This window comes from Sinohyriopsis cumingii, chromosome 1 (genome assembly GCF_028554795.1).
Source record: "Sinohyriopsis cumingii isolate HCF-2022 chromosome 1, ASM2855479v2, whole genome shotgun sequence".
Classification (NCBI taxonomy): Eukaryota; Metazoa; Mollusca; class Bivalvia; order Unionida; family Unionidae; genus Sinohyriopsis; species Sinohyriopsis cumingii.
In genome coordinates, this window is record NC_142961.1 from 118,029,914 (window position 1) to 118,102,002 (window position 72,089).

General features: G+C 37.1%; 1 protein-coding gene across 2 annotated transcripts; it reads right to left on the minus strand.

The window, feature by feature from the left end:
* Positions 1–8,137: 8,137 nt before the first annotated feature.
* On the minus strand, positions 8,138–26,024 carry LOC149807724 (cytochrome P450 10-like). 2 transcript variants are annotated; one of them, XM_089969833.1, is made up of 12 exons: positions 25,891–26,024; positions 23,459–23,591; positions 22,727–22,918; positions 22,032–22,228; positions 20,698–20,888; positions 19,796–20,016; positions 17,513–17,665; positions 16,559–16,722; positions 15,520–15,598; positions 13,953–14,112; positions 12,576–12,619; positions 8,138–11,337 (listed from the first exon to the last, which is right to left on the minus strand). In XM_089969833.1, exons 2-12 carry the CDS (start codon positions 23,573–23,575, stop codon positions 11,221–11,223), a joined length of 1,635 nt encoding a protein of 544 aa, XP_089825959.1. In that variant the 5' UTR covers positions 23,576–23,591; positions 25,891–26,024; the 3' UTR covers positions 8,138–11,220. The 2 variants fall into 2 exon arrangements, with proteins under 2 accessions (XP_089825959.1, XP_089825967.1); XM_089969841.1 differs by lacking the exon at positions 25,891–26,024 and adding an exon at positions 25,215–25,291.
* Positions 26,025–72,089: the final 46,065 nt, after the last annotated feature.

Genomic DNA, 72,089 nt, shown 5'->3' on the forward strand with positions numbered 1-72,089 from the left:
GTTGTTCTGAGATATATTTTCGCAACGACTCGTATGAACAAACCTTTAACAGGCTGAAGTGGATTCATATAAGTGCGTGAAAACAAGTGACGAACTTTCTATAAATTGTTTTTAGCGTGACAGGAAGTGTATGAGGAAATATATATTGTGTGTGATTTGGATTTGCAACGTAGCTATAAAAAAATTCAGTCATATCTGCAGTGTGGCAGTTTATTGTGATGTCTAGCACTGGGACATCATGCCACATACATGTAATATGATATCCCACCCAGTCACATTATCCTGACACCAGGCCGACCAGTCCTAACACTAGCCTCTTAATTCTGAGCGTCAAGCGAGGCAGCTGTTAGTATCATTTTATGTATAACTCGTCCATTGTTCGAACCCGCGACCTCCGGCATCCAAGACGTACGCTCTAACCACTTCGCCTACCGGAGCGGGAAATATATCATTGAGATTTAATATGTTTGCCTTGCCGAAATAACTAAAGTTTCAAATGAATGGAAGATATTTCGGAAAATCAAAATCGTAATAAAACTGATCAATTACTCGATTGCAAACATAATATGTGAGTCAAATGAGCAATATTTGCAAAAATATTGTTACCCTCGCTCCCTCGTAGAAGAAGATTGATATTTTCGTCTTAATCTTTGGCAAAATTAAAAGTGTCATATATCATTTCATTTAAATTTCAGCGTAAATCAATCGGAAATGTCATTGTTGAGGTGATACAGCAGGAAATGTGCAATATTTAGAAAGTATCCTAATGTGCAACCATTTTCGTCACCTTCGCCTACTAGTAAAAATATTTTGTAAAAATAATTATATAACTGAATTTCTGGTAAAGACGGAACACAAAATAACCACTGCAATAGAACACGGCGAAATTATTAGTAAAATTCTTTTTGTTTTACTAACAAACAGAAAATTGAAGGAATAAATTTGCCATGGTTTAATTTCCGATCACACGACCATATGGCGTCGGCAGACTACAACTCATAGCCCTATACGAAGCAGGGAACAAGACAATTTGTGTATTTTTATTTTAATTTGGTTCCGCTAATTACAGCTATTGATAGCGGTTCAAAAAATATAAATTTACTAAATTTACTAACATGGAAAACACAGTCTGAAGTATGGCTAATGTTTTATATTAAACAGATCTCGAATATGAGCATATAACCACTGGACGGTATACTGTCTATGAGCACATAACCACTGGACGGCATACTGTCTATGAGCACGTAACCACTGGACGGCATACTGTCTATGAGCACGTAACCACTGGACGGCATACTGTCTATGAGCATATAACCACTGGACGGCATACTGTCTATGAGCATGTAACCACTGGACGGCATACTGTCTATAGGATTTTCCTTCCTTTTTATTTCCTCAAGGCGGCCCCAGACGCACAAACTAAACATGTAACTACATACTTCCTTCTGATAAATAAGCATGGAGAAGTGCTCCCTCGCGAGAGATCTAGCCTAATTACTACACCGTCACTACTTTTAATTCCTAATCAAGATCACCATCGTACAATAGAATTGTTGAGGACTTAAAATCTACATTGATTTTCTTCTGCTTTTAACTGAACATGATCATGAATGGCTGTCTCCCAAGGAAACCCTTTTTTCTCAAAAAGATACAAACAGTCCACTTAAAAATTACTTCTATTTTAACGCATGAACTCAGAACTCTGACAGAGCCTCAAGAAGAACTTCCTCTGTATGAAAAAAGGACTCCCATAATGCCATTCCTTTAAACACAAATTTACAAGCTTATGATGCAGCGTCACTCTTCAATGAGTGAGCACATTTTGTTACATTTATATATCAAACACTACATATTTACCAAATGAATTAGACAACCTCGTTCAACAGCAGCCTAACCAATTTGTTCTATTAGCAGATTCAAATGCCCATAAAATTATTGGGGAAATTAAAGTACATAAATGCCAGTGGTAAAAACGTAGAATGTTTTGTTTCCAGACACGATTGGTGTCTGAATCAACACCAAGTATCCGACATATTACATCTGGGAACTGGTACGTATACGGGAACATAGATCTGACAATTTGTTTTCTCCTTCTCTGCTTTTGGATTATGGCTGGAATGTCGCTGGTGACCATTACAGCAGTAAGCAGTTCCCAATATCTCACAACAGCATTAACTTTACCATCGTTGAGCCAATTTCACACTTGAGTTTAAAGTAGGCCGACAGGGCCAAATCTGAAATTCTTCGCAAAACTTTAATTAACAGAGAATTTTTTTTTTAAATGGTGATGTTCTTATTCAATTTTATTTTTATATCAAAGTTTCTTGAGATTGCAGAAGAATCCATTCCCAAGTCCTCGTCTAATTTTAGAAGAACCCCCAAAGCATGGCTCACTAAGGATCATAAATTAGTCTTTAGACAACGCCAAGAAGCTGTGACAAAATGTATAGATCGTCCGACGCCAGAAATATAAATAGATACCGGATTTTATTTGCTACAGCCCTCTGCATAAATAAAGAATGTAAGAGAACATCGTTGAACAATTATGTTTCTTCAAACTTTAGTTCCTCTTTAGAGAAAGTATGGTACACGATCCGCCAGAATAATGGAAACAACGATTCTTTCCGACATCTAAAATAAAATTAACAATGAAATCTTACCTATAAACATGACGTAGCAACTACTTGCTGGTAGTTTTTATAAACATTCATCATGTTCTAATTATTCAGCAGATTTTCAAAGGCTGAAAAGTCGAATGTAGATCAATTTGAAATTCACATCAGCTAATTCAGAAAGTCATAATCAACCGTTCGCACTTTTGGAACATATAGATGGTTTAAACAAGGCCCATAGTACATCCATCATGCCCAACGAAATACATTTCCAGCTTTTGGAACAACGACCAGAACCTAAATTGATAACTCTTTTGGGAAATTTTGAATGTTTTATGAGCGCTCGTAATATGCCCAAAACGTATTTTGTAATACCTGTTCCCAGACCAAGTATGGATAGCAGAGATCCTATGAACTATCGTTCTTTTGCCTGGACGAGTTGCATCTGTAAAACCATGGAACCAATGATCAATGCAAGACTTATTTGGTATTTGGAGACTAACAATTTCATATCTCCTTTCCAAAGTGGCTTTCAGTAGGGATCTACCAACGATCATCTGGTTTGACTTGAAACGTTCATTCGTAATGCTTTAATCAAATAGAACATTTAGTAGCTACTTTCTTAGCCTTTGAAAAGGCCTATGATACAACATGGAAGTACGGTATAATTCACCATCTGAGTTTGAAAGGCAGTCTACCCACTCTTATATCGAACTTTCTTTCAGACAAAACTGAAGGCACGATCTTCTTTGATATATGCGAGCAAAAGATGTGTGCGCCCCAGGACAATATTTCTCTGTTATGCTTTTTAACATCAGACTGAATAAATTACCAAGTGTTTGGTTCCTTCTGTGGATTGTGCCCTATATGTGTATGATTTCCTAGTATGTTATCGATCGAAACACACACATGCATTGAAAGACAATTGCAACAAATATAAACAAGGTTTAAAGTTGGGCCACTTTCAATGGTTTCAAATCATCATAGTCAAAAACATAGTATGCATGCATTTCTTTTTCCTACGAAGACAACCTGATCCTAAAACACACGCTGGAGGAACACCTATCCAGGATTTGGAGGAGACAAAGATTTAAGGTGCTGTCTTCGAAAGAAACTCACATCCATTCCACACATTAAGAACTTTAAAGCTCAACGCTTGAAGGCCTTGGACTTAAAATAGTAGTGAACACTGAGTGAGGTGCTAATAAAAATGTTATTCTTAACCTATATAGAACCGTATTAGATTCAAACTGGACTAGGGTTGTGTTGTCTGTAAAGCACTTTATGAGGGACTGTTTCAATCCCCAGTCATTACTAAATCGTTACGACAATGTTGAGCACATGAACGAACTGTAAATGCTATGTTTAGAATTTCTTCAAAGAAGTTAACATTTATTTTAAAATATAGCTTGTGTGAAACCTATTTCTTTTTTTTTCTTTTTAACCAAAATGTGCACAGTTATTCACCCTTATTTATCTTTTATTTTCGAATTACCCTTTGTACCAACCATTTACATTCCCCATTCATTGGGAACCTTCATGGGTCGTTGTCGTTGCGTTTTTGTACCTTCAACGGTCTTTGGCAATAAACTTCTTTTGATAAAGAAATCTCTATTTATATTTTGTAGGCTATATAGCCTTACCGTACGGATGTGCCTGAAAACCAATCAATCAAGCAATTAATTTTGTAACAAGATGGGTGTTTGATTATGTTTTGAGTGATTGTTGGATTTTTTTCAATAATTACTATATTTCATTAACATTAAACAAGGCAGGCACGAAAATTAGCAGAACAATGTATGCTCATGGTTAAAATTGTAAAGAAAACAAACTCCGATGATTTTGCTAGTGGTAATCCTAATTATATAAAGATAAATGCGCATATTTTTGGTAGGTTTTAAGAATAATACTTTTGGGGGATATGGAAGATGGGTGAGATATCTGAATAATGGGTTGATTTGGGCTTTGACAAAACTCATCTGAGTCTTACTTCTGATGTGCATCTTACAGAAGATTGCTTTCTGTGCATGGTTTATTCAGTTCCGGAATTCCCTGAGGTAAATGATAACAAAATAGCCGTTTTAATAATTTGAGGATGCTAACTGTCGAATTATGATAATGCATTAATCATGAAAGCGTTTCGAAACTGATTAATTTTAATTCTATCCCCACTGTCATTGTTTCCTAAAGGAAACATATCAATATGTCATGTATTTATCAATTATCTAACGGTACTACGTCTGCATCTACCTACCTCTACGTATACGGGCGTTAATCCATTTTTGTCATAATACTATTTTCTTGGGTGTCCTAAAATCGTGAATTCACTGGTACTCTGATTGGTAGAATACACAGCTACAAAAATACGCATCAACAACGTGATTAACGTTGACATCATCATTAAGATTTGTTTTCTACTATCAACTCCACCATATACCAATCCATTACCCACCCGTAACAAAAGTAGCCAAGCTCGACAAAAACTGGAGCGGGTGATAATATGAAAACAGGTATGAGCGTCATTTACGTCTACCAATTTTAATAGTATCGTTTGGTAAAAATAAAATACCTGCTTGATGAACTTCATTATGAGTGCTGACCTCAAAATGTGCATGCTTAATTATTTTAGGTGTTGGTAGATTAAAATAAATTCCCATTTTGCCTGTCGTGCTAACAATTTGCAGCAACAGAACGTGTAACATTTGCTGCATCAGCAAGTCTACTAATCGCCGCTCTACCTTTCCAATATCCTCTTGGGCTATAATAAATCGATTCCATTATTTTATAATAATCGGTCGATTAATTACCGGCTCCTAATACTAGATTACCTTTCATCGTAGATTTTACCAACCAATTAGCTAATACTTCTCTGAACGATTCCTTTGTTATGGAATTTAACGAGTGAATCAACTTCACATCTACCATATGTCGTTGTTGCAAACCCTTATTTGTATATGCTACATCATGAACGTGACATGTTTGATCAATCTCGTTTATTGGATACTCTCCAGGTCTTGGTTTATCTCGCTCGTCAAGTCGGATATCAAGTCGGGTTCCAGGACCACAATAATTATACACTGGAAGGTTTTTTTCTCCTGGGTATTTAGCCCATGGAGTTCCCGGTAATTTTTCTAATGAAGCAGCGATATCGCCACCTGTCTTCATACGAGACAAAATAAATTTACATTTATGCCACATTTCACACATTTACCAGAAAGTGCAGATCTTTAATTTTTTGTTAATATTGTTGTTATTCACAGGTCGGATGGGATGCTCTACATCGAACACAGTATAAATCCATATTAATTTTTATATTTGTATAACATGGATGTTATTGATTTCTCAGCGATACGAAAGTAAGAGCCAGTAAAACATCTTCCAGCGCTACCAAATTCTATCAGAGCAATTACCATATGGTATCTGGGTCTGGTAAGGCGCAATTATTACTTAATCAGATAAGGAGATGGCTCAAATGGGACAAATTGTATTTAGCAGCTCCGACAGTTGACGATCAGAGATGCTACGAGGTGCTTAAAGATTTTAATGAAAATGCAAAATTGTTGGACGATGATGGTAATGATATTATTGGTTTTATCACCGATATTGATGACCTCGATGGATTTATTAATAATCTCGTAGTAGACTATGATGTGATGCTGTAAAAACAATCTAATCCAGCTAGAATATTTTCTAGAAGCAGGCATAAAAACACAGACGTGATTTATGTTACTCAGCGATATACAAAAATACCTAAAGTGATCAGAGATAACTGTAATATTTTAGCTGTGTTTAATGGAGTCGATACACATACTCTGCGAAACATTCATCAGACATGGACATGATTAAATTTAGAAATTTAGTTCTTTTGAAAGCACAATCCACTCCACACGGATTTATAACAATAAATTTACATGATCCTCAATCATGATATCGTATAGGTCTTGATAAAATATATAGTTGATAGGCTGATATTATAATGATTTAATTACTCTCATAATACAGCAACAGAGAGGGTGCGACTACAAACAAATGTCACGGTGTGTAAAAAAAACCCCACACAAAACAAAAAACCCATAAAAAACACAAACGACAAAGATAAACGACAAAAATAAACTAACCTAATTAGAGAAACTCTCGGTTATTGTTAGAGGCTTCGGTTTGACGTTATTGACCTAATATTTTTCATTTTCGTAGCAAGCTTTATTTTGCAAAAATGGACCTTCCAGCAAGTGGTCTGTTCACCCTCTCTGCTGCTGTAGTACAATATTATGCACCCAAAGGGTACATATTTTTTTGCTCATCCAGTCTCAATTTATACCAAGAGTTCAACCCATTATATTTTTAGTTCTCTGTAAATTGTATTCATCTATATATGTTAACTGTACTATTTTCCTATTATAATAGTGTTTTTCCAATCACCTATAAGCTAGTAGTTTTATTTTGAGTTGGTATTCTTACCTTCTAGAATAAGAAAGGCATTAGGAAAACGCCTCGAGAATAAAAACAAAAATAATTTTACCGCGAGCAAACAGTATCAGCCACGATCGCAATAAGGAGTTACGGTAAAGCTTTTAACAGTAACTGACATGGCTTTTAGACTGTCACGATCGCAATAACGAGTTAAGGTAAAACTTTTAACAGTAACTGACCTGGCTTTTAGACTGTCGCGATCGCAATAACGAGTTTCAGTAAAGGAATTAACATTCGCTGACCTGGCGTTTAGACTATATATGCTTAAAAAAGATCATTACAAATGATATGGTGACATCCGTGAATCATGAAGAATATACTCAGACATCTACGTATTTATTCATGGTCTAAGGATATACATTTATTTAGGTTTAATTGTTCGTTTTAGAAGCAATTCGGTTTTAGTCTCCTTACACAATATCCTAACAGTTACGTTTTGAAACATCATTTACACGTTATCATGTCTAGGCACTGTGCTTACATCGGACACTGTTTGCTCGCGATATTGAGACTCGGTGTTTATAAACTAAAATTTGGATTTATTTCTCTCAAAGAGCAGAGAGCCAAGAGGACAATGATGTCCAAAACAATTCTTTCTAAAAAGCGCCTTTTTAATATAGAAAAGACAAAATTTAGAATACTCCATTTTAAATTCGTTTCATTTAATAATAATAATAATAATAATAATAATAATAATAATAATAATATTATTATTATTATTATTATTATTATTAAAAGTGGTGGTGGGTTTCTTTCCATCAGACTACTGATTTTCATTAACATACCATAAAGGAACATGGAAGCAAGATGAATCGTACTTCTTCTGATACAATGTATCACTGGATCACGATCATTATTTTTCTTATTTTTATGGGATTCGCACTAATTATAATTTAAAACATTCTATCAAGGAACTTCTCACATATTAAGAAGAATTTTTCATGGAAAAAAGGGTATTAAACTAAAATGTGACAGAGTGTATAGATGTTGAGAAAACCGGTTCACATCATTCACGTTTGGAACAGAAGTACCTTATACAAAACAGAAGCCATTCAAATTTTTTAATTTATATTTTATTTTGTATCATCTTTGCGAGCGAAAGAATAGGAATATAATTTTGTAATGGAATTACAATCAGTATGGAATCATCAAATGTGTGGTTACTTTCATGGATTCCTGCTTTGACCAAAGTCCAGGTCCTTCCCTTACTCAACATTTCGAGTAAGAAATAGACTCCAGACTTAAGAATATACCATTTTACAGTAAGCTCTTGATCCAATCAAGTTTTGTTTTGACGGAAGCGCCAATGCACCTTCAGTTTACAATCCTATTGAACAAGATGTGCTAAATAAGTCTGCCTACCTTAAGAGAGATCCATTAGGTCCGATCATGTGTAGCATTATTCTTGTTCCTTGTCTTTTTTCAATACATTGCGAATGTAGTAAGGATGGCGAGATACCAGACAAGCAAATTATAACGAATTCCACAAGATTTGGCAAATCGGTTTTAATAATTTTGTGCATTCTAAGAGAACGATAGTCTATGTACTTTTTCCTTTTCTCTTCAATGTGACTGTTTGCATTTTTTCTTTCTTTGCTTTCTACAGATTGTTTGTTATGTATTTTAAGCAAGTTATTAATATAGATTAAAAATAATGATTCATATTTTGAAGTTATAATATGTTGTTGTTGTAGTTTAACGCCATTTTCCAGCACAAGATAGCCTGTGCATGGCGGCCAGTATAAATGGTGGAGGAAGAACCAGTGAAACCCCAGGAAGAACCACCGACCCACGAGAAGCTACTGGCAAGCTTTCTCACATATCCACATTGGGCGAGCCCGAGACTCGAACCCACGCAAACAGAGGTGAGATGGCAATGATCCGTAACGGTGAGCGCTTTAGACCATTCGGCCACTCGCGGCCCCGAAGTTATAATATGAATAATCATACTGCGTTTTAATTTGATTTGGAGAAATTTATTTCTACTGCATGTTGTTTTTCACATTCTTCTACCATTACTTAATTATTAAAGCTGCATGTTCATACGTTTGCAAAAGGACGAAAAGGCAATTTGCAATTAATTATATATCGATTTAGGACATCAGTCTTGAATTATTTTGCTCTTTAGTGTTATTTCGATTTTCTCCAAACATAAATATGTCATAACGGAGGTTGTTTTTAATGGGTGTAGCTGGTGTAGGACATACTTAGTACTGAACTTGTTTTCGAAATCGCCTTTTTAATGGGTGTAGCTGGAGTAGGACATAGTTGCTATTGAACTTGTTTTCGAAATCGCCTTTTTAATGGGTGTAGCTGGAGTAGGACATAGTTACTATTGAACTTGTTTTCGAAATCGCCTTTTTAATGGGTGTAGCTGGTGTTGGACATATTTATTACTGAACTTGTTTTCGAAATCGCCTTTTTAATGGGTGTAGCTGGAGTAGGACATAGTTACTATTGAACTTGTTTTCGAAATCGCTTTTTTAATGGGTGTAGCTGGAGTAGGACATACTATTGAACTTGTTTTCGAAATCGCTTTTTTAATGGCTGTAGCTGGAGTAGGACATACTATTGAACTTGTTTTCGAAATCGCTTTTTTAATGGCTGTAGCTGGAGTAGGACATACTTACTATTGAACTTGTTTTCGAAATTTCCCTATGATTAACTGCGAAGCTGTACATGTGAACAGTTTGATAGCTTTTTAATACTTTCAATATTTAGATTTTCCAGCAAAGATCAATCGGTTATACAGTGTGTGTGTGTGTGTGTGTGTGTGTGTGTGTGTGTGTGTGTGTTGCGGCTGATGTAGGACGTGTCTAGCTGCTGAAAATAGAAATAATGAGCAAAACTGATATGGTGCTAGTTGCAACAATAACATTAGGAGACGGAAAATAAACTTCTGAAAAAGATTAGATGCCAAATAACGATAATAATAACTTATGATTCGTAAAGGAAAATGCTATGATATGTTTAACGTTACAAAGCACAAGCAATTGTTCTTCAAAGTGTGAATGTAGATAATTCATCTTGTGATAAAAGAAAATAATTCAGCTGTACGTCGGTAACTAAAACAACCAACTGTCATATAAAGGACAGTTAAAAATGAACAAATTCACGAACTAGTCGAAATGGATAAATAATCACCAATTCTTATATAAAAATGCTTGAGCAGCATTGTTGAATATTGAATTTAACGTGTCACTGATGTCTTCGTATGTTTCAATTCATCTCTGTTATCCAGGTTGCACCAGAAACCAGTAACTCTGAACTTTCGAATCGTGTTTGTATTAATCTGAAAAACTGTACGGAAGAGAGACATTTTCCAAAAAAGAGAAATAAGACGTAGTCTCTTTTTCTAATACATAATGTTCATTTGGAGCGATAGAAATAACGATACTCTCAAACGGGACTTCTCAACTCGCAGGTTTCACAGTAACCCGTGTGCATTCTCTGTTGCGTAATAGCCAAAATACAGTTCAGAATATGACTAATTTTACTTATTTACCAGCCAAAGATCAGGTAGTTGCTTTATTCTTTGAAAAGATAGATATTACATTGAACGATTCGCTAAAGTAGCTTTTGATCAATTCCTGTAAATGGCTGGCATTGTGCTCGTTCGATTTGCCCGTTAAACTGAGCTTTTCGTTGATTTTCGGAAAGGGGCCTTGATGCTTTAAACAGCATCATTTGGCTACTTCTTTCTTAACAGACTATGAGCTCAGACGTTACTCTCGCACTGTATTACGTAATTTTATAAAAAATATTATTAAGTGTACATCATCTGTTGAATAAAATCAGATTTAGGATGTTCTAAATAAAATATGTGCAATGAATATTTTTACTCGATGTCATATTTTATCTACGTTGGTGATAAGTTTCGATGATAACTCTGTTCTAATTACTGGAGTGTATAATTTACACTCAAGTAGCTGGTCAAATGTTCGGAAGATCGTATCTTGACGAGTGTTGAAATGGTGTTAAAATAATTGAATTCAGCATAGCAAATTATTCTCCTGTCGTAGAGCCTTTTTGTGTGTTTTTTTTTTGTTTTTTTTTTGCATAAACTGTGACAGCGAATGGGATAAACCTTCTCCTTGGGAAGGTTCTGTAAATCTTCGACGTCTTTCTACTCTCGGTTTCAAACGTTGGTTCTGGGGACAAATTTAAGCACAAGGGGCCTGTCAGGGGACATAACTGTGTTTAAAGTAGGTTCAATATCCTCGTGGTGGTACTCAAGTTTGAACTTCTGTACGATCTGAAATCAGAAAAAGAGATAGTTATAAGAACGTTGGTTTTCGTTTAAAATCTGCCAAAGTTTAATATTTTCTAATACATAGCTACAAACTTAAAATATACCTATCACATATTTAAAGCATGACTATTTTTATAAATAGATACGAATGTGTTATTCTTCTTTTTTGAGGTGGAGACAATCCACCTTGCGCGCTTTCGATCAGTATGCCCTATACAAAGAACTTGAGAATAAGAAATGAATCCATTATTATTACTAAATCAGTCATAGCAATCTCTACAGGATTGTAAAACTCTAAGGTTCAACAACAATAGATGTGTGAGTTTGTGTATCCAAAAGTGCAAATCTTTCGTCCATTAAAATTTACATTAATGAAAGAGAAATCGTTCGCTCGCTTCTTTCATGCATATTCTTCAAATTAAAATGGTGAAGCCTAAGGAATTCCTGATATGCACGCAGTGTTTTCCACACTATTAGAAATCTATCGGAAACAAAAAAAGAAGAAAAAAGGCAAATACAACTTAAGCAGAACTCGCGGCGAAAAGATAAATTAAGGAACAAATTGGCACAAGCGAATCTTTGACTACTCGGAAAAAGAAACAATATCAGCGCACAAGTCTTTTAACTGCGCTATATGTTGCTGGCTTTTTTCGCTACTCATTTTGTAAAAGAATTGTGTGCTGCTTTTTTGCTGTTGGCTTTTGTCTTCTTTCTTGTTGTTGTTATTGACTTTGATTTAACAGAGAAACTTCCGGCTTTTGTATTTTTGTGAATTTTTAGAACAATTTAATGTAAGCTAACGCTAAAACACAATATTCATGAATATATTCTTTGTGCATTGGGACACACCTTGACTCTGTCAGGAAATTCAGGTAAATATAAGAGAGAACTCGCGGCAAAAAACGAACCTTTGTATGGTAACGCCAACAATTCAGTTTAAGCTGTTTCAGTTTTACAAAACATTCATGAACAGTATATACAATTCACGAGCAAAAGAACATAACAGAAAAAAATTTGAAGATAAAAGTGAAATATTTGATCACGTACGTTGTAAACAAAACTGACAATACTTTTAAAATTTTTATGTGCTACAGGTAATTAATATTATCCTTATGAGGAATGTCACCTTTAAACTATATATACAGAACTGTCATCCAACATTACATATAATATGTTATTTAATTAAGTTATGAATTCTAAGCTTTTAAATTATATAGACTAAGAAATTAACTTATATATACCTTTGTGAGAAGAATGTTCATCTCTTGTTCAGCGAATCTTCTTCCTGTAAAATAAAAATGTTGACAAATACATAATATATATTTGTGAAAAAAATGTTTTCTTTACAATTAAAATTTTTGACTACACTTCTGTGACTCGTATTTAGATTAGTTAAAACCGCTTCGTGTAACGCAAAGAAATAGAAATTATTATTTCAATTACACTATAAAGGAACTACTTTTGTACATTTGCGATGAGCATGTGCTTTGAAATATTTGTAAGCAATGGTTAAACTATAGTTCGACAAGTGGAAATACTATGGCATAACAAAACTAATATAAAGCACATGTATTATTCGTATTACTGTGATATATTTGTTTTAAATATTAATTATGCATACTTCTAACCTCTATGATAGTATTAGTTGTATTTTATATATATATATATATATATATATATATATATATATATATATATATATATATATATATATATATACCGGCAGCCACAATCTGACGTTATCATCACTGTTCAATACAGTCTTCATCTAACGATAGACCTTTATTTTTTTGTTATAACATTTGTGATGGATAATACAATACAATTCCCGTCAATCAAAGGTCCCAAGCTTGGTTGAGAACTCATTTTGAAGTTCAGGCTGACTCTTTTAAGTGTTTTCCAGAAAATGATTGTCAGGAACAATTGCTAATTAGAAAGTGACATTAACCATGTACACAATAAATACGCCATTTTGGTTATGTTAAAAAAAGAACCATGGTGCTCCAGTAGTTAGCGTGCCCGACTAGGAACCGAAACGGTGCGGAATCAAATCCTGCCATTGTTCAGCATGAGTAATTTACCGTAGTTTCTTTAGGCAACTGCTTTGGCACAGCTGCCTTAACATTAAGTAACGTGCTTTTATGGCTATGCGGTAAAAGCCCAAACGAAAAAGAATATGTTCACATAAATTAGTACGTACAATAAATACCTCTTTGCATGTACTAATGTTCCATTCAATCAAGTTGATAGTTGAAATAATAACTTTCGACCAACGCAGTCTGCGACATACTGTATTCGATCTATGACGGTAGGCGCTAAGCAACCGGGAGCAATCGGTCAAATGGGTCTTATTGCGTACTGTAGTCTTGGTCGATGCAGCGCGTCTCGGTTCAATGCGAAAATCGAGCTCAGCTTTGAACAGCCGAAGGCCATCGCGAACAAGGATGCAGCATTGATAGCACGCTATCACGAAGACTGCTAGATAAACACACTTTTTATGGATGTACTTATATATATATATATATATATATATATATATATATATATATATATATATATATATATATATATATATGACTTACTTTCCGAGATTTTCATTTCAACAACATGCTACTTACCTATACACATTCTGGCTCCATGCCCCCAAACGAGGTTAGACAATGCTTTAAGTTGGGTATCCATGTTTCCACGAAGCCATCTCTCTGGTTTAAAGGTGTCTGATTCCGGGAACAGTTTGTCATCTCTGAACATACCGTACAAATTAGCCTGAACGTGTGTCTGTGGGGGTAAAAAGAAAACAAAACAACATATTATTTTTAAGTTTGACTTGTGAATTGAATTCGGTAGGAAATCTTCAAAAGTATGCCAAAACGATGAAAGTACAATAAATAATGTTCCGGTTTTGTTATTAAAAAGGTGGAATCCATCGAAATCGTATCCCGGCGGCATGGGGTAGTTGCTTTACATGTGCGCTTCCAGAATTAAGCAACCTTATATTGAACACTACCGAATTGAAATCGATAATCAGAATATTGATTTTCTTCAACAGAACAATTGTATTTTAGCTGTCAATTTGAATAAGCCAATGTACGAGGTAACTGTCCTGTATTTACTTACAGAATCTACTCAGCAATGCAACATTACTTAATCACACGATAAGCAAATCTCACCACCTACCTAATCAAATGCAATCCAAATATCACTGGTTCTTTCCCATCACAGGTTACTTGATTCACGAGATGGTTTGGACCTCTAACATTAAGTAAATTGTAAGCTGCGAGAGTTTAGATCACGTGAGCAAGCAATGCTTGAAATAGCAGAGCATGAGGTCATGTTGTAAACAATGCTTTGGACTTAATAAAGGTGACGAAATATGTTGAAATTTTATGTCTTTCTATATTTCATGCAATTAGGGTTCAACGCAAAGCCCATGACTATTCTCGTCCTTGCAATATGGATAACAGTTGCCGCCACTGCGTAGTCTCAATTAATTCCACTTGAAATTGGGGATGCACTCTAACCACTCAAACCAAATTAAATGTCAAAATATCTGGCACGAGGTAGGACAGGTCAGAAAAACCTCTAATATACGTGTATACACCCAATAGCAAATGTCCTATTGGTTATGATACGTGTATACACCCAATAGCAAATGTCCTATTGGTTATGAACTGCAAAGTCATAATGTATTTTGAGAATTTTCGTGTATCTTCTGTCGCATGATAATAACTATCTCAGTTGCGAAAGAAGTTCTTATCGCCATATCCAATAAATATTTAAACAATGGCTGAATTTATTTGTAAATTACAAAAATGTAACAAATTTTATTGATGCGACGAAATTTATTTCACCTAAATGGAAACCTAATTGTCATCATAAGTTAAAGAAACGTAATTATATCATCTACGAAAAATGGCAGAAGGGGACTAGTAGGGACAGAAGTCAATGTGGCTTCTTGGTTAGTATGCCAGACTCGAGGCCGAAAGGTCGCGAGTTCGAATACTACCATCCGGGATTCTCAGGAAAGGCTTAAATTGCATCAACACTATAAAATCTACCCTTGTTGCTATGCCTCAAAAACATCAAGGCACCACCAAAACAAAACAAAATCACGTATTTGAATATGTGGAACCAATAAACACTTATTCAATATTTCAAAGAATGCAACGTTAGTATGAAACTTACACCAGCTGGAATGTTGTAACCGCAAACTTCCATATCTTGTTGGGTGATCCTGCTTGTTGCCCACGTGATAGGGTACATCCTGAAAATAGGATAAACCATTAAGGAATTAATCCAGGGCGCGATGTGCGCTGCAACATAACAGAAAGTGAACAGGAATGAGGATAAAACATGACAGTTATTTAAGGGCAAAATCAACGTAAGTTGGTGCAGATGCTCTGTAAATCCATATTTCAGTGGGCAAAATACGGAGCCTATTTGTTTGCGGCTGAAGACTGTAGCTATTAGGTGCTCGCTCATTCGAACGGCTAAATTTTGCAATTGTTGTCAATAATGCTAATGCTGACATTATTTCTGACACTACTAAAGCCATTATTAGCTCAGTTAGATATTGCTTTTAGTTACAGCATATCAATACATAACATAATAATAACACATACATATATAACACAGCTGTATCAGATATGGATTCACTTGCATTTCTTGTTGCTATGATGGAAAGAATAATCTAATTCCCCCCCCCCCCCCCGATGTTTAAACCTCCCGTTATAGTTAAAGATCTTCCTACATAAATGTTTTGTCTTTCAAAAAGAATTAATCGCACAAAATTAACTGCAACTTTGAAAAAGTGATTATCAAATTGTAAGATAAAGAAACAGCAAACTTTATATGTTTAATATTGACAATCGCATAACAAATGTCGAAAAGAAAATCCATTGTCTTATACTCACTTGTCTATAACAACGAGTATCAAATTGGACGGTTCTTCTGTACTGGCTTCAACGTTAACAGTACAAATATTATACTTAGATACGTATGATCACCAATAGCTGAATATTTTTATGGTGGGCGCCATAGTGCTGTTGTGAAGACAAATGGTCATGTGTTTGGTCCCAAACGATGGAGATGTTTTGTTTTCCTTGGGCTTTATTAAACAATCGAGTTTAAGAACAGTAACAACAATACATCAATAACCCTTGGTACTTATTTACCTGCATGGTTAAAGGTACCACAATTAGCATTGCTGTTGCTTTGTTCTTACCTTAGAGATTCCTTGAGAACAGCCTTGACGTAAGATAATTTGGAAATATTGTCAACGTTTATCTGCTCATTATTGATGCAAGCAAGGGTCTCGTTGTATAGTGTCTCCTGTACCTCCGGGTTCTTTGCCAGACAGTACAAAGTCCATAATATAGCGTTTGAAGTCTGCGAAAAAACAGCAAGCAATCCATAAGGTAACGGATATTGTAAGAACGCATGCTCTATTATTACAGGAAGTACTTAGGTGTGTGTGTGTGCGTGTTTATGGGTATTCTACTGCACAGCAACACACATGTAGAGCAAGGATCATTGCAGTCTAAATCTTGGTCATAGTATTCACGCTATTGATAAAAACTATGCACTTCATTGGAGAAAAAAATTCAACCTCATTATCCAATTGTTTTATACGTCATAATGTTCGTTCTACGAATACGGTTCGTAAATTTAGGTTCATTAACGTTTACTGTAAATTGCATTAAAATCCCCCATCATATCGTTATATTACAGTGTCAGTGTCATTAATTCCTTTCTTGTTCTTTCTTCTTTCCTCTCTTTCTTTTTGAAAAAGAAAGCATGATGTCAGTTATCATTGCCATTTTTTGTATCTAACAGAAGATAAGTGTGATGAAATGCTACCTTCAAGAAAATAGACCTAAAAGCATCTTTGAATTGGATTCTTAAACTCCACTATCCCTTTCTTTTTATTGTTGGTACAATTACCTTCTTGTCAAGAAATTGGAAGCATGGACAATGCACTCGCCATGAGCACATCACCTGTATGGGTACCCAGTTGCCTATGCAAGATCGGTGATTATTTTTGTCAGATTCTACGGTTTCCTCCAGATTAAAGACATCTATGCAGCGAATAACGCGTTTTAAATTGTTTGTTTGTGCAATAAATTTAACAAAGATGTAATATGAAAAATGAACAATATGTCACATCATGGCGACTTACCGTTTCCGTGGCAGCCATGAGGAGATCGACAGCAGTAGAGAGAGCTTGTTCCGGGGTCAGAGATTGTTGTGATAGAAGGTAAGTGAGGAAAGCAACCTCATCATCCTCGGCTTTGGCACGTGAGCTATCAGCGTTCTGGAGCTCCTTCACTTTCTGCAGAGAAAATACAGGTTAATAATACGGATCTGTCCCATTCGCTAAGTTAGCGGACCTTTTCAGACACGAAATAATATCATATACCTCATTATCACTCAAACATCTGACGGCATCAACGTAGTTGTAAGCAAATAGCGTTCTTGTGGTTGTTTATGGTACAATTTCTAACCGACCCTAGTCATTTTTATAATGTTCTATTCAATTTATATTTTTATAAATATGTTTTACTCTATAGTTTTACAGAATATTCTACGTCTTAAACTTTACTTCATTATGTCTCCTCGAATTCCCCACCCTTCCCAGATGTGTCAGAAAGTTCGTCCCTTAAACAAAGTTTAAATTTTAAAAATATCTGAGTTCAAAAGAAGTGAATACTATTGAAATAAACTTGGTAGTTATCAAATCATTTACGACATGTAAAGTTGCTGGTTTTTCTTGAAAACTTCTTTATTCATAATTACTTCCCCATCTTTTACTTCAGTCGTGTTATACCATTGTTTTTGCTTGGCAATTTCAATGTGCCAGTCGATGATACTTCCAAGGTGGCCAGTGAAACTAGCTTAGTGATCAGTGATACTACCGTAGTGGTCAATAATGATATCACAGTGGTCAATGGTATTACCATAGTGGTCAGTGATATTACCGTAGTGGTCCATGCTACTACCACAGTGAAGCGTTTATAATGCCCTTCAAATCATTTCCGAGATTAGTAACCCGTTAAAGTCATAGTCATCCGTTAGTTTACTCTTCTCGTTGCATTGTCTGTAGACAACATCATTTAGACTCGTTAACAAAGTTATGATCTTCTCTTCTATACTTTCGATTACATCAGTGAGCTTAAAATTCTGCGTAATTTCATGTTATCTGCATATTATATCTAGACTGTATAGTAGTTCCTTGCTTCGTGTGCTGGGTTAGTATTTACGGTTGTAGTACAAATAAGATTTAGTTTTCTTTATATAAAATTTTGCCCATATTCACAAATACATACTCAAGAGGTAAGCACAAATTAACAGTTTTTTTGCATTCAATCAAGACTGTAACAGGAGAATGGCCTTTGACGACTACGTTCCGCGCAATATTACAGTTACCGTCATTTGCCGAATGCCAGACGGCGTGTACCATCATGGGTCCAATGCTATTTGCTCACCAGTAACAAAACGTATTGGTTTCGTCAGAGTGAAGTCAGCTCCGTACAACAATGCAATATGTTCGCATGGGAATACTTTAGATTACGGTATGAAAGTAATACAACCAGTACAGGCTTTTGTTTTGCTCAATAGATTAGTTTATTGAGTTGTGAAATACAGATATTGGCTGGCGAGCGAAGCGTATTTCAGTGTACACACACCACCACTCCAACCCAAAACCCATTGTATTCAGATCTTCCAAACCCTGTAAGTGTACATTATATCTGACATGCCATAATCAAATTCTGCAGATTTTAATACCATTTTGAAACGTGTGGTACGTGTGCAGAAGTTCATATAAAAGAAAGAGACCGTCCTGATTCTATTTCAAAGCACTTGTCCCGCCATTGGTGAAAGCAATGCACAAGTTTTCCATTTTATTAAATGAAAAGGAGCGTGGAGTACGTTCTAAAGAAATGTCTTGTTGTTGTTGTTTTTATAGGGTTTAACGCCATTTTTCAGCACAAGATAGGCTATACATGGCTGCCAGTATAACTGGTGGAGGAAGAACCCAGGAAAACCCAGGGAAGAACCACCGACCCACGAGAAACTACTGGCAGGCTTTCTCACGTACCAACGTTAACCGAGCCTGAGACTCGAACTCACGCAGACAGAGTTGAGATGGCAGTGATCCGTACCGGTGAGCGCTTTAGACCACTAGGCCACTCAGGGCCTTCAAAGAAATGTCTGCTGTTAAAAGTGTTAATTCTTTTGAAAGTTACTCACGTAATAGAAACAGACGTGCATCAAAGTTTTAGAAAACTGAATCTTTTCTTTTAATTTTAAAAGTCAAATATTTCAAAGTGTTCACACATATATCGTGATTATTTTATAAAAATAGAAAACTTTTTCTCGTTTGTTTCGTCTGATTTCTCGTTCGATCGCATTCCTGTTTTGTCTTTGTTCTTTAACATTCAGTAACAAACACCACGCTTACCTTGTCAACAAAATATCGTCCAATTTCCATGACTGTGTTGGCATAGTTCTCAAACTCCTTCCAGAGTTTGGTTGGGAAAATTTTATATACGGGAACGTTGTACATGAGGGGCTGCATCTTTCTGAAATAACCTCGGAGATTGTCGATAAAAGCCTGTGCCTTGGCAGGGGTAGGGTTAGCGAAGCACCCGATTCTTTCTTCAAACAGAAACGTACCGATCGCTGAAAATATTCAGAAGAAACGTTCACATTCTACGTAATCCGGCAAAAATATCAGGGACGAGTGAACAGGTAGAAACAGTAATTATAGACAGAATACAATCAATAATAATGGATATTAAGGTCTATAGAGCCCAACGATATTCACGTACCCAGTGTAATGTTGAATCTGTCCAGATATACATTTTGTGAAGGGAAGTTTATTTAGTCAGCGATGAATCTAATGTGACGTTATGCCTTGTATAGTTTTTGAATCAATGGTGTGGAACAATCTATTTTTTATTACTATTTTCATCGCATATATCACCGCATGGCTCGGATCGAAGAGCAGGAATTGCCCATAAGTACCCTCTCCGAAAATAAGTATAAGGTCCCTCTGGATTGGTCAGTTAAAAACGTTAACATAAGCATGTTTTCTTCAGGTGCGCATGAGATTGCCTCCCATTAAGCAGCTCTAAACGACCAAACGTATTAGAATAGAGCTAAGCGATTTTGAATAGGTGACACCCATCTACACAGGACAATCTAAGGACTTCCTTTTATAGAAATGTGTGCTGTACATAGAAGTGAAGTATGTTGGTAAACTTTAGAAAAGTGCTACATCAGTATTGTCTCTTATGCATGTCCATTATATCAAGGTGTTTACGTATGCAGGCTGTAAAGAATTAGATTCATAAATCTTACATTCCATGGCCCACTTGAAGATCTCCTTCTCCAATCCTGCGATCTCCTGGCTGTCGTTCCGAATAGACTTCAGATGGTCCATGAAGTCATTGGCGACGTCGTTCATTGGCTGGCAAAAGTCCAAGACTTCCTTCATCTTCAGCATCTTTTTGGACGTCACGGTCCTTTGTTGGTACCATTCCTCTCCTTGCCTATTGTAATAGAGAAGACGATTGCTTTTTTCATAGCGCATGGGGTATGACTCTTGACGACAAGTAGCGTTTCACTAAGTCTCACACGTCGAATTCAATGAAAGAAGACGAATGAAGGATGGGAGGAAGAAGAGGAGCAGAAGAAAAGAACAAAATTATGTCGGGCCATATTTTAGACGAAAGTGAAATACAATTTGTTTTAGATACACATGACACTGCTATTGCTACTGGAAGGACATACCTATGCTGCTACTCGAGTGGAATTATCTTGCTATTTTAGTTCTAAATATAGTTACATAAATTCCAAAATATGGTAGGATGAATTGCATATATGTTAAAACCGAAATAAGACAAGAGATCGATTCAAACAATTAGGTTTATTACTCCATTTAGAAGTGAATTCAGGTTCAAATCGAGTATCTTTTTTAATTTTTATTTTTTAATAACTAGTATCACGTATTTAGGCAGGATCACTGTTGGGATTGAGCAACAAATAAGCACGCAATGCACAACGAGTGCAGTACATGCGGCTACATTAAAGCTAAACTATTTATCTGATGTTTATTTAAACGTCGATGACCTAATGGTTTAAACTCTTGAACAGTGGTTCCCGGTCTTTTTTGGCCGCAACCTTAAAAAATAGCTGGTTTTTTTTGTTGAGCCTCACGACCCAGTTTCCACATTTTGATAAGTTTTGTCACCTTCATAAAATATCCTGGCGTCACTCCAGAACGTCCTGGTGACCCTAAGTTGGGTCGCGACCTAGAGGTCGGAAACTAGAGCTCTAGAGCATCAGGCAACAACATATAGCTCTGCAGCGCACTAGTTATGAGCTTGTGGGTTTCAGCTCACACAAAGACATAGCGTTTAACAAAGCTACAACCGCTCTTTGATCTATACGTCTGAACGCCTAGGTAATGGGTGTTAAGGTCTGCCGCGCCGAGCTATTATACCCGAGTCAGGCATTTCGTAAATTGTTCGTACCATTTCGACGTAAACGATATTAAAAATAAAATACAAGATTCTAACCAACAGTGGGAAGAACAACCAATGATTGTCATAGAACTGCACGGTCGCAGGTACAAAACCGGACGTGTATGTGCGTGTTACTTAGAGCAGAAAAAGAGACCAAGGAAAACTTACGCATTCACAAGGCCCAGTTCGTATCCGTTTTTCCTCCTGTAGTGTGCCATGGGCTCCATTTCTCTTCTGATTGGATATTTGCCTTCCGATCTGATCACTTTCTGGTACTCGTTAGGGTCACTAATTACAACTGTGGAAATCGTGGCGATTTTCTCCTTATAAATGGGTCCGTGTTCTATTGCTCTCTGTCTGTAGGCCTAAAATCAGAATTCATATGTATATAACATACATACATACATACATACATACATACATACATACCCATTATGAAAGAAAACATTTACCGTTAGTCTTGTTCAGTAATTAGATGTCGAAAAATCGCAAATGTTTCTGCACGTACAATTATTACATCCAAATATTAAATTAATCTATCTCAATCTAACAGTGAAAATAAACAAAATCATTTACTTGAGTTTTAGAGAAGAACAGTATTTAAATAATATGGATGCAAAACGATTTGTTGACAAAAATCAAAGAAGAAATGCACTCAACCTGTTTCTTCACCTGTCTGTGTGTGTGTGGGTGTGGGTGGGTGGGTGTTTGTTAAGACAAGGATTGTCATCAAAATTGTATCCACATGATCATGGAAAGGATCATCAGTAAATAAAAACAACAATAATAACAACAAGAACAAACTATGTCATTAATAATTGTGATATTCTCATAAATATTTTATAGCTATTGGGAAAACTTACTTCAAACATTTTACTAAAACGAAGTCCGTCTTTCTTAAAATAGTCACAGAGTGTGCCGACAACGGGAAGTCCTTTTGGCCCGGGAACATGATCGAAAGATTTAACATTGTTTTCAGCTGCAGTTTCTGATATTGCTGTCTTTGTTCGTGTTAAGACGTTGTTCATTGTGTTTGCCATTTCGCGAAAAGGGCACTGAAAAAAGGTTCTTAAACACTGTACAAACAGCTAAACAAAGTGTAAGTCAAATTATATATAGAATATATTTAAAGCATGAACTAAAAACTAATTAGGTACGATCCATCACCTCCACTCTTCTACTAAAGTGTATCCAACTTTTCTCTATCGTACTTTTCTATTCCTTTTCCACGTTTTCTCGAACAGTTTATTTTCACTTCTTGTATTATGGAAATACAGTATGTCTCCTCTGTCTTGAAACTCATTGATTATATTTATGTTTTCATTTTATTTTGCCAAATTTCTAAATTTTAAATTGGCATATAAATAGACGAAGAATAATAACATAATTGTACAACATAACAAACTCAGTCTAGAGAGAGTGAAACTTGTATATTCTTTAAAATTGTTTCTTATTCTTTTATAAACATAGGCTAATAAAATATATTTAAATACCGTAGAAAGCATTCCTGTACAAATTTCACAAATATAGGCCACCTTATTTAAGAGAGAGAGAGAGAGAGAGAAGGGGGGGGGGACTGTGGGTGGTCCCCTTACTTTTGCTACTTCTGGGATTTCACTTATTCCGGTAGCAGTCTGTTTCATCGCCGATGTTGAAAGCGCCCGCATGTTTCTAAAAGCTCTGGTTATTTGTGTTGCTGTTTTTGTTGCCATAGTTCTTTGTTTGTTCCTATAAAGGAAAATAGTACATGTTTTAGACTCTTTACGTCATTGCAGTTAATATCGTTGCCCTGATTAATTGTGTCATCTTTTTTGGTTGCTATTGTTCAATTTGTTCCTATAATAGAAAATAGGGCATGCTTTAAACTCGTTTAGTCTTTTGCAGTAATCGTAGTTGCTGCTGCTTCCACCATCGTGATCGCTGGGTATGTAGTACACTAGACGTCCAAATTTAAATTCAATTGGTTTAAGTTTACTCACCAACAATACACCAGTACTATCTTTGACTTCGGCTTATTGTGTATACGTTCCAAGCATTTTACCCTTTTTAATATTCCATTAGGTTAGCTAGGCTCCAGGTTCTACATTTTTTTTTTTTTGCATTGATATTTCTAACATCTTCCGCAATATTATTTTATAGCATTTTGAGAAGAAACAAAATCTCAACAACTATCAATTCTGGATGTAAGCATTAAACTGGGGTTACACTCTTATTGAATTCTCTGGTGTTTAGACAAGTTTACAGTTTCTAATACAATGAATGGACAGTGATTCCAGAATAAATAAATACAATTAGAAAATATAAAGTGTCGTGTTAAATTCCTAATACAGCGTCAAATACGTTTCATGAGTGACATTATTTCGATCAACATAACACGATTTGAATTTTTCTGTTTTTGAAATCTGAATGTGTCCCAAATTTGACGAAAATGTAATGTCGCAGGGCATGAAGACTTTCTGAAAGATCATGAAATTCGTCGTTATTCCAAATTCATCCGAAACAAGCGTGGGTTTACGAGTGAATAATTATGAAATTTTGTGAGAGAAAGGCGAATATTAAATATGTCACATAGCTACTTCGTCTACGATCGTTTGTTTACTGTCGCCAAATAACATCTAACATATGTAACGATTATTTTCACTTAATCAGAGTAATGCACATATGAAAAAGACAATGAATTTAATTTCATTACAACACTTATACATCTTGGATAGCTCAACATCAACGAATATTCGGAAGAATTAAAACCTGACAATTGAACTCATTATTTTATGCCGATTTCTCCATGTCGCATTTAAGAACCTAACCTAGCCTATATAAGGTTGTTTTCTCCAGACACATAGCAACGAATTTCTTAGGAATAACGTTTACTCAAATACTAACTGAAAAATTCCGTATTTATTACTTAAGTTATGTATAATTCTAACACCTTAATTCCAGCCTCCATAACGCCCAAATTTCATACTCGATTCCCAGTAGAAATTTGTATGCGTTTTCGTAGAGTATATCAACATCTTTTATTTTAAAATGTCATAAGTCACTGGTCACTTAAATGAATTGCTTAAAACATTATTTCCAAGGACATCCGTAAGGTAACGTAACATTCATATAAACTTAAACACAGCATAACAAATCACCAAATACAATATGTGTGTAAAAATTGAATTTGGGAAGGAAAGTGAGATTGTTGCTTCAGAACAAATGACTTTTATCTTAAATTCGATACCTTAATTTTGTTAGTGTTCTAATCTTAATTGTAAACATTTTTCTGGAATGTCTGTGAAAGCATCCTTGAATTACATTTAAACGAGAGTTGCAATATATTAAGTACATAACATATTATGTACTTACCTTTTGCCTTAGTTACCAAAGTTTCCTGAAAATGTTTTCTTTTTCAAAAATGAATCTTTAGTAAAATGTTTCTAAAAAGATTTCAGACTATTAATGTTTGAGCGGGACCAGCTATCTCCTTCCTGTTCCCGGCGATGGAAACACCTCTGTTGAGACCGCATGCGCTCTTATAGTGGGGTTACCTACGTCATCTCAAGTAAAGTAGCTAGTATCAGCAAATTGGGATTGCCACGTGACGATTACCATTAAAACGTGCCCATGGCGATTCTGTAGGCCGAGTTGACCACTTATTTGCTCCATAACTACGGACAGTGTGGCCTCTCGTGCCTCGTTGGTCAGTATGGTCCAGACTTACTACTCCTTGAAAGTTTCATAAAACCATAAAATGGGAGTATATAACTTAATAAGCAAAAAAAAAAAAAATAAGTATTAAAAAATCCTTTAAAAATGTTCATTTAATGCCACCAGAGAAAACGTTGGATTTTCTAAACAGTTTATATAGCTCATTTTGACCATACATGTTAAGGATTTTACTTTCTTATCTTTATTTTTTAAAAATAATTTTATATACCTTTGGATACGAGTTTAGTTTCTAATACAATTAATATCAACATCTTTGCAATAAATTTCAACATGCATTGCTATATATAAAGTACACAATATATATTGTACTTACCTTAGTTAACAAAATTTCCTGAAAACGTTGCTGTTTTGTTTTTAATTCCTTCTTGAAGTTTCCAAAACGTTTTCAAATTACTGATGTTCTGAGCGGGACCAGCCCTCTCCTTCCTGTTCCTGGCGATGGAAAACATCTCTGTTGAGAGCACATGCGCTCTTATAGTGCAGCTACTTGCGTCATAAAATTTTAAGTAGCCGGTAGCATCAAATCGTGTATTGTCATGTGGCGTTTGTCATTAAAGCGTACACGCCCACACAAATTAGTACTCATCAAAGCCAGAAATATTGATTTCTTCTTAGGCTCACTCATAATTCCGTCTTTGATCATGCTGAGAACTTGATGCTTGTTTATGAATGAAGTAATCCCCTCCTGTTTCGTTAAAACAAAGTTCGAATTTCGTGATGTTGCGAAACAGAGTCGAGTGCAACAGTGAGAAAACAGGTATGCATTGGCGTTTATAATATTTTCCCGTCTAATTTGAGTCCAAAAATAAAAGAGAAGAAAGAAAACAGTGTGGTCTGTACTCATTATAGTTTTAGTAAAACTGACAACGTTGAGTATATAACTCTGAGTCAAAAATGACCCATAACCATTTGAGTCTTTTCTTTTAAGTCAACCTAGTGTATGTGCCTCACTGAGTCAAGGAAACCTATCGCCATTGTTCCTATGAGTCAACATGGACTAAAGTCGATGGTGGATAAATTAAGATGGCCCAGGTTTGTTGCTCCTTTGAGATACGGTGACACATAGAAGTGTATTGTTGCTCCTTTGAGATACGGTGACACATAGAAGTGTATTGTTGCTCCTTTGAGATACGGTGACACATAGAAGTGCATTGTTGCTCCTTTGAGATACGGTGACACATAGAAGTGTATTGTTGCTCCTTTGAGATACGGTGACACATAGAAGTGTATTGTTGCTCCTTTGAGATACGGTGACACATAGAAGTGCATTGTTGCTCCTTTGAGATACGGTGACACATAGAAGTGTATTGTTGCTCCTTTGAGATACGGTGACACATAGAAGTGTATTGTTGCTCCTTTGAGATACGGTGACACATAGAAGTGTATTGTTGCTCCTTTGAGATACGGTGACACATAGAAGTGTATTGTTGCTCCTTTGAGATACGGTGGCACATAGAAGTGTATTGTTGAGTTCGAATTTCCGGCATGTCCTTGAGTTACAGAGGCTAAATGACATTGAATGTTCGACTCTAGGTGGCCTCTGCCACTTAAAAAAATAAATATTTTCCCCATTATTAATCGATTCTCGATGGGCCATGTTAAGTTTCTCAACGTGTACCATACGTAGTTATTTTTTAAATATTGTTTTTTTTTATTTTATTTGTTAAGTCAATGTTATCCATATCCTTAAGACGGCTGTCTCTTTCAGTCACATAGCTGTGAATTTCGTGCTTATTTATATCAAATAGACCCACAACGAGCACTACATTTAATCAATGCGGACCTCAGTAGCCCCCCCCCCCTTTACACGTATAATGTTCTCAGAGCTTAGCGCCCATGGCGATTTTGAAGGCCGAGTTGACCACTGATTCCTTCCATAAACCAGACATTGTGGCTTCTCTTTTATGTTTTGTTGATGATCAATATGGTCCAGAATTAATACTCCTTGAGTGCTTCATAAAACCGTCAAATGGGAGCCTATAACTTGATAGGTTATAATAAAAGCCTTCAAAAACTGTCCATATGATGCCACCTGAGAAAATAATTGGATTTTCTAAAACAGAACAGTTTATAGCTCTAAGTTTGACCATACATTTTAAGGATTTACCTTTTATCTTATGTTTTGTTTATATATGTACCTTTGGAAAGAATTTTAATATCTTTACCATTTATCTTTCATCTGTTGTGAGTACGTGTTTAAATTTGTTTGGATGGATTATCTTTCTAAAACGTTTACATTTACACTTTTGCAATGCAAACTTTACTCAGCACTTATAACCTGTATTTGCGCTTATTTGCTATTAAACCACCTACATACATGCATACCTACCTACCTACATACATACATACATATACACACAAATACACACACACACACACACACACACACACACACACACACACACATATATATATACATACATACATACATGCATACAAAATAAAATTTGAGACTTTGTTAGATTCTGTCTCTTTTACCCATTCATCGAATCAAGATCGATAGTGTCAAGGTGGAAAATGCTTGTAAATGTGATAATTGTGGGTCATGGACAGGTCAGAAAATTTAAGGAACTATAGATTTGTACCTAGTTTCTAGCCCTAGGAAATTGTACAGTTCATGGCCATTTACAGAAAATGAATCAGGGGTTATATCGGGTTATTTTTATTCGTCACCTAGAATATCGTGAACTTCTGACATCTGTTTCCATCGCAGGCATCTCAGCTGGAGTTAAAATATAGAGCGAAAAATCCCCAAGGTCTTTTTTTTTTACTGTAATACAATGCATTTTTGAAACAAAATGTTGGAGTGGGCGGCCTTGGGCTCATTGCTAAATACATATTAACAGCATGATGGTAAAGTAAGTAAGTGAAGCCGTACAAAAAGCTTCTCTCAGAATATGTCATTACTTGTATCATTTAAGGCATAACTAAATCCTATAACTTTAGTAGTAGTACTAGTAGTAAGAGAGAGAGAGAGAGAGAGAGAGAGAACTTTATTGCTAAGAATTAAAACGGTTATATCGTATTTGTGTTCTGCATTTGTTTTGCAATGAACTAACATGAATTTTATTCAGTGCTTTGTCATACGACCGCCACCATTTCTAAAACATCATTAAATTTATACTTAATATATGACTATTTTTGGTTAGATAATTACAACTGAGGAATTTTCTTCAAACTTATTCTTTTTGATATTTCATTATTAAATGTTCAACTATATATGTATTGCTCAGCATAATATATGAATAAATTTAAAACTGCTTGATGGTATACATTTACAATCTAAAAAAAATTATGACAGTTTTCACATTCCCAAAATATGTGAGATATAGCTTTTAACTCGTTTCTCTTTTTAAAAAAGAAACAAACGATAATTGCTATTTGAAAATCTTTTTTATGATACTTGTAAAAATCTTAATAGAACAACCTTCTTCAAATGGAAGAGTCTAAAACTGTTAGCTAATCCCACTCATCCATGTATTTTCCACTAAACTCTGGAATAGGTTTTGTATGCCACGCAATAATATATTTTTGTTTATAATTGTTTTCATTTCTTAGGGAGCCGCTTAGCTGCCAGAGCGTAGGATTCATAAGCTCCCCCAGCTCAGCAGGCCTCAGTGCTTACTTGGGAGAATGACTTTGATCATTGACGGGCATGATATATCCAAACTTTAGCAATCAAATGTTTGTAATAGAAGTTGTAAAATAAGGGATATGCTCGCTTGTTGTCATTTTGACCGAATTTTAATGTTAATCATCGAGTATAACCCATAGTGGCATTTAAAATAATGCATAATCCAGAAAATAATCTACCAGGAAAGGATTTGTAATAAATTTTTGTTAAGTACTCTTTTATTTCAAACTTTTGTATTTGAGTTAAGCCTTATTGGATGGTGTAACAATTAATTTCCGTTAGAAATGTCATACCATATTGCACAGCGCTATCAAAGCCCTGATGACACCATGCCTAAAAAGCGCCTATTTGTGGCACTTGACTTTTCAGTGACATCAGACTTAAAAGTTGTTGTTGATGTTTATGGGGTTTAACGCCATTTTTCAGACCTAAAAGCGCCTATTTGTGGCACTTGACTTTTCAATGATATCAGACTTAAAAGTTATTGTTGTTGTTTATGGGTTTAACGCCATTTTTCAGACCTAAAAGCATTTATATATGGCACATGACTTTTCAGTGACATCATACCTAAGTACGCTTATTCGTGGCACATAACTTTAATATGATCCTTACACGAAAGAATATATAACATTTCCGACGCAGTCTAATTCAACTAGTAATTCTATTTTGAGTCAGACAACATATATTGTCTTATCTATGTGAGTTTACAATGAATTTACACACATTTGTAAATTGTCATTTTTGTATCTCCTTCTTCACGTTCTTTTGTAATGATACTGTGATTTCTTTAAATCTACCTCTTGATCCATTCTGACGAAATATTTGAAAACAAATCATTAATTATTTTAACTAAACAAATCATTAATTGATTTTAACTACTTCGACGATTTGGATAGTGTGAAAAATATGCAACTAATGTATTTACAAGGAAAAAGTTGTTTTTAATTAAAATAATATTACAAAATAGAATAAATTATTGTGTTCACTGATGAATCTTCAAGTATGTTATGTCTATAACTATTTCAGTCATAATTAAGGGAAGTCGTTTGTTCTAAATGTATCAACGATTCAGCCTTTCATCATTTCAAATTATCATCATTGGCATAACGTAGTTTCACGGCCCATTTTGCTGCCCAACCAGAATGCCTGTGTTTTTGTTTTCTTTAATGATGTTTAAAACAGAACATTTCGAGTACTGATATTACACAACTAACAAAGATTTTTATGATGTCTTTGATCCATCCAGAATGAGTGTTGTGCCATCGGCATATTGTAAGATTTAAAACTTAAAGTCTGCTTATTAGAGTCATTTCATGTCATGACATGATCTTGTCATGTGAGCCACACTGTATAAAGAGGAAAGGAAAGAGAGGATCCCTTTGTATACATCCTCTTTTAATTTTAAACCACTTCGAAAACATTTTGACCATTGAAGATAAGGCGTGATTTTATATCATTATTAAAAAATGTATCAATCTTATAAAAGAACAATAAATTTTAACAAACTCTACCGATACAATACTATGTAAAAAAAAAATCAATAGCTTTCTCGCGTCTAGCAAGATATACAGCCCTGATATATTAAATAGCTTGCAACATTAGTAGTTAATAGATTCAATCCGGAATCACTGGTAATTTAATATTAGGCGACCCTTCGGAAAGTATGGCGCTCAAGAGTCAACAAGAATGTGTATTATAGTCCATATGATTAACATTATGTGACTGACTGGGGTCAAAGGAAAATGTAAAACTATAAACTCCAACCATATGCTTAATGCTGAACGTAAATTGTCACTATTTGCGCGCGCGCGTGTGTGTGTGAGGCGAATTGCTTGTGTCCGAGGATTCCATATATTTGTCAAAGGGATTTTAGTACACTATTTTGCAATTTCGTCATATAAGATCTGTGTTCTTTTGTTACGTCATAAAAAGTATTTAAAATTTGTGTTCATTTCACGTTGGATTAGTAATACCACTGTACAAAGGTAACAGAAAATCAAAGAACTCCCTCGAAAGTTACAGGCCTGTTACTTTACTGCCTGTTATCTACAAAACCTTTGAGAAAATTATTCATGAACGTTTGGTAACTTGGCTCAAAGATACTAATTCTAGCATACCCAATTCACAACAGCATGGTTACCAAAAAGGTTTAGGCTGCACAACAGCTGGTTTTGTGCTGTTGCAATCAGTACAATATAATGTAAACATGGGTTCATGGGTTTTTGCTGCTTTTCTTGATACAAAAAAGGCATTTGATACCGTGTGGCACAAAGGACTGCTTTTTCAATTATTCGTGTTGGGAATTACGGGTAAATCCCTTTTGATATTTTTAACATGCATACAAATTTACAAAGTTCTAGTAAATGGGCAATTTTCAGATTGGTTCTCAATTGGCCAAGGAATGAGACAAGGGGGTGTTTTGTCAACCTTGATGTACACAATATTTATAAATGACTTGCTGCTACAGTTAGAAAATAGTGGATTTGGAGCAATGATCGGACCCTTAGCTGTGGGAAATCCAACTCTAGCTGATGATATTTCAATTTTGGCTATATATCCTAGCAATCTACAAAAGCAAAGCATACGACTACAGTAATAAGTGGCGATTCGAGCTTAGTGTCACAAATTCATACATTATCATTTTCGGTACCCAGTACAAGAATTTTATCAATATGAAATGGTATCTTGGCCCGTCATGTTTGCCGGTTACTGATTCGGCAACACACCTGGGTCACTCAAAGCTGACGTCGCATGACGCAATAATCGATGCATGCAAGAAAGAAAAAAACATATTTTCACGGTCTGTTTGGTATTGGCATTAAACCGAATGGTTTAAATCCTTTGGTTGCCGCAAATGTAATTTAAAAGGTAATTTTCCCTTCAATGTTTTATGGAAGTGAATTATGGTGTAACATTTCAAAAAGTGACCTCGCTTTATTGGATAAAACTCTGAGGTATTTTCCCAAACATTTATAAGGTTTTCCAACACATGCAAGATCAGACATCGCCCTGGAAATGCTAGGATGGACATCAGCGCAGTCCGAAATTGATAGAAGAAAATTGATGTTTTTACAGAGATTGTGTTTGATGCCTAACAATGTACATACTAAACGTGTGTTTAACGTTGCGTTATTTCACTTCATTTTGAACGGATGCATGTCAAGCTACGGGTTAATTTCAAATTTTTATTATTCCTCAAAGAAGTTTGACTTGCTCGGGTATCTAACTGATTATTTGCATCATTCTGAAATTCCAGATAAACATACTTGGAAAGATATTGTAAGGTCAAAAATTGTTGGTCTTGAAAATAACCTCTGGAGAGTTCGTATATCTAATCAAGCAGATTTTGATAGATTCTCTTCGATACACGAATACTTACGACTGCCTCAGTGTGGCAGTCGGCTAAAACCAGACAACACACTAAGGTATTTACATATGTAGCTAAACTATGGGCTGCTGTTCCTCAAACACAGCTTGATATGTGTATTAGATGTGGGAATGTTTATACAGACTTGATACTTCATTGTTGTGTTAGTTGTCCTTATATGTCGAATTTTATAAACTCTTTCTGGGATTTCCTTACTGATAAATTTCCACTGAGCCTGCACATTACGTTATTTAATGCAGAAGATCAGCTGCAACTACAATATCTTTTAGGCAAAAGGTTACCATCAGGTGTAATCGACAAAGAAAACTCCAAGCTATTCGTCCTGTATGCAGCATATTTTGTCATGCAGTGTGCAGCTATCTTCTGTAAATAAGGTACTGAAACTTGCAACTTATGCAGTTATATATTTTTTTAAATTTTTAATACTTATTTATTGATTGTATTCAGATCATTTATTCTTATATCATGTAATCTTCCATGGAAGGAAATAAAGATGATGATGATGATGATGATGATAATGATGATGATGATGATGCAGTTTTTTGACACAGTAATTCCAGCCTGGTATAACCTGGTGACCACATTTGGATTTACTAGTCAAGCTTTTACCGAAGCTGGACAAAGCTTTGGCTATAGTTTTGTATAATCCATTTAATCTGTTTCACTGGACCTGATTAGTACACCCATGATCAGTACAGACCACAACAATGTGGGATCTCTGTCTTGCTTAATAAGAATTCAGATGTCTGAGTATAATTCAGTTTTTCGTCAGCAGTAAGGTCTGACCAATTGATGTATTTCACATTAAATAGTTCACTGGCGCAAGAGTAAAATCTAGGAAGTAGATCAGCGTTGATAGTCATCAAAGTAGGACGATGGTCGGACCCAACTAGGGTGTGCGTATATTCTCATATCACTTACAGAGGAATGAGCAGACTGTGTAGAGACACAATGATCAAAGATACTGTAGCGTGCGAGTGAATGAGATAAGGATACTTTGTCGTGTGGTCTAACGTTTTAGTTTTAAGTCCGATATGATTCGTCACAAAATAGGTAAAGTTCATCTCGAAATGGGTGGATTTGCGCATATTAGCATCCCAATGTCCTTATTTCATCAACATTTAGAATATTAGCATTTTTGTACAATATAATTAAACGTGCAGAAATAATCTGCTAATTCCTCAAAATGTTCTGCATTATCACAAGGTACATAGACACTGACAAAAAGCAAGGAGAAATACCCTGTTTTGATAGTAATACCTATTAATCTGGGAGGGGCCCCGAGTGGCCGAGTGGTCTACAGCGCTCTCTGTTACGGATCACTGCCATCTCACCTCTGTCTGCGTGGGTTCGAGTCTCGGATTCAGCCAATGTGTGGTATGTGAGAAAGCTTGCCAGTAGCTTCTCGTGGGTCGGTGGTTCTTTCCGGGGGTTTTCCCGGGTTCTTCCTCCACCATTAATACTGACCGCCATGTATAGCCTATCGTGTGCTAAAAAATGGCGTTAAACCCTACAACAACAACAACAATTAATCTGGGATCGTCGAGGTGTTGCATTTCTATGATACTTGCACGAGATCTACGGTGTAATACCCCGACACCTCCGTAAGGTCTACCTGTATGACAGTAGACTCTAACTAACGCGTTCCAGGGCCACTCATCTACGTTCACCATTGCATTATGCAAAATTTTATGGCATGTGATTTTCAAGCTGGCACAGGTATTATATTTGGTATGTATTTTCTCCACCTGTGTTGGTTTAACTCCAGAGTAATGCTCAGTATGCGAGGAAATATCCGATTCCTGCGTTTCAGGGACAAGTCTTGTCACGAAAATGCATCGATATTGCATTGGACGAACTGTAAGCAAATTTGTATACTCTGCCTTCTCTATGATAACACTTCCACGCATTTTTTAAAACTGGTGTTTGGCTTGGACATTTGTAAACTTATTAGCACGTGGCTGATATATATTTTTGTGCGATGTTTTATGTAATGCAGTCCTACAAAGTCGTTGTTCCGCAGAGAACTTGCGAATTTAGAAAAATTTATATCGTTTTCCAAATCCACGTCTGGCGCATTGGGGTCTTCTGAAGATGCGATCCTTTTTAATGCAGTTGAGCTAAGAATTAATTCCCCATCATCTGAATTTGTATTAGTCATGGGATTCTGCTGTTGTACCCCATAAAACAGCAGTCCTTGTTGACACTAATCCGAGTATCGTTGCTGTTTGAGTCCGTGCGTTGCTTATCTTTATGTGTGCTCCTGGTAACGGTTCGTTCTGTTGAACGATTGGATTCAGGGATTTTCTTCGTTGATGTACATGACTGACTTATCAGCTCCGGATTTGCTTTGTTGTAGCCTCGGTTTGCTTATGAATTGTCAACGAGTAGAATGTCGGACTGAACTGTGTTCGCATTGTCATCATGGGGTGGCAATGTATATTTGATTGTCGAACATGGTTAAGTTTGTTCACATAAACGTTACTTTAATCAGTAAATATTTACGAACACATAAGGGTAGATTCTATGCAGTATTTATAGACTATGAAAACAAACTTTGTTAGAGTAGCAAGGAACTTCCTGTACCAAAAGCTAGTTAGTGAAAATATTAATCGAGAAATGTTAACAATTAACAATTATTATTATTATTATTATTATTATTATTATTATTATTGTTGTTGTTGTTGTTGTTGTTGTTATTATTATTATTATTATTATATAGTCTAACAAGTTTATTGCCGATGTGTCAAATTGTCTGTGTGCGTACGCCAGGGATGTGTTTTATCGCCTTACTCTTTTCTTTCTTCGTGAACGATCTAAAACCATTCTTAGCTAAAGGAAACAGGTAAGTTTCGGTAGAAAACATAGAGCTATTTTTACTTTATGCAGACGATTTAATCGTCTTTGCTGACGCTGTCCACCAGTTGAAAAATATGCTAAATTGACTACATAAGTACTGCATGAAGTGGAAATTGAACGTGAATATAAAAGAACAACAAGAGTGATTGTATTTCGCAGAGGTGGCTAGCTCAGAAGTTATGAAAACTGGTACTATGACCCTACATAGGTAAGGACTGAATCATATTACAAGTACTGTACCTAGGATGCACATTTGCTTTAAAAACTCCTGGGATATGTGCCGGAAAGAAAAAAAAAGCGTACTTGCATGCATTGAAGGCTTTGAGTATTTTGATGCAAAGTCTTTCAAATTTTGGCAAAATACCTGCGACTGAATTGCTCCGTATGTTTGACTCGAAGATAGCTCCCATTCTTAACTATAGGGCTGAGGTTTGGGGCGTTATGATGCCAATGATATTGAAAAGGTTCGATTGTCATTTTGTAAATTTATTCTTGGTATATCTTAGCCTACTCCAAATGCAGTCGTATAATGAGCTGGAAGGAATTAGCGTGCAGAATATAAGATATAAATGTATTTTTAAATGCTGGTTCAGAAATCTAAAAATGCTGAAAGACAGATATCCTAATCACTGTTACAATATGATGTGAAGAAATGTGCGATTACTGGGTTAACGACGTTAAAAATATTCTGTTTACGTGTGGATTTGGCTGTTTGGTGTGCCCAGTGGGTGAATGATGAAAATACATTTCATCGTATATTTAGCCAGTGATGGGAAGATATTTTTAGACTAAAACTTCAGGACGGGATTAAATGAATGGAAATACTACGTTTCTATAGGTCATTGAGAATATAATTAAATTGCCAAAGATATCTTGCCAAAGATATCAATAATTTTTAAGAGATATCGATTTGTGTTACATAATAACCATCCTTATAACGTGTAACTTACAAATCAGAAGAATTACAGGAATATATGAAAATATTTGTTATGAAGACAAATTGTGTCAAATTTGTAACGTTAATATCGAAAAAAAATTATTTTATTAGTGCTTGTCCACTGTATGGGGAGAATTACGAAGAAACGGTTTAACCATCTCTGTAATAAAAATCAAACTTTAGAAAATTTGGGTCTTTTACGCAAACATGATGCTTGGAATCGTCACCAGAAGAACCTTAGAGATTAGAGAAGCCGTTTTATGATCAACATTGTGCTAAATTTCTTAGAGAAATATTACAGCACTTCTATTTGCTACATACAGGCTGTAGGGTTCTGTATAATTTATATTGTGTGATTTCTGTGTAATATAAATTTGTATTTCACCCAGTTAGACAAACTACAATAGTAATTAATTGCATGAGCAACAGTTCCAGTAGATACGATGTTGTTCTTTTACGAGCTAAGACACGTTTTTGTACCCCATGGTACACGGATATGCAGCATGTGCCAGTGGCCTGTATTACCAATAAGCACTATTATTATTATATAACTTCGTCAAAAGCGTTATACATTAGATTACACACACACACACACACACACACACACACACACACACACCTATAGCGCTTTTATCATCGTCATGTATGTGTTTCTTCTAGTTACACTGTGCTTTTAAAATATTTTTGCGACTCAACAATTTGATATTATTATTTTCAATACTTCCTCGTTCATCAGGCGATATATAAACAACTGTACACTATTCACCCCATTGATTTCATTTCAGGAGAGGACTCATTTTCCCTCGACTCCAGAATGAACCAGAAATGTAACAAACACAATTGCCACCCGCCCACATCAAATACGTCGTCGAATTTCGCTGCTATGTAAATTATTAAATCAGTCTTCTCCTTTGGGAACTATTCTCCTAAAGCGTTGTTTAGTAAAGGATAGCCTACGGCTCCAATAATACTAATAACAATAGTAAAATAATGCACAATACCTATACACAGAAGCATGGGTAATAGAGTTATCAACCACACACTGCAGCTGGAATTCAAACTAAATAAACTGGATTGCGAAATCAGATAAAAACATTTACATTGAATTTTATGGTAGTCAGACTTAGTCAAAAAGTTTGCCAACCCCATTGTTCTGTTCGTAATGTATAAATTGTTACGACTCTATGATCTTGAACTAAGTAACGGAAAGAAGTGACACAGTAAGTATGAAGCACCGGGCAACTATACAGAGAAAATATCTAATCTTAATGCATGAATTAGAACCAATGATGATTTGCTTGCCAATGTCACTAGAGAATACTACAAGTTTTAGCTCTCAGCTAAAGCTTTACAAGAAAAGCTATTTTTACATTAAGAGACTGTCAATGAAAGAAATTGTTTCAACTAAGGACACGCAAAATGTTACGTGAAAATCATCCTGTTAAATAAAAACTTATTTCAAGGAAAACAAAATTGTTTAGGTATCATAGTTTACCGCAGATGAAAGATATAATTAATGTCTTCCCACTATTGTCAAGCACTTCTACATTTCAACAACGTGTCCAAGTGCGTTTCTTTGTCTCAGGCGGTTTAGAAAACGATAAGACATGAAATTACAAATTCGTATTGTTTATTCACAAAGAAAACCTTAATGAAAACATGGTTGATAATGACACATTAACATTTGGGCCCGACTAAGTATAAGAATTAGTCGCGGGATACCGTACATACGGAGGAGTTGCGCCGTGCGATCACGCCAGTAACGGATAAGACGGGATTAGCAAAAAACATTTGAAAACACTGCCATGCCTGGAACATTGCGTCAGAACGATGTCAGAACTATAGGGGTTCTGATCCAGGATTTTTAGATTTAAAAAAACAAAAACAGATTTCGTAAGTATCTGCATTTTCTATTGTTATGAATGAAATGTTTTGAGTGGGCGCCTCCTTTGTACTGGCCTCCATTTGGTCTAAACCAAATCTGAATGACGTATCCATCTCGAAGAGATTTACAATTCAACTTATGACATTTATAGTAAACATTTTTAATGGTTCTTTAATTATGACTATCTTTGCCTCAATTTTCTACTCATATAAGGTATACAGCCTGCAAATAAGCCTGAAAAACAAATCAAGTCATACGTCCTGACGAAATGACCTATAGCTGATTTCGAAATTCAACTATTTTTATTTCGCTGGAAGAAAATTATCTGCCTAATTAACGACACCGCCAAGGGAACCAATCTAGCATATCTGTATGTAGGTATCTTTCCGGTGAAACTCGCAAGTCACCTTTCAGCTTTTGTAATATACACTCCACACCAGTGGATACGTCATATCATTGACATCGAAATGAAATGGTAACAAGAAAGGAATAATGTTAACGGCTCCCATTCAGAATATCCGCTACAACCAGTCATTGAGATTATGCAGGATTGGCTAGGATGACGAGACGTTCGATAGCAGATCGAAAGAACTCTCAGAAAGCTGAAGAAAGCAAGATTATGACAAGTACCTGACAGTCAAGACAAATCCAAGGGATAAACAAGAAAAAGAACACCGATCTCTTCAAATACTTAGGGAAAGAAAACGGCGAACGAGTACCCGTTATTCTCTCATACCATCCAGATTGTCTTCAAACAGGTCCATTCACACTGACCTTCGAAGACATGCAAAACTTGCGACAAGTTCTTCCCAATAGAACCACCTGTACCCGAACGCAGAGTAAAAAGAAAACCACATCTAAGAGACATCCTGTAGGAGCAAAATTTCAGTCGCCCACAAACCAAACACGTAGTCGCACATCAGAACCTTGTAAAGACAAAATATACAAAACTTGCCAGCTCATGATGAAAACTGGCAGAGTTACGATCTAAAAGTTGAATATTCATCACACTAATATTAAACTCGGAATATAAAACATGATATAGCTCATCACGTACAGGGTATGTTGTCTCCAGTATGATGGAGAGACGGAGACACTTAGTAAAAGAATGAACCATCACAGATCTAAATGGATCCCCCCCCCCCAAAAAAAAAAAAGGGAACCGAAACCCAGAAACACTTTCACGAATATTATTTCTACGGGGACAGCATACAGAAACACTTAGAGTTCAGAAAATACGGCTCAAAAAACTTCTAGATCCGCCGCCAAAGGAAACTCCAGGGACACGAACCAAGAAGAATTAAAACAGGATCAACACGCACATAAATTATTATTATTATTATTATTATTATTATTGCTGTCATTGTTCTTCTTCTTTGTTATGTATATTTAATTTGCATTATTTGTTGGCTTTTCTTAATGATTATATGTTTCATACCAATTTTGTAGTTTGTACTTGGCCTTGTTCCAAATGAAATACACCTTCTGCCTGACCATGGACATTTGTTTTTAAAACAACATAATACTTAGCTAATATTTTTCGATAATTGTGGATTAAATATTCAGATCAATGTCAATAGCAGTAAGCATGTTTATTTAGGTCTGGGTGTAGGGCATCATATTTTCACTTGGAAATTCCTTAACTTGTCGACAACTTTGAATGTTTTAGAGGGGACGCTGACCTACATACGGGCTCTATTATTGTGTCTTACGTTTGTTTACTATATTGTTGTTTGCTTGGAAAATACTCATTGCCTTAACATATTGAGGCATAATCAGTCTTATTGTCGTGTTCAGATTTTCATTTGGGTGGAATTATTTATTCAGATTATTATACACTGGATGTTCTCATCAATAATATTCTTGGAATGGAACATTCATTTGGAATTATAGTCAATTCAGACAAGGAATTGTTTGGATAATATTACTGCAATAGCAGCAGAAGGGGTGAACAGACCACTTTTGTGGAAGCGTCCAAAAACCGAAATAAGCCTTCCTAAAAAAAAGGGATTAATAACCTTAAAAATCAAAATAAATAACTACAGAGGACTCTCTTTGAGAGATCCTCAAAGAGTTTTCGTCTGGGTTAGTCCACGTTATTTCTCCGAACGTAAACTCGTCGCGAGCAAGTACATTACCAAAACGAACCAACTTGAGGTCCCGCCCCCTCTGCTGCTATAATTAAATCATTATGTTATAATAAAATGGTACATCCGGAATCTCATACTGCAAGGATACCTCGAGAACGATTAGAAGCAATCAAAAAACTTTCTTCCTGTTAGAGACTCATTTAGAGAAAACTTACGAGCGCAGCAGGAAGCACAAGTTGAGTACGAAGAAGACACTAAAAAACTATTTAAACCCGTTAATGCAGCTACTGAGAAAGTTACAACTGTCATCAAAGATGATCTTCTTCCTGTATCAAAACAAACTGCAGAACAAACTGAAAAAATAGCAAGAAGAACTAAACAAACAAAAAAGATTTTACGAGATCTTCCAGCTGATATAGCTGCAGCTCAACCTCCACCCGTCGGTGAAGAAACACTTGTAGGTATTGGAAAAATTCGTACTGAATTCGCCGACGTGAGAAAAGAACTTGCACCTAAACCTGAAACAGGAAGAGTAAATGTTGAATTGATTGCAAAATTTAGAGAGGAGTTTATCGAAGATATTATAAATACTGAAGAAGTTGATTTACCCGAAAAAATATTACTTGGTATATATAATAAATCTAAAAAATTAAAACCCGGTTATGAAAAAATAAACGATAAAAATTTTATTAAATGGGTATATCGAATATATTACAACATAAAACGAGTAAGAAATAATGATCATAGATACGATACAATTGTTAAAGAAATAAAAAGACTTGATAGAGAGAGACTGGAATAAATAGAAGAACAACAATCACCACAGCAAAAGTTGATGTCGGAACTTAAAGGGTCTGAATAGCTACTTAAAAAAGCAAGGGTGGAAAGATCACCCTTAAGACTATTTAAGAAAACAACAGAAGAAGGAGTAACCGGAAGTGGTTTGGGAAATAATCTTGTTTGTCCTGACAATATCCTCAATGACGTGTCACGGTTAGAAGTTCTCATAGGGGAAAACGTGCCGGAAATAACTCACCAGAAATAACCAATGAAGCAGCTGATATTTGTCGGCGATTATTTCAAGGTGGTATCATGGATATCGGCGTTTACCGAGAACTTATCGATGAACTTGTTGATGATTACAGTGACTAGTTGTCACCATGATTAGATAAATGGTAAATAAAATAAGATGATAGTACACAATAATCATCGTAAATCCGAACCGGTCAGAGAAGTAAACTCACGATTACCAATCTACAGAGCTATTTACGGAGATGGACTTGGTTATGTTGTACGGGGATTATTTACAAGGATAGCTCCAAAATTAGCGCCTGTTGCAAAACAATAATCGATGAAAGCTATTGATATTGTTCGTGAAAAAACTCCTGGTGTAATTGTCAATGATGCTGGTAAGGTGTTCTCGGCGATCAAAGATAGACTAGCACGATTAATGCGACGAAGATCACAGCCAGTAAAATTACCAAGTACTGAAATTATGCCCGCAGACGTAAGTAAAATAATAAATCAAGCTGCAAATCAAAAACTGGCAGCGTTAGCAGATCAAGGACTCGGTGAACCAAGGAATAATATTTCAAGTTTAATATCAGGGAGTGGAATTTCCCGAACGCGGTAATCAACGTGTTAGACGGAAATAATTATAATAAAATGTTCAAGCGCGTATCCGACACAGCATTTGACATGGAAGCACCTGTCCTTAAAGTTGAATCGGTACGTGCTTATCAGTTTTATTCTTATGACGCAGGAATACCAGATCAACGTGGAAGAATTGAACTACAAGTTCATGACACAAGTAGATATTTTCTATTCGCTGAGGCTTTTATTGAGGTAGAAGGTACAATTGTAAGAACAAACGATGCTAATTATGCAGATGCAGTAAAAGTTGTTTTTGTCAATAATGGTATTATGGCACTGTTTGATAGCGCTACATATATGATTGATGGAAAAAATATTGAATATATTCAGAAAGATGTTGATGTTGCTACAACAATAATTGGTCTAGCAAGATATTCTGATGATTATACAAGATCAGAAGGTCCCACAATGCTGTTTGTAAAAGATAATACTGGTCACCCCGCTGATATTCCGTATAATATAAGACGACCAAGAAACAATGCCAATAACGCTGATGCTGATGTGGCGCCGGTGGTTCATGGTTCTAATCCAGATTTCAACTTGGGATTTGCAACGCGTAAAAATAAGTTGCTAGGAGCCAACAGAAATTTTTCATGTACAATTCCACTATCGCATATTTTTGGATCTTGTAGGAATGTTAGAAAAGTTATTTTTGGAGCTAGACACACGGTTGTTTTGTAAGAAAGGGTGATGATACCGATGCTCTGTGGAGACCTGCTGGTGATGCTGGTAAAGTGATACTAAAAAAACTATCGCTGTGGATGCCGGTAATGACCCCAACGATCGCAGAAGAACAAAATTTGCTTTCTTTCGTGGACACAGGTGGTAAATCCTTGTTGTAATGGTTAACAAAAAGCACTGAAATATTTTATTCTGAAAGAATTATTATAATCTGAAATACTTTATTCTGAAATATTTTATTTATTCAGAAATTGACGGGGTAAATGGTACTCAAAATCGTGTAAATCAATCAGTTTGTTAATTTTGATGGGGTAAATGGTACTCAAAATTAACAAAATCAATCAATTTTGTAATCCTGATATGTAGTTAGGTACTCAAAATTAACAAAATCGATTAGTTTTGAAAAAAATAGTACAAATAAAAAATATCTTATTATTATTCTGAAATATTTTTTATTTTATCAGAAATATTTTATTTTATCAGAAATATTTTATCTTATCAGAAATATCTTATTATTGTTCTGAAATTGATATGGTGGTTGGTACTCAAAATTATACAAATCGATCAATTTTTAATCCTGATATGGTGGTTGGTACTCAAAATTATACAAATCGATCAGATTTTATGGAAAATAAAATATTTCAGAATAATATAAAAATAAAATATTTCAGAATAAATAAAATATTTCAGAATAATATAAAATATTACACGTGTTCGGTCGTTTCACCAGTAACGAAGTTACTCTGGATCGTTTCACGATCTGACATAATTTTCTTAATTGTCTTATACGAGTACTAATCGTTTTCTTTGCCTCGTATTCGTGGGATAACTCCGATCTAATTTTTTCCACTGCGGCAGAGAGAGGAACGAATTCCTTGACCTGATCATCCTTCAGCGCAGCTAGTGACCGAAACTTCGCCGCCTGAATTCGTTTTATGAACTTGTATTCAGATGGGAGCACATAACCGCCATCATTTTTACGTTCTTCTAACATTTCAAAATCAGAAATAATCATTTCAGGATTCAGTTCATCAGATAGATTAATACTGTCTTTTTCTAATTTTTTAATAGCAACAATTACATCATTGATATTTTCATGGTTCATTATTTAGTATATATATATATATATATATATATATATATATATATATATATATATATATATATATATATATATATATATATATATATATATATATATAATAAAAAATATATCCCATGTGAACCCCTAGTCGAGTGTTCTAGCGAGTTCAGGAGGATGTTTCAAGGACAGCACAACATATAATCCCCTTATGAACCCCTAGTCGAGTGTTCTAGCGAGTTCAGAAGATACACAACACAACATATAATCCCTTTATGAACCCCTAGTCGAGTGTTCTAGGGAGTTACAAGGGTATACGAAACATAACCCCTATGCGAACCCCCAACCCGTCAAACAGTTTAGAGGTTCAAGAGGGCGTGTTTGGTGAAGACAATACAACATATAATCCCCTTATGAATCCCTAGTCTAGTGTTCTAGCGAGTTCAGAGGATACACAACACAACATATAACATTTAATATAACATATTAGATCGTGAACCTCTAGTCGAGTGTTCTAGCGAGTTCAAAGGGTATACGAAACATAAATCTTAATTAAGGACGGAACAACACGTAGTATTTATAATTTTACATATTTATAGCATTGTATTTACATATTTACAAGGACGGCACAACACGTAGTATTTATAATTTTACATATTTACATATTTACAAGGACAGCACAACATGTACGGGGCCATTCTCTACGCTCAACAGAACACCCCCACCAATAATCAGCCCGTGGGTGATACAAAACATGTATCCACCACTGGTGACGTGGTGGGAGAGGGTTCTGTTGAGTTTCGAGGGCTGGCGAGGCCCCAATTAATTATAAAAATCGCAAATAAGCGTAACTACCGACAGTTGTCAGTCATGGGATTCGATCTTGGGACCTCAAGTATCACGGTCCGATACGTTATCAACTGAGCTATCGAATCATCTAACAATTATACGTTCCAGAAATTATTATATAGCTACGTTTTTGAATATATTGTAAGTTATACATATTTCTGCACTAAAACAGTGATTTCTGAATAGATTGTAAATATTTCTGTATTAAAACAGCGGTTTCTGAATAGATTGTAAGTATATAAATGTAACAGCGTGTTCTGCCTCGATTTCTCGTAACAGATTGTAAATATCTGCACTCAAACAGCGTGTTCTGCCTTGATAAAATCGAGTCTGAAAAAATATATGTACATCTACCACTGCACCATCAAACGTTTTATAGTTACCTACAGATCGGTTTAAATATTTCTGCATTATAACAGCGGTTTCTTAACAGATTGTAAATATCTGCACTAACAGCGTGTTCTGCCTCGATTTCTCGTAACAGATTTAAAAATAACTCGCTATATTGTACGATGTAAAATACGTTTATTTTTTATTTTGTAAGCTAAAAAACCATAAATATCTTTCTACGAGTATAATTATTGATATTAATTACGACGTAGATGGTTAATTGACTAATTACGACCATGAAAATCAGAAATCTACGGAGAAATATATATTTATAGAATTATCTCCCTTTCGCTCAAGTCGAAAAATAAGTAGTATACGAGTCGAGAATGTTGGCCCCCAAAAAAATAAAATAAAATAAATGATTAATAAATATAATTTTAGGTAATTACTTGCTAAAGATGATAGTTTATCTCCATTATTGATATTGGAAGATGATTCTTTGTTTATATTTTTTAGAGAAGGCGGATTTATATATATTTTCCGAGACAAATTTTACCGAACGCTGGCAGATATCAAAATATCTCTCAGCTGAATTCATTGATTGAAATATAATTTTTTCGCCAGTTTCTATGTTTGTAGATTTTACCGCCCTCTTTCCGGTTGTTTTACATCTCCCAGTATTACCACGTGTATTATTCTCGCTCTGTGTAACAGCTTGAAGGTTGGATAAATTATTATTTTGAGGATTTCCGTCAATATGATCGATCACAAGACCATCTTTGATCACTCTGAAGAAACACTCGTATGTGAATCGATGACAGAGATAATGTTTATTTCCCTTAGTATTGATCACTAGATAACCATGATTATCAACAAAACCAACTGGTTTTTTCAATCGACAGTGTCTTATCATACCATCATGATTTGATTCGTAGTTTGTTATTATAGGATGCTTCACAAACTCTCCGTTCATTATGATAATATCATTTGTTTAAGTTATAATTTGTCTGAAAACTTAGATAATCCTCCACGGATTTAATAGCGTTGTCATTGGCTCTGTCAGGGTCATTATTTTTTTTATCATAATATCTTTTAAGCTCGAACACCACATCGCAGACATGGTATTGGTCCCAAAAAACCTTTATGAACGCTCTGCAAGTGTTGTCCGCAGAATCTTTTTTACAGGATTTATTACAACGAGTTAATGAACCGATCATGAGCAATTTGCATCGAGACATTGTATATATATAATATTTTAATTTAAATATTTGTTTCAAATATAATATGAACGAATTCGATAGATTATCCTTGGAAAGCAGTTAAATTTAATCTCGACAGAATATCTCCTGACGTGCCGATACGAGATCTGGTTGATCCGAAAAAGAAACGTTTGATCAATAAAATTCACGACGCCAAGAAAGAATTTCACACAGATGGTGCATCTCATGTCTGGTCAACGTTCAAGATTATAGGCAACAAAGATATCATCGACGCTACGATGAACGAAAAACAAACAGCAATTATTTTAACTGCCTCTTTGAACATCAAAGCAATCGAAAATATCTTTTCAGAATAAAATTTGTCATACTTGCAGAAACAGATGATTGGATTATCCGTGACAAATATGATCCTGTCCACAATAATAAAAAAACTGTCGTACTAAGTAAAGATTCCAAACCAGGTCTACTGACCGGATTGACAAACCGTATTATGAACGAGCATATCCTGTAACAGCAGTTATTTATGGAATCTATGTGATAAATGAAAAACCTAGCGCTGATAAGCTGAAACCGATGAAATTTTCAAAAATAAACTGTGTATCTGAACCAGTAACAGAACATTTTACCGTCTCGACTCGTGGAAACGGTCTAACAAATAAAAGACGTAAAATAATAAACACGTGGGGAGAAATGGTTAAAGATACCGGAGCGTCTATCAAAGATGTCGCTGAGTTAGGAAAAAAATTAAAATTTCCAATAACTGTAGCGACGATAACAGGAGAGATTTTGTATGAATCAAAATATAAATCAAAAGGAGCCTCAATTAAAATTATTGGTCATAACGCACACGCGTGGACTAACGCAGTAACAATATTTCCACGAGATCGAACTGTTAAATTCTATCGCGGAGATATGTTTGATTTTATATACGAAATAAATAAAAACGATCCTGTGTCAGTATGGTTATTTCAGAGTTCTAACGACGAATCAGATATGGAAGAAAAAAGTAAATTTGATTAATTTGTAAGACCGAATGGCGTTATTTATCGAACAGATCTTTTCCGCGAGAAAATGAAAATCTTGCACTGCAATATACTGATGATACTGACGAACTTTTAAGCAACTGTTTTACTATTCCGTCAGTTGCGGCTCATTTTGCTAGAAAGAAAAATTCGTGGAAACCAACTAGATTTGATTTTCTCAATGATATAATATCGAGTTGTGTCGAATACAGGCACGGTGGATTATGGAATACTAAATACGATCATAAAGATGTTATTTCAGTTGATATGGCTGCATGTTATCCGGGAAGTTTTCTCGGGATGGGAGATTGTTCTGCATATTTTAAAAGATTCGGTCATCCGACACTCGAAATGACGCGAGTATCGATAAAAGGACCATTACCGGATTTTGACCTGACTGGATTCGCTTGTACCGAGTCATTCGAGTTTGCTAAAGGACTTCATCCAATTTGTTATGTTTGGTTTGGAAAACATTTTTCAGGAAAAATGTGGGTAGCAATAGTATTGTTACGATATATGCTTGATTGTACGATATTAATATCGCTGACGATCAGCGAAGCAATTATATCATATCGAAAACAAACCGAAGTTTGGTTACCACAACGAAAGGAATATTCTGATGATGAAAACCCGGATAAAACTGATTATGAAAATAATATCACAAAAGATCTTGGTAGAAAAATAATTGGCAAGTTCACCCAAGGAGGATCATATGATCATAAACGACATTGTACATGATTGATCATAGACGATGCTGAGTTAGATTTTATAATCGCTGAAACAACGAATAGAAACACGTTTATAAGTCGAGAAACAGCTTCTTACCAAATGGAAATAAACTAGGTACAATTGTGAGCTACATGGACGGTGAGTCACCGCAGTTTACTCATTTAAGATCTTCAATGTTAGCGTCCGTTTCGATAAATTTATTATCGATGATAAATAAGGTTTTTGAATTTGCTGTCAGAGTTGCTACGGATTCGTTTTATATCAATAAAAAATATTCAATACTGTTAGAAAAATTAAATATAAACACTTGTGCATCGTGGGGTTCGTGGAGAATAAAAAAGGAGAGTATACTCGATTATTCCGAATCCGATGATGTTGTGGTTAAAGATATTTACTGCAAAAAATATCAAACATTAAAACTATCGTCTGCACCATCGGTATACGATCCAATAACTAGACACAAAACAGTTTATCTAAACGGACCTGGAGGTTCTGGTAAAACCACTCAAGCGATCGAACTATTTCAGAATTCAGATATGATCGTGCTGACACCTACACACAGACTCGCGCGAGAAATGAAACAATGAGGAGTACAATCATGTACTTATCACAGCTTTTTTAGGTACAAAGGTGACGCATGGACTTCTTCGAGGATGGGAGAAAAATATATTCCAAGGATTATAATCTGGGATGAAATATGTACAGTATCATCAAAAACATTAAAAATATTTCTTGATTGGTTATTAACAAGAAATACTGCTGTGATAATGTGCGGCGATCACGGTCAACCACCACCCGTAGTTGGACCATCTCCACATAATTGGTTGAAAAATTTCGTTGATTACTATGAAGAAATAACTGATGATCATAGAGCGCTTGATGCAGAATTAAAGGAATTTAAAAAATTAATCAGACTACAACCGAATAAAATTCAGTGTGAAGTAATGCGCTTGATAATTTCAGAAACACCCATGAAAGACTTTCTACAAACGTAGAGACCAAACGATTTGATAGTTGCAAGTAGAAGGATAGTTCGTGATACACTTCAACGGGAGTTGTTTCAGTTACAACGAGAAAAGTTTCCAACGTTGCCAGTTCCGTTATGTTATCGACCAGCTGACACACGGCGGCAGAATATTGACGTTGATATACCAGGACACTTGACAGAGTCAAGGAAACAGAATCTTGTGTTGAATGATATTGTTGCAGTTGATGTTGATGTTGTTGAAGATGCGCTACACGCTGATAATTCCCCGTGGGCGCTAGTATATGCAATGACGATTCATTCATCTCAGGGATTAACTATTGGTGATACAGTTGTTTGGATCGTCGATGATCACATCGAATGGTCGAACTTAGTTTATCTTGCAGTGTCTCGAGTTAGAAAAATATCTCAACTGCGGAGAATCGTCATGGACTCGTCAGTGATCAATGATGATATTGACGAATGTCAAAATGATATAATAAGAAAAAAATTGACTGGTTATAAACAAAGTGACAAAAAAGAAACGCGATTTTGATCTTGATGTTGATTTTATTAACACACTGAAACAACAACAGAATAATCATTGTGCAAGTTGTAATTGTATAATGTTATGGCGGTATCTGAAAAATGATCCAAGACAATTTACCATAGACAGAAAAAAATAACAATCTTTGTCATACACGAGAAAATATCATGTTGACCTGTCTTGAATGTAACCGACGTAGAGGCGCTGGTGCTAGCTAAGTGATCGCGGCGGTAATTGAGTGTCCTCGGAAATTACTTGTAATTATTCACGTACAAATCCACGTTGAGGAGCTGTTGAATCTAATCGGTAGATTGCAGGTCTACCAATGGATCTTGTTACGCTAGATATCTTGTGCGTCGTAATACTCCAAATAGGATCAGTCGTTCTTTTTCTACTACCTTCAAGTTCACCGGGTTCATATAAATACCTGACAGTGATATTACCTAATACTAGCAGTGCTGAAAGATCACGTTGTTGTGTAGGTATATGCGTGCTTGTAATTACATTAATGGGTTTCATGTTAGTTGTTCGAGTGATCTCATTACTTAATGCAGTTATCACATTTGGCAATCTTGCAACCCATTCGCAAGATCTCGTATCCTGAATAAATTCCTTCGCGTATTGATATCCAAATAACCGCTCAGCGAGTGTTCGATTAAATCGTTCAACGATTGCCTGATCACGATGAATTGCAGTATGTCCTCGTCGTATTTTGACATTATGTCGCTTCATCAACGATGATACTGGACCAAGAAATTCATTGCCAGGATCAACCTGTAGCAGCTGTGGCCATCGCAGACCACCTTGTAGTCCAGGTCCTCGTTGATAAATTCGTTCAAACGCATCGGCTACCTCAGATGCTGTTTCGTTGATAGCGGTTCTGCATCTTTATATCTACTTGCAACATCAACAACAGTTAACGCGTATTTGTATGTTATTTGACGTCGACCAATTTTAACGGTATCATGTGGTAGAAATAATATATCAACCTGATGAACTTCATTAGGAACACTAACATCAAAATGTGCAAAATGAATTTGCTTAGGTGGCGGTAAATAAATTTGCCATATTGCCTGTTTGGATAACCACGCTTTAGCAGTAGAATGTTTAACCGCTGCTGCATCAGCGAGTTTACTAATTGCTGTTGTACCTTTCCAGTATCCAATTGGGGAATAATAAATCGATTCCATTTATACATTACCAGCCCCTAGCGCTAATTTACCTTTCATCGCGTATCTTACTAACCAATTAGCTAATTTTTCTTTGATATTTTTATTTTTTATAGACTTTAGCGCATGAATTAATTTCACATCTGCAATATGCCTATGTTGTAGATCATTGCTTTTATACGTAACATCATGAACATGACATGCTTTATCAATAGCGTTTATTGGTTCCTCGCCTGGTTTTGGTTGATCCTGATTATCAAGCCTGATATCGAGTCTAGTACCAGGACCGCAATAATTATATCCTGGTAGATGTTTTTCTCCTGGGTATTTTACCCATGGAGTTCCCGGTAATTTTCCTAATTTTGCTGCAATATCACCTCCTCGTTTTTTTTTTTTTTTTTTGTTTTTTTTTAACGCTGACTTTGTCCCTGACTTATCACCGGGAATAAATTTAAATTTCTTTGTACCACACCGCGTACACTTACCCGTAACCGCTGATCTGTTATTTTCTGTGGTTATAGTTGTTAGTGTATCCGTCGGGGTACGCGTCCTGCACTTCATACAATATAAATCCATGGATATTTTATACAGCAAGGATATAATTGATTTCTCAGCGACAAGAAAACGAGAACCTGTCAAGCACCATCCTGCGTTACCGAATTCCATCAGAATGATAATAATAGGACCATCTGGAAGTGGAAAGACACAGTTATTATAATGAGATGGCTAAAGTCGGATAAATTGTGTTTGGTAGCCCCGTCAGTTGATGATCAACGATGTTATGATGTGCTTAAAGATTTTAATGAAAACGCGCGATTACTGGATAAAGATAACGATGTTATCGAGTTTATAACCGATATTGATGAAGCACCATCAGTAGATTCCATAGACGGATTTATTAATAATTTAGTTGTATATGATGATGTGATGCTGGACAAACAATCAAATCCAGCTAGGATTTTTTCTCGAGGTAGACATAAAAACACCGATGTCATTTATGTTACTCAACGATACACACAAATACCAAATGTGATCAGAGATAACTGTAATATTTTAGTTGTGTTTAATGGAGTTGATACACACACGATACATATACATTTGGACTTGTAATACACTTTTAGGATCACGCGGGTCTAAGTTCTTTCTAATTTTCACTTTGTATTCTCGGTAAATAAATTATTTGCTGAATTTCACAAAACGTTTTGGTTTTGCTCTTTTCTGTTACTTAGTTTAAGACTATAGAATCGTAACATTCTTCTTCTTCTTCTTACTAGAAGTAATTTTAGCAGTACTATGTATGTATGTATGTATGTATGTATGTATGTATGTATGTATGTATGTATGTATGTATGTATGTATGTATGTACGTATGTATGTATGTGTATGAGTGTGCGTGTGCGTGTGTGCGTGCGTATGCATGTATGTATGTATGTATGTATGTATGTATGTATGCATTTATGTATGTATGTATACAAGAGGATTACAAAGAAATTGATATTCTGACAATAACACATCGTGGATAAAATCAACCAACGTTCATCAGTAGATATAAAATGTCCTTTAAAATACAATGTTTGTATTCTTTGGGCGCTATTTCATGATGTTTGGGTGCTGTTTCGTGGCGTTTCGATGCTGTTTCATGGTGTTTGGATGCTGTTTCATGGTATTTGGATGCTGTTTCATTGCGTTTGGGTGCTGTTTCATGGCGTTTCGATGCTGTTTTATGGTGTTTGAGTGCTGTTTCATGGTATTTGGGTGCTGTTTCATGGCGTTTGGTTGTTAGTTCATGGTGTTTGTCATTTTTATATGCTATGTGAGTAGTAATGGGGGCGATATAGCGACAATGGAAAAATACTTTACAGAACCCCCTTGGGTTAAGGTTAGCTTTATAGATTTATAGCGACAATGGGAATTATCACTACGAGACCTCCGGGGGCGGTATAGCCACAATGGGAAATTACATGACAGGTAATGTGACGTCACGGTACTGACGATTGGAACAATGTTGCAAGGAGCTGACCTCAATCGGGACCAAAGAACGGGGGGGAGGGAACTAGGACGCTTGGCGGGAACGTGACTGGCGGGACAGAGACAGAGATTACAGAGACGACAGACAATAGACATTATGCAAATAACTATACAACACACTAAACCAAAATTTAGGCGGAAAGCAAATCTTTTAGAGGCATATGAGTGGCCCTGAAAAGGGCATTTCGTTTCTTCTTCTATTTTCTCCAAGTCTTCCATCATTTCCTCACTTTCTCAATGATTCCTTTCTTCTTCTTCTTTTCCGTCTCTAGCATCCAGTCAGGATGTCCCATGGAACTAAATTTCTCTTGCACTTTCATCCAGTTTTCATTCAGTCTGTCAAAGGCATCTTTTTTCTTTCTATTTTCTTTGTTCTTAGTTTTATTTGTCCTTTCTCTCCTTTGATCAGATATAGTTAATTCTTTTCACCTCCACTTCTATTATCTTTCTCATCATTTTTTCTGCTTTTTTAGATGGTCTAGTCCCCAGTTCACAAAGGACCACTCTGTCCAATACAATGTCTCTTCTAGAAAGCACCTCACTTTGATCACATTATCAAATGCCTCCTTCAAGGTTCACACTCTACCATACGGAGGTTGAATAAATTTTCTCATTTTCTCCACTTCCTCCTCTGCCATACCTTGTACCAGATCTGTCGCTACTTGTAGACTGTTCACAAATTCAAGGCTCCCTGAATACTTCAAGCCTTTCCACTACATAGGCGGCATCCATCATCCAATACCAACCGTCCTTCAATTTGTTGAACAAATCGATTGCCATCTTCTTTTATTATGTGTAGAATTGCGCGAACGACGAACGCTTTGACATTATATATGTCAAGCACGGACGTGAAGGAAAACATCACCTACACTCACTTCACATATTTTCTAATATCCGTACACACGAGAAGTAAAAAAAAAACAACCCCAACCACAAATATACTATCCACACACGGGAAGGAGCAAAACAGACATCACACATATAATATCCACACACGAGAAGAAAGAAGAAAAAAAAAACATAATATACTATCCACACACAGGAAGGAGCAAAATAAAAGAATCTAACCCAAAATATACTATCAATGACCACAATATACCATTCACAAAAGGGAAGGAGAACAAAACAAACCCAAATATATCATTCACACAGAAGGAAGGAAAAAACCCACTCTACTATTCACACAAACGTTAGCGATCGCTTATCAACGCAAAAATTCGACTATCCACACAGCCTATGGTCACTTATACAATCACACACTTTACTACCTACACAAATGTAGGTGAGCTCATAAACACACACACACACACACCCACACACACACCCCACACACACACACAGACACACACACCCCCACACACAGACACACACCCCATATCATTAGTAAAGGAGTTAGTTTTTATAAGCACACTACTCCTCCGTCTCTCAAATTGGCAATTTGAATAGTCTCTTTTCTAGAGTATTTGGGTAGCCCTGAGAAGGGCTGTTTTTTTATAACTCCAAATGCACCTGGCTAATGGTTGCATCTTCCGGGTCTGGCACCACAGACACATCTCCGTCTCCAATCCTGCTCCCAATTGACTCGTATGGTTGGGAGCGATGAGGGAAGTTCAATGGCTTCACTATCCCAGTCTTCACGTTGAGGGATAGTGAAAACTTCCCTCTCTCTTCTTCGCGTGGATGCTATGGCCTCCTTATTTCTTCTTCCCAGTTTTCAGTTTTGTGAACCAGAAGTTGTGGCTGTGGCTGATGCTGTTGTGGTGCTGGTACTATCTGCGGAGGTGTCCTCGCCGCAGGCTTCACCTCACACACAGGTCTCATGATAAGGTGAGGCAAAATTGTTCTTTTCTTTCCTCTCCTTCTTTCTTCTTCTTTTCCTTTTTCTCCGCTTATATTCTGGCTTCCTCCTGTATCACCTCCATGGCCAGCTCATCTAATAAACGCCTGGCATACTCTAGGTGTATTTTGAGCTTCACTTACTTTGCTGTTTTGTTACTCATCTTCACAGTTGATCAATCAACAATGAGTAGCCAGGCTGACGAGCGTTTCCTTTATATTTGTCAAGCACGGACGTGAAGGAAAACATCCCCTGTAACCAAAACTTACATTACGCATATCACTACCCCAATAAACACGGATCACGTGGACTTTAAAGAAACACTCATTCAATTTTTGCTTACAAACCCTAATTACTATCAAAATCTCACTGACTATTTGGAAGCTACTGAAAACGAAGTGCTTATAGACACACTTCTAACAAACTCAAACAAACGAAGTGCTTGTAGTCACACTTCTAATAAAGTTAAAGAAACGAAGTGCTTATAGACACACTTCTTTTTTCTCTAACTTACTAACATACCATTGGCAATTGAATTATTATCTCTTTTGTAGAGTATTGGGTATCCCTGAAAAGGGCTGTTTTTGTGAACAGGAAGGTATGGCAATCTTTTATTGTCTAAGTGTGCGTCCCCGTCTGGCAGCAGTCTTTCCCACACGGCAAGGTCTGCTTCTTCGGAAATAGAAGGAGAACGCTTTGGTGTATAAACGGCAGTCGTTAAAACCTCTGTCTGGTTCCTGGTGCTGTTGCTGCTGCTGATCTCTCTGGTGTTTCTGAAGTCTGTACTTCTCCGTCCATTCTTATTTATCCTTCTTGATTTCCTCTCTGAAGAGCTCTTCTATTAGGTCTTCAGTCACTTTCAACATTCTAACATTCTCTATCTCTGCAGGTTTCGGTATCAGTCTTTGCCTGACACGATGTAAACTCACGTAAGCTTCGTTCAACTTGGCTAATCTTGAGCACATCTTCATAGGAGGATGAGTCAACAATGGAAGGTTAGATTGGAGACTGCCCGGCTTTATATGGCTCAAGCGCGGACACGTTAGAAAACATCCCTACACTGTTTAGAGTCGGAACACTGGAAAAGTTTGATCTGAGGGATAGAGAGAAGTAAAAGAGCATAGTTCATGATAAAAACGGCAAACAAACGACAGACGCATTTTTTTCAAAACACGCCATTTTTCTTTAAATAACTCACAACCAACAATGAACAAAGTGTTAAATTAACAATTCAATAAACAAGAAACATTTTGTTCAAATAACAAATTATTTTGGACAAGGTTGACATCGTTGTGAAGTCAAGCTAGACTTCCACTAATGGAAGTCATTGGTCATTGATATACACTACATTTCCTAGCTAAATACAAAAGATAACCATAATGGACACAACACCATCGATCTACTTTGTCATCGTTTCTAGATGAGTGACGATCAAAATAAGTCACTAAATGTTCTAAAGAATATCCAAGACTACGTTGATGAAGGAAATACACACAATATTGTCCACACACCATGGAATCTAGGTGTGGCAAAAAGATCTAGTTCCGACTTGGAACAGACACAAGACTCTCGGTGCGTCATTTTTTTTGTCTCTATGATTTAATAATCAAAAACGTCTAAGTCTCGGACAGTTCTTCTTTTCTTAGTCTTTCTAGCTTTATGAGCATGAAGTCTACTGAAGGGGTGTTTTCTTCGTCGTCTCTTTCTGCCTTGTCCTTGCTGTGGCGTCCGGGAAGTAGGAATGCTTGACTCGGCAGCACCCAGGGCATGTATATGCGTTTCTGGTCGACCCAAAATGTCCTTGCCCGTTTTCAGCAAGACATTTTTGCCACCTTACAAGAATGCTTCTTTAAGGTTTTTTTTGTCGATGATGACATTTTTGAGAAATTCTTTGCCTTGCGTAAACGCGGCATCTTTCAAAGCGTACAGTCCTCGTGTCACCATCGGTTTCAAAACTGGGGCCACCGAACGTAAGGCTGATTTCAGTATATCTCCTAAACCATGTCCTTGTTGACGAGCGACGTCTCGGTACACTAGATACATGACTTACGATTCGTTAGATAATCTATTTTCGAACCGTGACTTTCCCTTTGGTGAATGAAATATTTTGTCCCAGATCTCTTATTATAATAGTGTTGACAGTGTCAAAATACGACGTGCTGACGGTTAAATAATGAGGATTTACAATTTCGCGGTGAACATGATAGGTGTTTTCACCTTCGTCTTCAGCGCACGTGGCAGAATCTGCTTTGAAAGGAATGACACGCAGTAACGGTACGAAAGTGTGTCCCACCACGTTGTACTCCACGACATCGGAGTACACAAAGATCAAATTCAGTCCTTGGTTCAGTTCTACCGGGGAACGAAATTGCTTGGCAAAATCCAGGTTGTTGGGAATGGTTGGTGTATCTCTTATGTTCTTGACATCCTTGACCATCTTGAGGTCCCCACCCAAACTGTCATGCAGTTAAAAGCAAAATATAATACCTATATTTTTTTCCTATGAAAATTTCATCAGTAGGCGATGAACCACTTTATGGTATTCGATGGTGACAGGTTTGTTTAGTTTGATCAGGTTATTGTCAAATGCTGTATTGAATCTGTCAGCAATCGGGTCCACCAGATGTTGACCACTAAAATAATGTCCTGAGTTAATTTTAAACTGATAGATGTACAATACAGGAGCAGTGTTGGGTACTACTCGATTTGCAGTGAATTTTAAATTTTGCTTAGCGGTAATCATGGTTTGATGTATTGCTTCGTCAAGAACTTTGACCTCAAAAGTGTTTTGAGTTTCAGTGATTTCTCAATTTGTGTATGGTAAATAATTTCCACCAAAGCCACTTCCCAATTGGCTTCGTGATCTAATTGGATAGCCTGAGGTAATTTGGCCGTGTAACAGCACAAAGTGTTGTTGGGAAATACCTCCATGGAACTGCCACTGGGTAAAGTTAAGTAACAAAATGTGGTTGTTGTTGTTGTTGGGGTGGTTACTGTGCACAAGGCTCCCGTTGTTCTCGTTCGAAGAGTATTTCATGGAAGGATTGGGAAGAAGGTAACCGATGCAACTGCTCAGTAAAATACTCCACAACTGTTTGTCTCAATGTTGCAAACTCAAATTGGCAATGGCAGCACCGATGACACCACACCAACGAGGGTTGTTTTTGTAGATCTTGCAGACAATCCACTGCTCGATTTGGAAGTCAATGGCACGACCCAGGCAAATTGGAAAAGACGTCGATGACACAAAACAAATATTTGTAGCCACGATTGTTGGTTTCCAAATGAGAGACATCGGCTCAATCGGCTTGCCATTGATGATATATGCCCTCCACTCGGGTGCGACTTCTGGAAACTTTTCGTCGAATGGGTTTGTGTAAAGTATAGATGGCTTGTTCTTGCAGCCATCGTGCACTTGAGGTAAACGGCGACTTTTCAGTCGAGTTTTGGTAGTAGGATACAATTTCTGAACTCCGCCGTAACATGCAGGATGGGATGGATCGTAGGAAATTTTGGCTAACACCTTCTCCATCTTTTAATAAGCCACTCACTCTTCGCTGATGCTACTTTGGACGGGGAGAAAGGGTGGTTTGGAAACGGAGTTACGCGTCCAACGTGCCACGGGAGTAGAAGTCGAAGTAGTGGTGGTGGAGGTGGTAATGGAATGGCTTTGGTCTTCTCTTCTTTTTTCACTTCTGGTTTCCCTTCTTTCTGTTTCACTTCTGTCGAAGGAGGAGTGGACATCATCTTTTTAACCCAAGCTTTCATTTGTTCTCCGTGGAGTGTGGTGGGGGAAGGGGTCAACAAGGAGCTGCAATCTTACTAGGAATGGGAGCTGATAACCGTGTTTGAAAGACTTCTCGTACCTCTTCTTCCTCAGGCTATCGTAGGGTTGCGTCTGTCTTGACCACTGCGGGTGGTGGTAGTGGTGTTGGTGGACTTTTCATCAAGGTTTTGAAATCTTTCAGAGTGGGTAGAGCTGTTTCGTCTAAAGCTTTCTTGTGAAAGACTTGCAGTGGTTGCAAGAGTTTATGATACTTTTGCGATTTTTCTGTTTCGGACAAATTGTTGCTATCCATCAATGACTGCAATTCGTGTCGTAACTGGGACATATCGGTTAAATTCGGATTGGGAGGCAAATGTAAGGTCTGTTGTTCTTGCCAACCATGGCTTCTGGGGGACATCTTTGGGCGTTCGGGAGCACAAAAATACTGATGCCCATTCTTTTCCTCAGATCTTTTCTTATACTGGAACGTTTATCCACTAATTGTTTTTACGTCGTATCAACTTGATGACAGGCACCACGCGTCGTGGAGGGGTTCGCAACGGACTAAATCGGGACAGTTCTTGCATGGACAAATCCAGGAAACTCTGTAACATGCCCGATCTCTCTTGGACTTTGATTTTGGGAGCAGATACTTTGTGAGCAGCTGCCACTGCAGCTAAAGAGGAGGTGTCACCACTGGAGGAGAAGTTCTTGGAGACGTGGGTTTCCATTGTTTCATCAAATGAGGAAGAACGGGTGTCGAATTGGGTTTTGCTGGCATCACCAGCACAGGAGAAGTGGAAGAACCTGAGGCTACTGGAGACACGGTCACCGTCGCTGCTGGTTTTGGTTTGCGACTGTAAGGTTGCGTCCTGGCCGAAGTGTCTCTCTTGCGGGTATAAGCTGTTTTCTCAGGGCTTTCTTTTTCTGGGGACTTTTGTTTTTCTTTTTATTTGGACTTTTCTTTTTCTGGGGCTGTGACCTGGTCTTGACATCATTACTCTTTTTCTTCTTTGCGCTTCGTTTGGCTTTTTTTGGGAGTGGTTTTTTTCTTGGGGATAATTTTGTGGGCATCAGGATCCTATTTTATCAGGGAACGAATGATGACACCTCATAGAGAATCGTTCCCTCCAGGTTTCAAAATGATTTGCTTTTTGGTTTGCATATCGATGCGGGGATCGGCCAGTTGTGTCAAGGCTACTTTGTTTCTCTCAAAAAAGCGTTTGGTTTGATGAGGAAGGTGAATGATGCCTTGCATTAATTGACGTGGTGTCACCGTAAACCATCGTAAGACTTCATTGAGACTGGCTTCTAAGACACGATCACGTATTTTTTTTTTCGCGACTGATGCCGCACAATGCAAGAATCAATTGGACGGGAAGATGAGACTGAAGGAACGTCACGTTGACGCTGTGTGAGAGAGACCCAAAGTATCCGAGGTTTTTAGGGTTGTTTTTAGTTAAGTCTACGACGGGGACGTGTACACGACAGGCCCTCCGTCTTGACACCAGTGGTAAAACAAATGGGTACGAAATCGCAAATAATCGGGGGGTGGGGTGGGGTGGGTTTTAAATCCACGAGTAAAGAGGCGTGTGGGGTTTGAGTAGCATCATCTTACGCATGAGTCAGCCAAGCGCTCGTAACTGTTTGGCTAAGACTTGCACTTACGATTCATCTCTAGACTTTGAAAGTGGAGGGAGAGGGAGGATAGACAGCAGTGGTAGCCATAGTGCAAGGATTGTCACGTTTGACACAAAGACAGACAAGACAAGAGTTTTTATACTTTTTCAGATCACATTTATTGTAAGTTAAAATGGAAGAACACACAATACAAAAATGCATAAAAGCCAAATGGTCAAGTACAGCAATACAAACATATCTAAACGATCGAAGTGGAATATAAACAAGTCACTGAACGACATGTTTTTGGTAACCAAGATGTCCTAAGGACAGTGTGTAATGTTCTTACAGACTTTATATTGGGTACAGTCACACAGGTGCCCTCCCGGAATGGTCTTTCGGGAATGTTCATGACATCCCTGTCCTGAAGGGAGTGGTTGTCCTAGGTGACTAGTTCTTCAAGCACTGTCACTAACACAGGTTTAAAAGTGACCTATTTCCTTATGCGTTTGAATTGAGGATCACAACACTTGAGCATAGTTGGCCACTTCTTTGATCCAAGCTTCAAAACCTCAATTTTTCCAGTCAAGTACATTTGTCCAATGAGTGTACAAGTCACAAGCTACACATACATCGAAATAAACATCTTCGGTACCTAAAAGTTGACGATTTTTTTTCCGTAGAGGTCGAGAAGTATCCAGATCAAGACGCAAGGGTTTAACAACATGAGTCTCTCGTGGACATTTAAAGGGACCACTTTAAAGGGACCACTTAAGAGTCCACAAGGAATCGGCTGGTAAACGAAATCCCAGAAAACAAGTCACTAAGACACACACTACACGTCGACCCCAATTCAGTGGAGACAGTTCTCATAATAAATGTTGGTAATCTTCCACTCTTTTAATACTCTCATTGATTTCCACGAATCTTATGTCAGAGGTAATAAGTGTACTTTCTGCTCAGAGATGATCTTATGCTCAGAGATGATCCAGTGACGAATATAAATTGCTTAGTAACTAGTTCACAAACTACACATCGCATACAATTTTCCTCTAAAGACAAAGTTCGATAACGTAACAGATTTCAGTAATCCTATAAATCGTGCTCTGGAACTCGTTGTAGTAGGACCAACATGTAACAAGTAGGATGAGTAGACACCAAAGTCTTCTGGTCCTCGTCCAGTTTAACAATGTCTGACCACTGGAACAGTTTCATGTGAATCAGTCCTCTTATAGCAATCAGGTACCAGTAAAAAGAACGAGTCACAACAAACCAATCCTTATCGCCCACGTCCAGATGAACAATATCTGACCATTGGAACGTTTTCAGATGAATCAGTCCTCTTATAGCAGTCAGGTACCAGCGGTTTAAACACCGGTGACGTAACGGATGCAATTGTTCTTTGCGTTTCACTTGTATTTTTATCAGCTCTCGGTAAATGCGTTCTCTCAGCTCCACAGGCAAACCACGAATGTTCTCTTGTAAAGTATGCATGATTATGTCATACTGAACCCTCTTTTGTTGGAGGTGATAAGTGTACTTTTTGAACAGCATCGATTTTATTTTAGTTCCGTGCCAAAATGATTCAGTCACTAACTCACACACCACACTTTGTACAGAAGTTTACTCTTCAACCAAGATTTCTTGGTGTAAGAGATTTTGATAATCCTCTAACTCATTTGTTGGAATTCGGTGTATTAGGATCACCTTGTAAGCAGAATGAACGTCATCCGAAACGTTACGAACAATGGAACACATCGAAATGAATCAGTCCTCTTATACCGTTCAGGTACCAGTGGTTTAAACACCGGTGACGTAACGGATGAAATTGTTCTTTGCGTTTCATTTGTATTTTGATCAGCTCTAGGTAAATGTGTTCTCTCAACTCCACAGGCAAACCATGAATGTTCTCTTGTAAATTAACCATCCAGTGATTTCTGAGGTCGCCCCACGAAAGGTAGGTAATGACAATTCGGAGACCATCTAGCATGTTACAGGTGTGCCGAATCTTGCTGTTCCCACTGGTGTAGTGACACACCACAACTGAAGCACTTGACTTTATCCCCTTCGTCCGAGTAGAAAAATCCGGTTCCGGCTAATTCTTCCGTGGTAGGTTCTCCCAGGTATTTAGGTCATTTTCCTTGGAACGATTGAAAACGGGTTTCAAAGTTGCAGTATTCATGCAAATGCACAGGGAACGAATATTCGTCTTTCACAGGTTCTTTTCGATGAGGGTCGGCTTGTACAAAGTCCAGTTCTTCTTCGTATTTGACTAAGATCAAGTCTTCACGAACGACGTCCACGTATTTCATGTATTTGGTTTTGTCGTGAATCATCTGGAAGTAACGGGAAGGTTCTGTCAAATACTCCGTCTTAGGTAAACACGGTCGTTGTGCCATTTTGCCCCACAAGCAATTTGACATCACTTTGGCAAACGATCGCCTGCCTTCGTTTTTCTCGATGTGGTCTAAAATGATGCCTTCCTGCTCCCAGTATTTTTCTTTGCATTTCATTTGGTCTTCGGGAGAGTGGAACCAGGAAGGATAGCCGCTGGCATCTTGTTTCTGTTACAAACGTTCATTAATGTAGTCTACAAAAATGCCTTTCTGAGTCTCGTTGCCCTTGTGGTACTGTTCTCTTATGGGAAAATGGTAAATTTCGTACACTTCTAACAGTTGGAATCCCATGTCCAGAGCTTTGAACAATTCTACGCTGACCCACGTCCCCGTCAAGGCCCGTTCTTGTTGACTGTGCTGACAAGGTCGATCTTGATTGCACGTTTTGTCAGAATTACGGCATAAGGGGAACATCAGTTTTCCTTGGCAATCGTGAGGTGACACGGAATGGTACAAGTTCCTGGAAGGCAAGACCTTGCACTTGATCAATATTTCGTATTGTCGAATGTTGTCCAGGTCGATGTGTTCCGTCATCAATTGCGGGTGCCTTGCAGGAAAGCGACAATATTCGTACACGTAAGGATGCAGCGAGCACACGTCCAAGTATTTGATTTATTCTCCTTTCTCCACGTTGGCTTCGTACAGCAGCATACATGTGACATTTGTCCTTCCTCCGTACAAACTGTCCCTCGAGTTCAGTCGGTCCATCAACTTGTAACTTTCCACGATGCGTTTATACTCGGGATCGGTTTTCAAACGGTGATCGTACTCGTGTTCCCACATTTCCACCACTCGATATCATTGCTGTTCTAACTTCAAGCGCCGCTGACAAGTGGCCTGGTACATGTACTCCAAGGTCCATTGCAAAAACTGATTTTTGGTGTCACGTTGAGGGTAGCAGATGAGACATCCGTCAAATAAGCAACCGTTAAACTCGTACACGATCTTGGGGTTTTCTAAGTCCTAACCATCAACCGAATACGTTCCGATTGTCTTTTCGCCTCCTCCGTTGAGTGCGTGCTGAATCCAGTTGTCTTCCTTGTCGCACAAGTAATGTAGCCAGCGTAGGGCTTTGCCCGAGCACTGACGTTTGACAACGTTGGTCGTTTGTAGGCTGATGAAGATTTTAAGTTTCGCAAGTGGCAGTCCTAAAAAGTACGGCGACGAATACCGGGACAAACAAGGAGAAGTGCACAGTGTAAAGTGAAAGGATTGACTCTCAATTGTCGCAACAGTCAAGTGGTGAACTTTGGTGTACTGAAAGAAGCTTTGCAGTCTGGAGAGGATGTTTTTGGGCATAAATCGTTGGCGGTACATTAAGGAACACGCTTTGGCAATGGTGCAGGTTTTTTTCAAAGGATCCACCCCTCCGTGTTCCATGAACAATTCTCGACATTTTCATCAGCAACGCCGTAAAATGTCCACGTCGGAACGACAATACTTTAACATTTCTTCCTGAAAGTCGAAGGGGTCCGAGGCGTGACCCTGGTACCAAGCGTAGAAAGTTTCTCGTTGTTCATATGCATGTTGTCAGGGTCGTAGTCGTGAGCCTCATGCAAATGGGGTAGAACGGCATGTTGATTGGATTCTGTATTTACAAAATGCGGAAAAAATAACCTTTGGCCATTTCTGTCATTCCAAACGTTTTAGGCATTCAACTCAAAGTCATGACCAAGTATCTCATCTAATCTTTAAAATGCACTTGTCCCACTTGCATGGAAATACTTTTGGCTCAGTTCAATTTCACTTTCGGACGTTCGGTGCATTGTTCCGTATAGTATCTCAAAAGAAACTGTCCATCGTATCCCGATACATTGTGAGCCATTACCGTGGCATGGCGATGACAATCCCGGTAACGTTCGGTGTCCTCTAGGCTCCACATCTCGTCGATGTGGTCTACGATCCATTGGGCGAACTCGGCTAGCGTGTTCGGTCCCCGAAATATTTTTCACCTCCTCCAGGAATCTTGCTGAAGTGAGGACAATGACTAAAGATAGGCTCTTGGATGCACTTCTCGCATGCTCGATAAGTCACACAAAAATGTGAATGCCAGTCTCATGCATGCATTCGAAATCGAAAAAGATGAAATTGCCTTTTTTCTGGTCATCTTCCTCTTGTTGTGGTCGGTATTTCTGAATGTAGCATTCGTGTTCCGAATCCACGATTTGGTGACAAATTCGACATAGTTTCTTTTCTGAACATACGTGTAACTTGGTACTATTGGCAAGTATGCCTTGTCCACAAGTAGGGCACAATCTCAGGAGCTGACAAGCACTTTTCGGATGTGAACCTTGCGTCTTTAGATGTTGTTGGTAACAGGTTGCACTGACAAAAGTTCGCTGACAAGCAAGGCAATGCACTCGGTCTTGTCCTTCGTCCAGACAGGGTTGAGAGGCGAAGCATCATGAGTATATCATTCCACAATGCTTGTGCTGATTTCGATTGTTATAGTCATAGTCACAATCCTCACAGTAATAACTGTATCCCAAGAATGCGGTGATACTGGTAATGGCATCGAAATGTTCATGGTAATGATAGACGTGAATGTATTTTCCGTCTTTGAAATCTTTGCCTCGAAACAATAGAGGTCCGCGCACTTCTTGAGGGTGTACTTTCAAGGTGTAGCGTGGAGCCAAGACGTCTTGCAATTTTTGCATTTCAGGAATGCCACAACGTGTGTCTTTGGATAGCCCCGCTTGTTGTTACAGAAGTTATGTTTAACTTCGTTGTTTTGGCTCGGTCCGATCGTTGAATAGTTTTCCAGGCTCTTTTCCATTCTACCGTATCGTAGTTGTCGGCATATGTTCATCTCACCACGATGGCACGGGCTAAACACATATGGTCTTAAGGGTTGTTAATTAAGACGAAGCTACGCTTGATGCTACGAAAGTCGTCCACCAATAACACTTTTCTGCGTTGTCCGGTTCCCTGGGGGAGAGAGACCTGGGTCATGGACAGTGTGGCTTTTCCATCGGTGATGTGAAACTTGTCATAGGAGTGTTGCATATGATGAATCTTGTCGATGATTTTGGAAGGTTTTCTGCTGGGCTGCTAAACTCGATCCTAACGGGGCACTTGAAATTGTCGTGATGAATGGAAAGTCTCAAGCGATTGTCTTCTTTGGTTTCACATTGTCGTTTCAGTGTGTTTAATAAAGAATCCCACACCTCGGTGATGAACTCGTCTGCTTTCTCAGCGGTGCGTTTTTACTTGAAATCTTTAAACTTCACCGTGTACGTGTAAGCCGTAGTTCCAAATTTCTAGAGGAGCTCTTTTCCGTCTCTCGAATGTAATAGTACTTTTCAGGGTTTACTATTGGTGAACTTTGGCTTGGTGCAGAGTCTTTGGGTTTGGGTTCTGGTTTACTCATGTCATCTTCAAAATCACTGGCATGAATTTGTACCAAGACTTGAGCTACTATACGAGGCGATAAATCACGTTTCTGCCTCTTACTTTCTTCTCCTTTCTCCACGAATTTATGCGATCGCTTCATCTTGACTGCGAAAAGTCAAATGACTAAATTTGAAACGTCATGGGTCACCTTATATCCATGACAGACCAACGTATGTGTGTGACCACACAGATCGAACTTTTTAATAGAGCCTTTAGAGGTGTCATAAGAAAATTTTCTTCAGACAAACCGACGGACTACTCGCCCTCCTTTCGAGATAAAATTCACGATACTTGCTGAGTTCAGATCGTTAAAAAAAAACAAGACAGGTGCTGGAAGAGACAAAAGTCAATTACCTGTTATCATTATCAAGAAAAATGACACTGGTCTTCAAAATGCCGAAAGAAACAACAGGAGCAAGAAGAAGAGAGGGATTCCGGACAGGAAGAAGAAGAGGTACCCTCCCCAAAGGAAGAACCCAAACACGTGCAGAAAGAGAAAATTGAAAAGAAAAGAAGACGGGGAGAAAGTGAGGATGAAGAGGATAAAAAAACTCGCGAAAGTGAAGAAATTCAAAAACAGAGAGAGTGAACACAGACACAGAGGATATCTAAGAACTTTTTAGAGTGTCGTGTTATGTTGTGAATTGGATTATAAAATTTGTACCATAATAACCAGACAGAAAACGTAAGTTTCTCTTGGTTTTGATTTTTAGAAGGAAAAAAACTACACTCACGCACTCACTCAAATATTCACACACGTGCATCATGGGTAAAAAAGATGGCTTTTGAGTTTTAACTGATTTGGCAATTGTAATACTATCTCTTTTCGAGACAAGTGGGTGGCCCTGAAAAGGACTGTTGGGTATTTGTTTGTTTGAAAAAAACAACTCAGGAACGGGACGTAATCATCTTTAACTGCCTTAAGCCTTTGCCATGGCCAAAGCCTACTTCTGGACTGGCTCCTGTCAATGATTTGGTTGAAATCACTAGGGGTGGTATTGCAGGTGTAGTAACTGGGTTGGGTTGTTTGGCCATGGAAGGTCTTTTTCTCTGGGGTCGTAATAAAGAAGTCTGATATATTTGTTTCTGACTCTGCTAAAATGTCTAAGAGTACCTGTACCGTTTGACTTTCACTGTTCTCCTTCTCTCTTAGACATTGTTTCTTCTCTGCTGCTTCTTCGTGTCGTTTCCTTCTTGCGTCTTCTTCTTCTCGCTGTTGTTGAAAAAGAAAAGCTTGTTCTTCTTACTTCTGCTGCTGTAACAATTTCTCCAATTCTTCTTTCTGTCTGTGTTTAAAATCCTCGATGGGTGGTAAAGAAGGAAAAGGTGGTGAAGGTACTGGTACCGGAACAAATTCTTGAAAAGAAAGAAAATCGACTAAATCCCAATTAAAACTGACTTCTTCTGGAAGTAGGTCTGTGTTGACCTTGGTCTCCGCTGCTATACAATCGTGTCTGGTCTCCACAGCCGGTGCACCCCAATTCATTGTCTTCTTAGGTTTCGTCATGTTTGAAAACTGTGTCGTATGGATTGACTGTGCACAGACGCTAACGCATCTATATAGCGAATGTGACGTCACAGACTGCTCTCTTCGGATTGGAAGATCGACTCCGTGTTGGGACTGAATTTTGTAACGCGTCATTGGATTGGTGAATAAACTCAATCCGCCCTTCCACTATAAATAACCTGTTCAGTTCATTACTCTCGTATCGTCGATACTGTTCTGTACGGATTACCCATGTATGTGAAATCATCATGGACAATTATCTGAATCATGGATACGAGTGTTTGGAAAAGAAGAATTTATGTGGAGGGACAAGGCTGTTTGAAGAGAGTTCTCATGTACGGACCAGAAATCAGAAGGAAATGGAGGAAGAGAAGAAGACATATGCGATGCCCTCTATGTTAACGGAATGATGTTAACAAAAAACCAAAGGACCTTTTCAGAGCCACTTATATGCCTCTAAAAGATTTGCTTTCTTGCCTAAATTGTTTTAGTGTGTTATATAGTTGTTTGTATAATGTCTATTGTCTGTTGTCTGTGTTACCTCTGTCTCTGTCCCGCCAGTCCCGTTCCCGCCAAGCGTTCGATGTTTATCCCCCGCTCTTTGATCCCGATTGAGGTCAGCTCCTTGTAACATTGTTGCTAATCGTTAGTACCGTGCGTCACCTTGCCTGTAATGTAATTTCTCATTGTCGCTATAAATCTTGTCGCTATATCGCCCCAGGAGGTCTCGTAATGATAATTCCCATTGTCGCTATAAATCGTGTCGCTATATTACCCCAGTGGGATTCTGTAATCCATTTTCCATTGTCGCTATATCGCCCCCTATTACTACTTAATGCTGTCTTTGCACCAAGACAGCCATTGTATTAAGAACTCTTTGATTTAATATGCTTTCGAGACATACTCTAGACAGTATTTGGTCTTTGCAAAGAGGTTCGTGAATTTCCGTATCGTCATCTGTATTGCCTGGGATTTTAATTACTTAATAAATTTAATAATTCATTGAAGCTCAGACGTTGAAAATGTTTGTAATATCAACCACTGATATAAACTGCTATTATCAAGATAAATTATCCAGTTATTTTGTAACGCTCCGATGGCCTAGTGGTTAGAGCGTCCGCCTCGGATGCGCGCGGGTTCGAACCCCGGCCGAGTCATACCAAAGACTTATTAAAAATTTCACTCGTAGCTTCCTTGCTAGGCACCTAGCATTAAGAGAAGAGTGTTAGGATTTTTCGGCCTGGTGTCAGAATAATGTTATTGAGTGGGACATGATGCTACATGCTGCGGCATGATGCACCAGTGGTAGATATCACTATAAACTGATACACTGCAGACACTGTAGTGATCTGACTGAATTTTTAAAAATGCTACGTTCAAAATCCAACACACACACACACACACACACAGATTTGATTGGTCAGGATCGTGACCACTAACCATTGTAGTTTTAGTACTAAATCTTTTTCATAACAGATTCCACTTTTCGTCTAATTCACTTGCTTTCTAGTCGGTTCAAACTGCAATCAACAAAGATCCCGATCTACCGAGGCCTAATCCTCATGCATATCAGGGTCTATGTTGTTTATTCTACAGAATGCTCTTAACAAACTGCCAGGACCCAGATCTACCGTCGCATTATGCGTCGACAGATCTGTATCTGTGCAGCTTGCAGTTTGACTCGTCTTTTAAGCGAGTATATACGATATTATTATTATTATTTTTTTTATAGAATAAATGCATGTCGATATCTGATAGGAATTCCAGTTCAATGCCTGTCGTTTTTATAACGGAATCTCAGCTCTTGTTGGGCTTGGAAAATTAATGGACAGAATCTAAGCCATAACGTCTGAATGCTACTTCTTACAGGACTCAATAACAGCAGGACCGCTCCGGTGGCCTAGTGGTTAGAGCGTCCGCCAAATACTTATAAAAATGGTGCCAACAGCTGCCTCGCTTAGCGCTCAGCATTAAGAGGTTAGTGTTAGGACTGGTCGGCCTGGTGTCAGGATAATGTGACTGGGTGGGACAAATAGTGCTAGGCATCGCTATAAACTGCCACACTGCAGATGTCGTAGCGATATGACTGAAAAATTGTTAATGCTACGTTAAAAATCCAAATCACACCCACACACAATTCATAATCAGGAGATCTATCTAGTCTTCCCTACTGTTTCTAAATTCCTTTTTTTCTTCTTCAGATTCTTCGTTCATGTGCATACAAAAGAGGATGAATCAGTTTAAGCAAGTATTTTTCTATATTTTTAGGTACCCAACATACATGTCCATCATTATTTTTTTCCCAGCAGCAGACATTACGAGATTGGCACGATATCCCCCGAGATTGCAAAACATCACAGGTATTCGTAGGAGAAATATTTAGTTGTAAATTACAATGAGAATAAGTCGCGCATCGATATTTACCCCCAGTGTTCAATTAATTTATCACCATCTTGTTTCTTGATGTGGCAGGAAGGTACATGGTCAAAATCAGTAGCGTCATTATCACGCATCTTATGAAAACCTCTCTTAATTTTGTCATTTTGCATCACTTAGACATTTTTAGAAAGCAGCTTTCCCGCCGCAATTCAATTCATGACCATCCTGTAACATCGCACTACACAGGGTCGCTGGCAGAATTATTTTCATGGGTGGGGGGTGAGAGGGCGGCAGCATGTAGTGGTCATCAGTTATTATGTTTTACGGTGTAGGCCAAAACATTTGAAATCGGGGTGGGGGCACATGCCCCTGTATTCATATCCAAATGGCGGTTGTTTGGCTACTCGATCGTAATTATCGTCCTTGCTGATCTCAGCCTTTTGATTCAATGTCTCGGAGTCAGGATAGTTAACAAATGATGCATTCATTTCAACTTGATATTGTTTCAATATTAGGACATTTTGTTTCCTATCTTGGGTATCACTACCTTTGGACATGAATTTCCAGAGGTTTGTCTGTGGTAATAACGTAAAGGCATATTCTTCATGACCAGATAAGTCAACCCCTCCCCTCCACTTTACCTGTGCTGTAAAATTGCTGTAGCCTATATACGAAAATAAACAAGTCCGTCAAGTTTTGCCCCTCCCCCCTAAAAATTGAAATGACGTACCTGCTATTGCTATCTCTCTAATCTGTTATTCAGCCTGAGCCAGCGCGTTGATATTTGCATGAATCAAATTTTGACACACACACACACACACACACACACACAAAATCAAGTTTGCCCCCCCCCCCCCCCATCAAGTTTTGCTCCCCCCCAAAAAAAATTTGAAATGACGTCCCTGTTCATAACTACTTCCTCTGACCATGTTGGCTAATGTTATGTGTCAGCCAGGAAATGGTTTTCGTCCATACATAATGTTCTCTTTTCATAATCTGATATTAATAGATGTTCGACCGCTCCGGTGGCCGAGTGGTTAGAGCGTCCTACCAAAGACTTACAAAAATGGTACTAACAGCTGCCTCGGTTGGCGCTCAGCATTATGAGGTTAGTGTTAGGACTGGTCGGCCTGGTGTCAGGATAATGTGACTGGGTGGGACATCATGCTACATGTCTGCGGCATGATGCCCCAGTGCTAGACATCACTATAAACTGTCACACTGCAGACATCGTAGCGATATGACTGAATTTTTTTTTAAAGCTACGTTAAAAATCCAAACCACACACACACACACACACACACACACACACACACACACACATTAATAGATGTTCAATAATAATTTCATTGCAAATCCGTATTCGGTATAATCCATCATCCCACGCATAACTCTTGATACCTGTATTTCAAATTTAATAATGGCTTTTAATGAAAGAGAGAGAATGATATCACCAAATGTAATTCCTCAACAAGATCTCTATACTTGGATATGCGCACAGCTTTGTAGCCAGCAGGAAATAAAAGTGTCAAAAGCCAGCCTTTTGAGAACATTTCTTATCATTATTCAGAACTCTTTTTATGAGTACTCTTTTCATGTACTCTTTTTATGCTATTTGTTTCGGAAAGGAATGTAAATTTTCCCCCGAAATGGCTGATATTCTGATATATATATATATATATATATATATATATATATATATATATATATATATATATATATATATATATATATATATATATATATATATATATAAGAGAATATCCTTCATATTCAGACATCTCCCCAGGTTTAGTCGAGTTGCACTTCATTTTCATCAAAAGCATGTATGGTACTATCGTTAACGTTATTTACATCATCGCCGCTTTACTATTTAAAAGGCATACATTTTTTCATCTTTTCTACCATTTTATACATTTGTAGTTTTGACAGAATACTGAATAGTATTTCCTTGCTAGTAATTTTTCTCATTGTTTACAATTGATGGAATTTGTTTCTTAATAAGAGCTTTTCTAAGTCATTATTATATTGGCATCTCCTGTCCACTGGGATTTCGAAATATTTTAACAAATGTTTGACTTATTTTCTTCTTTAAAATAAAATCAGGGATGCTGTGAAATATGCATTTTTGTGAGACTGCGAATCATTCTGTATAGCAGTTGTTTTCTGTTTTAATTTTGCATTTTTCCCCCCTGAAGTCTACCAAATATTTTCTCGTGTCTTGACCCTCTCTGCTAAGTATTTCGTCTTTGTGTTGGCATCCCACTCAACGGTTCCCCCGATACCTTAGCTAGTAAACTGTAGGCTTCAATGTCAAGACTTCGTATTTTTATCAACTTACGCTCTCTCTAACGTCAACACAATGTCTTGTTAGGGTGCTAGCTATAAAATAATCTTAATCATATCACTTTTAGGTATAACGGTACCAATTGCGCATGTCCAGGTGGGCGGAGCTTAAGGTGTAAGGAACATTGTATTCAGAATTAAAGAACAACACTAGCTGTGATTGGTGCATTATGTAAGAGTTGTATTTTCTGTTTTGGCTTAA

What these genes read in the sequence shown, in the direction of transcription:
- LOC149807724 (XM_089969833.1), bottom strand. Translation starts at nt 23,575, where the DNA reads ATGGCAACAAAAACAGCAACACAAATAACCAGAGCTTTTAGAAACATG. An exon ending in GTTACAACATTCCAGCTGGT is followed by an intron (nt 14,113 to 15,519) that starts GTAAGTTTCATA and finishes TTACCCCCACAG; the next exon opens with ACACACGTTCAGGCTAATTT. An exon ending in TGAACATTCTTCTCACAAAG is followed by an intron (nt 11,338 to 12,575) that starts GTATATATAAGT and finishes TTCTGATTTCAG; the next exon opens with ATCGTACAGAAGTTCAAACT.